Source organism: Euleptes europaea, chromosome 2 (genome assembly GCF_029931775.1).
Source record: "Euleptes europaea isolate rEulEur1 chromosome 2, rEulEur1.hap1, whole genome shotgun sequence".
Taxonomy (NCBI): domain Eukaryota; kingdom Metazoa; phylum Chordata; class Lepidosauria; order Squamata; family Sphaerodactylidae; genus Euleptes; species Euleptes europaea.
Window position 1 is genome coordinate 13821760 of NC_079313.1, and position 60948 is coordinate 13882707.

At 47.9% G+C, this 60948-nt stretch overlaps 1 protein-coding gene across 1 annotated transcript; it reads right to left on the reverse strand.

Moving 5' to 3' along the window:
- Positions 1 to 34644: 34644 nt before the first annotated feature.
- LOC130473135 (radial spoke head protein 3 homolog B-like) lies at positions 34645 to 55528 on the reverse strand. Its single transcript, XM_056844664.1, has 8 exons — positions 55398 to 55528; positions 49366 to 49453; positions 47861 to 48002; positions 45944 to 46089; positions 42987 to 43190; positions 41294 to 41456; positions 39472 to 39558; positions 34645 to 35045 (listed from the first exon to the last, which is right to left on the reverse strand). Exons 1-8 carry the CDS (start codon positions 55526 to 55528, stop codon positions 34645 to 34647), a joined length of 1362 nt encoding a protein of 453 aa, XP_056700642.1.
- Positions 55529 to 60948: the final 5420 nt, after the last annotated feature.

A 60948-nucleotide genomic window follows, 5' to 3' on the forward strand; every position in this document is an offset into this window, starting at 1 on the left:
TAGGGATAAATCTTATAACTATATCCATTAGCAATTGCAATAGTCCATATGACTTAAAATCTATAGAGGATATAGTTAGAATAAACAGAAGTCATTGCAAATGTAACCGTTCCACAAGGGATACACAAAGTGAATGCTCAGCTGCTAGTTACAAAAGCTTAAACGAAGTACAGGTGGCACATGTACTGTGCTGTTTCTTAAAGGGGCAGTATCAAATAAAGCAAGATAGATCATTTTCAGCATTTAGTCCTTGGGGTTCTAGAGATTGAAATAAATTAATAAAATATGCCTCCTTCTGCCTTAAAAGTAGTTCATTATTCCTTTTGTCAAAGAGTTTGCCCTTAAGTCACCAGACTACAAAAAAACGAAGTTCATTTTCAATTCAATAGCAATTTCTTGGCTTTGCCAACTTCTATCGGGGATTCATTCCCAACTTTGCTCAAGTGGCACTCCCAATCACTGACCTACTTAAGACTAAGGGGAAGAGGACCTCAGCCACACTGCCCACTGCAAAAATCCAATGGACTCCCCAATGCCAGACTGCTTTCCAAACCCTTAAGCAATTATTCACCTCCGAACCCGTGCTAAAGCATCCTGATCCTGAGCACATGTTTGTAGTGCAAGTAGACGTTTCCGATGTAGCCATGGGAGGTGCTCTTTTGCAGCAGGGTAGAGATGGTCTGTTGCATCCCTGTGCTTATTTTTCTAAAAAGTTTGCGCACTCTCAACTGAACTGGCCCATTTGGAAAAAAGCCGCTGTCTACCACGCCCTCACTATTTGGAAGCAATTTATTGAGGGTTCCAGAGTCCCCTTTGAGGTCTGGACTGATCACAAAAACCTAGAGGCACTCACTGGGACCCGTAAACTATCCGTGAAACAACTACGCTGGGCTGACTTCTTCACTCAATTCCGTTTCGTGCTCAAGCATGTCCCCGGTAAACAAAATGTACTAGCGGATGCCCTCTCTCGACTTCCCCAGTATCCTGCCAAGGTAGACCGACCCACCGAGTCGCTCTTCTCCCCTGCGCACAGAGGGGTGCTCCTTACACTGGTGGTCCAAACCAGGTCCCAGACCCAACTCCGCTCCCATTCCGGACTGGCCGACATGGACGCTCGAGGGGGGGAGGCCGCCACCCAAAACTCGAACCCGACTCCCTTGCCTACTCCATCCACTCCTCCGGCTCCAGGAAGCCAGAACGAGCAGCTTGTGCAACCCCCCTCCTTGCCTCCAAACTCTTCTCCCGCTCAACCTGACCATGTCCCGCCTACCTCTCAGGGTAAGATGGATCTGCCTATTTCTTTTCTAGACTCTCTCCATTCCCACTGCCAAGCAGAACTCTCTGCTCATGCACTCCCCCCTTCTCTGCTAGAACAAGGGGGTTGTTGGTACAAAGACTCAAAACTGTATGTACCTAAGGGGCTACAAAGAGAAGTCCTGCAACTTGCCCATGGAGCCAAAACCGCGGGGCACTTTGGATTTCTGAAAACACTCCACTTATTACACAGGCAATTTTGGTGGGCGGGCATGCGTGCCGACGTGGACTCGTTCATCCGCAGTTGCCCAGTCTGTGCCACTGTCAAACGATCCCAAGGGAAGCCCCCTGGACTATTGCAACTGTTAGAAGTCCCTTCTAGACCCTGGGAAGTAATCGCTATGGATTTCATGAGTGATCTCTTTCTTAGTGAGGGAAAAACTGTTTTGTGGGTTATTACTGACTTGTTCTCTAAACAAGTACATCTCATTCTGTGCACTGGTAATTCCTCCGCCCCAAAACTAGTCCACCTCTTTGTGTCACATGTCTTCCGACTACATTCATTTCCGCGCAAGATTGTGAGCGACCGCGGAAGTAGTTATGTTGCAAAATTTTGGAAGGCTTTCCTCAAACTGGTCGGGGTGGAACAGGGTCTCTCTAGTGCTTTCCACCCCCAGACTGATGGGCAAACTGAACGTGTTAATGCTGTATTGGAATGTTACCTCCGTTGCTATGTGAATTATCACCAAGATGATTGGGTTGGGCTGTTGCCCTTTGCTAAGTATACTTATAACAATGCTGTACATCAATCCACAGGTTTCAGCCCGTTTCAGACTGTATATGGCCAGGACTTCAGTCCTATTGGCCATGTCAATGTTTCGGGGGAGGAGGGTGGCAAGGATGTGGCAGCTTGGGTGGATGCAATTCACACCACCTGGCCCTGGCTAATAAAGAATCTTGAACGAGCTAAACGTAAATACAAGGCTCAAGCTGACAAACACCGGTCTCCTAGCCGAGACTTTAAAGTGGGCGAGTTAGTCTATCTATCCACCAAAAACCTCCGGTCCATCCGTCCATGTCACAAACTCAGTGCCAAATACGTGGGTCCCTATCCTATTTCTCGGATCATTAACCCGGTAACCGTGGAGCTTTCCCTTCCAAAGACTCTAAAACGTATCCATCCAGTTTTCCATGTGAGCTTCTTGAAACCTCATGTTGCCTCCCTGGAGTGGCATCCCGACCCGCTTCCGAAACAGCTGGTGATGGTGGGGCGGGGGAGGAACATTTCAAAGTTGCTAAGATCCTGGACTCCCGTGTTCGTCACGGCACCCTCCAGTATCTGGTTCGTTGGAAGCACTTCCCCCCTGCCTATGATGAATGCGTTCATTCACGCGATGTCTCCGCCCCGCACCTGGTGCTCGCCTTCCATATCGCCTACCCCCACAAACCAACCCCCTTGTGGGACAAGAGGGGGCCCTAAGGGGAGCAGAATGTCAGGCCTGTTCTCTGCGTTTAGTTTTGGTTTCTCACAGATGCTCTGCTTTGCTCAAGGACTGTTTTCCTAACGATTGCATTCCTCTCTGGCTTTGAAGCTTGTGGGAGCCAGGCCCGTTGGACTGAGTTACCATGCCAACCTGTGCTATCTTGATATGACCAATCCCCCCATATATTCTGTTGTGTGTCTCTTTTACCCCATTCCTGCCTTTTTACCTATGCAAATTCTGAATACCTGTACGATCTCCATTAAAGTCAACTCTTCTTTGGATTACCTGTCTGCGAGTGTTGCTTGTGGGAGTGCATCAGGACCAAGTGCTTACACACAAACAACAACAGACACCCTGTGAGATAGGTGGGACTGAGAGAGCTGTGACTAGCCCAAACCTAACCCTAAAAACAACAAAATTAAGTACCCAAAGGTAAAGAAAAAATCAACATTCAAGGCCAAAATTATACAACGTAAAGGTTATATCAGTACAATATATATATTTATTAGTGGCTAAAATCAATTATATAAGGCCCTGCAATAGCCTACCAAACCAACATATTCATGTAAACTAAGGTTGCCAAACCTCCAGGTAGTAGCTGGTGATCTCCTGCTATTACAACTGATCTCCAGCCAATAGAGATCAGTTCCCCTGGAGAAAATGGCCGCTTTGGCCATTGAACTCTATTTAGGATTGCCAGGTCCTTCTTCTCAACCGGCAGGAGCTTTTTGGGGTGGAGCCTGAAGAGGGCGGGGTTTGGGGAGGGATCTCCTGCTACTACCTGGCAGTTGGCACCCTGTCAGGACTTCAGAACCTCATTGCATATCAGTAATAGTAAACTTCACTCCAGACGGTGCAGCGAGTTATAAGTTTTATTAAGAAACCAAAACGAGTTCAGTAGGTCCATACAAACAAGGTCAGAATACAGATGGGGGAAACACTGGACATCTTTATAGGGAACATACAATAGAATTGATTACACGTAATGGCAGAACACAAAAGTTTACAATGAGGAAGTATGGTGATTACCCATTAAGAGACATACTGGTGAAATTGACTAGTAAACGACCAGGCGATCTCTCGGGCTCCCAGGCATAGTCCTGCGGCTCCAGCTAGCTCCCAGCGGATGTCTATTGAAATGCTAATGCCGAGGGAAAGAATGAGCACGGGGGGGGGGGGAAGAGGACGGAGGAGGATATTTCCCGGCTTGGCGGGGTAGTGCCGATGGAATTCCGCTACCAGGGTGGGAGCTTTCACGTGCACCGCGGACACCCACTCATCGTGGCTGGAGTTCAGGTGTTTCCAATGCACGAGGTACTCCAGCTGACCCCTCTGCACCTGAGAATCCAACACCCTGGAGATCTCAAAGTGCTGTTCCCCTTGTACCATAATTGGGGTCGCAGCTGCGGGTTCGGGGTGCCATTCAGGTGCTGGTACAAAGGGTTTTAACAGACTCACATGAAATACCGGGTGCACTCCCTATAAGGTTTTCGGCAGTTCCAACTCCACTGTAACCTCATTGGTAACCCAGGAGATTGGGAACGGCCCCACAAGTTTCTGACACAGTTTCTTACATGGACGTAAAGACCTGAGATTCTTGGTGGAGAGGTATACCTTCCCCCTGACCTTTAACTCCCATTGGGACACCCTGTGTTTGTCTGCCTGTGCCTTGTATCTCTCCTTCGCCTGCTCCAATTTTTTTTACAAACCAGGGCCAAGTGTTCCTCACTGTGTTAGCCCATACTGACACCTCTGGGGGTCACCGCCCGGCAGGAGGGGTACGGCCCCCAAGGGTCCGAACTCCATTCCATAGACAACCTTGAAAGGGCTTATGCCAGTGGCAGAGTGTACCGAGTTATTATAGGCGTACTTCGCCAATGATAGCAGGTTGACCCAATTGCCCTGGTGGTAGTTTACAAAACAGTGCATGTAACATTCTACCACCGCGTTAACCCTTTCGGTCTGCCCATCTGTCTGCGGGTGATAGGCCGAAGACAAACCCTGTTGTACACCCACAATTCCGAAAAATGCTTTCCAAAACTTTGACACGAAGACGGACCCCCTGTCACTAACAACCTTCCGCGGAAAGCCGTGTAATCTGAAGATTTGGTGCACAAATAAGCGAGCCAGTTTGTGTGCAGAGGGCATCCCCTCGCACGGAACGAGATGAACCTGTTTCGAGAAGAGATCTGTGACCACCCACAGAACCATCTTCCCCTGGCTAGATGGGAGGTCGGCGATGAAATCCATCCCGATCACCCACCAGGGTGCCTCCAGAGTCTCTAGGGGTTTTAACAATCCAGGAGATTTTCCCATCAAGCGCTTACTCATCACACACACAGGGCCACATCGATGTCCTGGCGCATCCCCAGCCACCAGAACTTCCTTCTCGCTAGGTGCAAAGTTTTCACAAACCCGAAATGTCCCCCCGTTTTGGAACTGTGGCTCCATTCCAACACCTCCCGCAGCAGTTCCTGGGGGACGTAATGTTTATCCTTGTGGGCACCCTTTTCGTCCGTCACCTGGGACGGGAGAGACTTATCCCCCCACTCGCCCTGAAGAGCCTCCCCCCACCTTTTCTTGACGGCCTCTGGAAGATCTTCTGGGATTGCTAAGGATCGGGGGGTAGAGGCAAACAACCCCTGAGAGGAGTCTGGGACTGGCTCCTCCGCCTTATCCCCCTGCTCTCGCTGAAAGGTTTCTCCCCCCCTTTCTGTGACTGTCTCCAGAAGATCTCCTGGGATCGCCAGGGATGGGGGAGTAGAGGCAGCCTTCTCCTGAGGGGGGTCTGGGACTGGCTCCTCCACTGCTGCTCGGGCTTGGGCTCTGGTCAAAACCCCCGCGCTTGACCCCTCTGGTTTTACCCACGTGTTCCCAGGTAAAAAGGGATCCCACCGGCCGTTCGACCTTACAGTCATATTGCAGCATCCGGGACAGCCCGTCGGCCAAGCAGTTTTCCTTCCCCACCATGTGTTTAATGCTGAAATTGAACTTGGAGAAAAAGTCCGCCCAACGAAGCTGTTTGGCCGATAGCTTCCTCTGACCCAATATAGCCTCAAGATTCCGGTGGTCCACCCAAACCTTGAAAGGCTCCGCCGCCCCCTCTAGGAATTGTCACCAGACTGTAAGGGCATGCTTGATAGCCATGGCCTCCTTTTCCCCAATCGGCCAGTTTAGCTCGGGACCAGAGAACTTCCTAGAAAAATAGGCACAGGGTCTAAGCACCCCTTGGTCATCCCTCTGAAGGAGAGCGCCTCCCATGGCCTTCTCCGAGGCATCTACTTGGAGGGTGAATGGCTTCAAACAATCTGGGTGAGCCAGAATGGGCTCGGAGGTAAAACGCTCTTTCAGAGTCTCAAATGCTGCCTGACACCAGTCAGTCCACGGCACTTAGTATTGCGCAAAGGTAGCCTTCTGCCCCTTCCCCTTAGTCTTGAGCAGGTCGGTGATTGGTAAGGCTACTTTGGCAAAGTCCTGGATAAAATCCCTATAAAAATTTGCGAGCCCCAAGAACTGCTGAACCTGCTTGCGAGTTCTGGGGGTCTCCCATTCCCTGACTGCCTGAACCTTCCCCTCGGTTCCTTCCGTCTCACCGCGGTTCTGCTGCATTGCCCCCTTTAGCAGGGCCCACGGGGGGCTCCTTTGACGGCCGATCTTTGGAGAACTGGAGGATCTGCTTACGATTCTCCACTAAGGCCGCCAGTTTAATCCATTCTTCTACCCACTCTGGGTCTCCCAAGGTCAGGCAGACATCCAGCACTTCCCAATGCAGTCCTTAGTGAAAGTGCTGAACCTTGGTGGCCTCACTCCATTCCCTTATCTTACAGGATAGGGATTGAAAGTCCTGGGCGTACTCAATTACGGAGTGGGCCACTTGTTTCAAACAACGCATGGCAATCTTGGCCTTCTCCCCCCTATGAGGGTCTTCAAAACGGCATCGCAGAGCAGACAAAAATTCATCCAGGGACCTCAAGACCTAGTCTCTGCCGCCGTCACTGCCCATTCCACCGCCTCTTTCTCCAGTATGCTGATCATGTACCTGACCCGGGCTTCCTCTGAGGAAAAAGTCTCCCCTTAGTCCTTCATGAACCCGGAGACTTGGAGTAGGAAATGGGGTAACTGCATGCTGGATCAGTCAAAGGACACCTTCAGATCCCTGGCAGTAGGGCGCCTGGGTAAGGGCGCCTCTCCACAGACAGGTGGTTCAGTGGTGGGCAGCGAGCTGGCTCGGGGTTGCTGCGAAGGCTGTCTGAGCTTCCTCACTGCCCCCAAAACTGCAGCCAAGTCCCTCTGCAGAATGCTCATCTGTAGCTGTAGGTCCCGGTTCTGTAGAGCCAGTGCCTGGTTCTGTCCTCGTAGCAGGATGACTTCCTCCGTGGCGATGGGGGCATGGGTGACCAGAGCGTGGGTGATCGAGGGTCCTTCCAACCATTCCCTAGGAATGACCTCCTGGCTCCACTGTTTTCCCTCTCCGTACCAATTGGTTAGCGGTCCTCGGTACAACCCACCCCAAGGTTCCGACGCTGCCCGTTCGCTGCCCCCGATTCTCCGTCGCTGCTCGGCTTGCGTGGGTAAGGAGGTCCACGTCGGCATCCCAGGGAAATCGGTAAGCCCGGGCAGGCGCTGCTTCGGGGTCGCTTCTTCCAGGCCAACATCAATATAAATAACGGTCTGACGGATGTCCTCTCCCACGGAGAGCGGATTTGAGGATCGTGCAGACACATTAATACTAACTATTCACTAAACAAAAAATAAATAAATAAATAAATAAAAATAAAAAGGAAGGCTAAGGAAAACTATGATTCTGACCTACTGTCAGGACTGCAGTACCTCGTAGCATATCAGTAATAGTAAACTTCACTCCAGACGGTGCAGCAAGTTAAAAGTTTTATTAAGAAAGCAAAACGAGTTCAGTAGGTCCATATAAACTTAAGGTCAGAATACAGATGGGGGAAATACTGGTCATCTTTATAGGGAACATACAATAGAATTGATTACACGTAATGGCAGAACACAAAAGGATGAGATGCAGCAGAGCTGTCCTGAATGGGAAAGGATACAAGTTTACAATGAGGAAGTATTTGCCAGTGATTACCCATTAAGAGACATACTGGTGAAATTTACTAGTAAACGACCGGGCGATCTCTCGGGCTCCCAGGCATAGTCCTGCGGCTCCAGCTAGCTCCCAGCGGATGTCTACTGAAACGCTAATGCTGAGCAAGAGAAAGAATGAGCATGGGGGGGGAAGAGGATGGAGCTTGCTTATCCGGGGCCCGAATGGATGCCCTTGCTGACATACCCCTAACTCTATGGCATTGAAGTCCCTCCCCTCCCAAACCCCGCCCTCCTCAGGCTCCACCCCGAAAACCTCCTTCTGGTGGCAAAGAGGGACCTGGCAACCCTAATGTAAACATACAACAGAAATGGACATACAATTACAGAAATAGACTAGTATGTTTCTGTGATTGTATGTCCATTTGTGTTGTATGTTTACATGAATATGTTGGTTTGGAAGGCTACTGGAGGGCCTTATATACATTACTGATTTTTGCCACTAATAAATATACACACATGTTGTACTGATATAACCTTTACATTGTATAATCTTTGGCCTTGAATGTTGATTCTTTTTTCATGATTTTTGGGTACTTTTCTTGACCTTTGAGAGCCAGTGTGGTGTAGTGGTAAAGAGCAGTGGTTTGGAGCGGGGGACTCTGATCTGGAGAACCAGGTTTGATTCCCCACTCTTCCACATGAGCTGCGGAGGCTAATCTGGGAAGCTGGATTTGTTTCCCCACTCCTACACATGAAGCCACCTTGGGCCAGTCACACTCTCTCAGCCCCACCTACCTCACAGGGTGTCTGTTGTGGAGAGGGGGAGGGAAGGTGATTGTAAGTCGGTTTGATTCTTCCTTAGGTGGTAGAGAAAGTCGGCATATAAAAACCAACTCTTCTTCTTCTATTGTGGACTTATTATTTTATTATATTATAAATATAATCAGGGTATATAGTCTAGAGTGTTACGGATTCCGTGGACTGCCAAAAAAACAAATCAGTGGGTTATAGATCAAATCAAGCCTGAACTGACCCTAGAAGCTAAAATGACTAAACTGAGGCTGTCGTATTTTGGTCACGTCATGAAACGACAAGAGTCACTGGAAAAGACCGTCATGATAGGAAAAGTTGAGGGCAGCAGGAAAAGAGGAAGACCCAACAAGAGATGGATTGACTCAATAAAGGAAGCCACAGCCTTCAATTTGCAAGATCTGAGCAAGGCTGTCAAAGATAGGACATTTTGGAGGACTTTCATTCATAGGGTCGCCATGAGTCGGAAGCGACTTGATGGCACTTAACACACACACACACATATAGTCTAATAAATCATAAAGAGTCTATTTGCCCTAACATCCTTCAGCAACAAGTCTGATGCCTCTGGATGCTCAAAATTAACACAGCACAGTGATAGCCATCCCCTGCTGCTTGTCAGGAGGTATTCACAGGTATACTGCCTATCCACATGGAGGTTCCATTCTGCTATCAGCCCTTAACAGAATTCATTCATCATGCAGTGGTGAGTTCCAGAATTTAACGACATGCAATTTTTTTAATAGGTGAAGGAAGTCCTTCTGGTCTCTCCCCGACCTGCTGTCAACTTTCTCCACTACTTAAGGGAGACTCAAACTGGCTTACCATCACCTTCCCTTCCCCTCCCCACAACAGACACCCTGTGAGGTAGGTGGGGCTGAGAGAGCTGTGACTAGCCCAAAGTCACCCAGCTGGCTTCATGTGGAGTGGGGAAACAAACCCAGTTCACCAGATTAGAGTCTGCTGCCCATGTGGAGGAGAGGGGAAACAAACCCGGTTCTCTAGATCAGAGTCCTCCGCTCCAAACCACTATACCACGCTGATCCTTTATTGTAAGGGATCTCCATTCTAGACAGGATAGAGGAGAGACAGGAGTCTAATCTCATCTAACTAACAAGGATGGATAGAGATGCAGGAGTCATGTCCTGCCCTCATGGTGCCAAGACAGAGAAGTGTGGAGTCAGAAGGTGTCACCCCGAATGAAGGGAGATTCCCTGAGAGTAGCAATCTACACATCAGAGCAGTAGAAGGAAGAATGTTCAGGATCCTGACCTATCTATCTCTCTATTGTCTCCCTCTGAAATCTGAGGCTAAAAGTCCTTCGTGTAAAAAAAAGTGTAAATAGTTGCATTTTAATAAAAGGTAAAATTTTTGCTTGTGTGTATGTGTTAAGTGCCGTTGTTTCCGACTCATGGAGACCCTGCCACGGTTCGTGCTGTTGAAATGACTAGACTCTTAGAAAGGACCACTTCCTGAGAAGTGATATGTTATCTTATTCAGCCTGTCATCCATTAAGCAGGACTCAACGTTTCTTACCTAATGTAAGCTTTTTCTTGAGATGCGCCAATAAATTTATGAAAAGTGGGTATCATTAATAAAAACGCATTTATTCACAACATATAATATACACATGCAGGTACACAGTCGTAATGTGTTATATAAGGTTAGACATCATTAGTCTATGTTTCTATTGCAAGTAATCATTCACAATCTCTATGCCTCTATAAAAGAGCATCTTGTCTTAATACTATGATGGTATTTCATTTTAGAATATATTTCAGTTACAGAAATCTTGTAAAATATGGTTAGTGCAATGCACATTCATTCAGCATATTGTAAACTCTAGTCCCGTGATAATCCCATAAACAGACTTCAGCAGACAGACAGTTCAAAGAAAGCTTGATTTATTAGAAAATCCACAGGTAACAGGCCAGGAGTCAAATGGACACTAGTAAAAGCTATGGGCACAGCATAGAGCATATATAGAAAAGCAAAGGGCAAATCGGGGAGATCTGGATACCATGGCAAACCCCCCCCCTCCTTGGAGGTGTCAGGAGGTGTCAGGAGGCGTTAGGAGAGTTCCCACACACTGGGAGTCTAAACACACTATTTACAAAGGCATGGAGCTGGCCTTGGCCTGCACCTGGGAAAACCACAACATTCCTTTCTCAGACCCATGCCTGACATTCTGCCCCCCCCCCAAAGGCCCCTCCTTCATGTTTCCGGAGCTGGTCTGTGAGGATAGGCAGCATGGAATTCACGGACCAAGCGGGGGGGGGGGAACATCGCGAGAACCCACCCACTCATCCTGAGCAGAACCAAAGTGCTTCCAGCGAACCAGATACTTAAGAGTACCATGGCGGATACGCAAGTACAGAATCTTTGCAACTTCAAAATGTTCTTCCCCCCACCCACCATCACAGGCACTTCAGATGGTGGTTCAGGATGCCAATCAGGGGAGGGAACATGCTGCTTCAACAGACTGACATGAAACACGGGATGAACTCTCCTCAGGGATTTGAGGAGGGAGAGTTCTACTGTTACCGGATTGATAATCTGGGAGATAGGGAACGGACCCACATACTTGGCACTGAGTTTGCTGCACTGGTGGGTAAATCGGAGATTTTTTGTGGACAAATACACCAGATCCCCCACCCTGTACTCCCAACCCAGTGAACGGTGTTTGTCAGCTTGAGCCTTGTATTGACATTTGGCTCGTTCCAGATTCTTAATCAGCCATGGCCAGGTTGTCTGGACCGTGTGCACCCACTCGGCTACATCAGCACCTCCCTCCTCCCGTGCAATATCAACATGGCCAATGGGGCCAAACTCTTTTCCATACATGATTTGAAATGGACTAAATCCAGTGGACTGGTGCACAGCGTTATTGTAAGCATATTCAGCAAAGGGCAACAGCCCCACTCAATCGTCCTGATGGTAATTAACATAACAGCATAAACAGCATTCCAACACAGCATTCACTCGTTCAGTTTGGCCATCTGTTTGGGGATGGAACACACTTGACAGTCCCAGTTCCACCCCAACCAACTTGAGGAAAGCTTTCCAAAATTTAGCCACATAGGTGCTCCCTCTGTTGCTCACTATCTTGCGTGGAAAACTGTGTAGTTTAAGGACATGTGACACAAAGAGGCGGGCTAATTTTGGGGCAGAAGGGATACTTGCGCAAGGTACAAGATGCAAAAACAAATCTGTGATCACCCAAAGTATTGATTTCCCCTCACTAAGGGGCAGATCAGTCATAAAGTACTTCCCAGGGTCCAGTGGGGGTTTCCAAGGGTTGCAATAGTCCGGGCGGCTTGCCCTGGGGCCTTTTGGCAGCAGCACACACTGGGCAGCTGCGGATGAATGAATCCACGTCTGATCGCATGCCCGCCCACCAAAACTGCCTTCTCAACAAATGTAACGTTTTGAGGAATCCAAAGTGTCCCGCGGTCTTAGCTCCATGAACCAGACCCAAAACCTCCCTCCGCAACACTGTAGGAACATACAACTTAGAATCTTTATACCAATAACCCCCGCGTTCAATCAGAGTAGCCGGGAGGGTTTGGGAGGAGAGCTCTGCTTGGTAACTGCAAAAGAGAGTTTCTTTGAAGGAATCGGTAAGCCCCTCCAGTCCCAGCATTTTGGGAACATCGCCGGCAGGCGTCCCGGGGGAAGGAGGGGCCGGAGCCGCCGAAGGGAGCAGGGTGGATGGCTCGACTGGGCGCTCGGGTCCCCGCATCTAGGGAATCGTGCCGGGGGGCTGTGTGGGAGACGGAGTCAGTGCTGGTGAGGGAGGCGAGGGGAGCGGGGCAGCCGGCCTGGCCAGCGTGGACGGACATTGGGCTTCCCCCCCCTGCGGACGCGGCGGCGTTGGGGGCCGGGTCTGCGACCGAGTTTGAACTGCCAGAGTGGGTACTAAACCTCTTTGAGCCGGGGTGAAGAGAAACTCTGTGGGTCGATTGTGGCGAGAATTCTTTTTATATTAAATATTGGTTTGGGTTAAGAAAAACCAATTTTATTAATCTGTAGCTTATTAATCTATAACTTAGAAGCCATATGAAGACCTGACTTTTAGCTGACCTCAGCTCCAATTAGGATCTTGACCTTGCATTGCTAGGAGCTAGTCACCCAAAGCACATTAATGTGAGCACTTGTTTTTGTGGTAATGTGCCAAAATGTGAGCACTTGTCCCCGTGGTAATTCCACAAACAACATCCACAGACGAGGAGTCCAAAAGAGAGTTGATTTATTGGAAAACCTACAGGTTTACAGAGCTAACCGGTAAATTGGCACAACTGGGAATGGGTAGCACAGTACAAGGCCTATATTGGAAAGCATGAGTCACAACGGGTCACGGTAACCCCCCTCCCAACGAGGAACAGTTCCCACGGGAGATAGCGCTGGAACAGGAATTCAACAGTTAGCAGGCTCGGCCTTAAGAGGCCTCAAAATCAAAACATTCTCAGTCTGACAGGCTGCTGAGAGCAGAGGAAAGCAGGCCTGACAATTAAGTACTCCAAATCATGTTCAGAGTAACAAGGTTATTTAAACAGGCAGCAAGATTTTCTGCTTACGAATGAAGGAAATTGTTTTTGAACACTGGTTGACGGGCGGAACAGGCAGTTTATCAGAGACCTGGACATGGGAAACTTATTTTGGAACAGGATATTCCAAACAAAATTAGTCATGATTTGTGAAACTGCATCTCCTGGAGAATTTGGAAGGAGGGGGCCATTTGAGACCCTCTCTCATGGTTCAGGCTATAAAAGGCTGTTCCAGTTATCCAGTCTTGGTCCTTCTAAGAGAGAGACCCATTTCTGTCTCTTCCTTGGAATTACCTCAAAGATCTCTGACTGTTTGTCTGTCAGTGTGTGGGCTGTCATATATATATTCAGTTAAGTATTGCTTTCTCTCTTTGCTTTATATTTCCTTGTAAGTATAATAAAGCTGCATGATTTACTTTATATGTTTGGTGTACTGTTTTAAGAGTGTTTAGTGTGCAATATCTATCTTTTCCTATCAAACTCTCTAGCTCCTGCTCTGGTAAGTAGCAGGCGGAGAGACTCTAAGTAGCAGGCAGAGAAGACAAAAAAAAAGAGCTCAAGTGAGAGAACTTGAAAAATTCTCCCAACATCGATCAATCTTGGTGGGATATTGGGGAAACCTGGACAAAGCATTGGCCAGCAGGTTTTGCTTCCCTGGCACATGTTTTAGTACGAAGCGGAATTGGGCAAAGAAGTCCGCCCACCGCACCTGTTTTGCGGACAGCTTGCGAGCCCCCGTTAAAGCTTCCAAGTTTTTGTGATCGCTACGAACTTCGAAGGGCAATTTAGAGCCCTCTAAAAACTTTCTCCACACCGTGAGGGCATGTTTAACTGCTGCAGCCTCCTTTTCCCAGATCGGCCAACTGAGTTGGGATTGAGTGAACTTCTTAGAGAAATAAGCACATGGATGCAGATGGCCGTCCCCCCCCTGCTGCAACAGCGCACCTCCCATTGCCACATCAGAATCATCTACTTGGACAATAAACATTTGTTCACAATCAGAGTGCTTTAGAACCAGTTCGGAGGTGAACAATTGTTTGAGGCTGTCAAAAGCAGTTTGACATTGGGGGGTCCAATTAAATTTGGCTGTAGGCAAGGTGGCTGCACTTCCCTTTCCTTTAGTTTTAAGGAGGTCTGTGATGGGCAGCGCAATCTGAGCGAAATGTGGGAGGAACCCCCTGTAAAAATTTGCGAACCCGAGAAATCTCTGAACTTGCTTCCGTGTGGTGGGCGGCTCCCAATTGGTCACAGCTTGCACCTTTTCTGGATCCATAGTGAGTCCTTAGTGCGAGATTATATATCCCAGGAAAGTCAATTGTTCTTGGTGGAACTCGCACTTGGATAGCTTAGCATAGAGTTGATTGTCTCTGAGACGTTGCAACACTTCTCTAACCAGGGCGACATGTTCATCAAAGGTTTTTGAATAAATGAGAATATCATCCAGATAAACCACCACCCCTTTGAACAGCAAGTCGTGTAGGATCTCATTAATGAGTTGCATGAAGACCCCCGGGGCCCCTTTCAATCCAAAAGGCATTACCATAAATTCAAACATTCCAAAGCAACTGGAGAAGGTGGTTAGGGGCTCATCTCCCTCTCGAATCCTGATCCTGTAATAGGCTTCAACCAAGTCCAATTTGGTAAAAATGCGGCCTTCCTTTAGTTGCCCCAAAAGATCCGAGATTAAAGGAATAGGATAGGCATTCGTTTGGGTAACTGCATTGAGTTTTTGAAAGTCAATGCACAAACACAAATCACCAGTTTTTTTATGCAAGAAAAATGCTGGGGCCAAATAAGGCGTGGTAGAGGGTCGGATGAAACCTCTAGCCAGATTCTTGTCTAAGAAATCATGGAGCACTGACCTTTCAGTAGAGCTCATGGGGCAGATTTTGCTTTTTTGGAGTTTTCCATCCCCCACCACCTCAATACCATAGTCAGTTTGGCGGTGGGGGGGTAACACATCACATTCCTGCACATTAAAGACATCCGTAAAGTCATGATATTCGGGAGGCAGTTGGGATGGACTAGAAGCGTCCAAAGCCAAAGCAGGAGTTTATTGAATTACAGTCTTAATGGCTATTTTGTACCGGTGCCATACACATATCGGGTTGGAAAACGTTAACGTCTCGGCTTCCCAATCTATGGTGGGACTGTGTCCCCTGAGCCAATTTATTCCAAACACTACAGCGTAACGAACATTGGGGGCTATAGTAAAGTTGAATTGTTCCCAATGGTGGCCTATTCCCATTGCCACTCCATCAGTGTGACGATCAACCGGCCCACCCCTGAAATCACTGCCATCCATCTGGGCGAATTGGACAGGCGCCGGTAAAGGCACTGACTTAACTTTAAGTGCCTTGAAAGTGTCTTCATTGATCAAAGAGCGGGCAAATCCAGAGTCCATTAAAGCTTTTACTTGTAACCGAGGACCCTTTCTATAATGCTGCAATACTACATTCACATACACAGCCTCTCCCACTTCACTCACCATTAAGGGAGCCTTGGGTTTCACAGAAGCACCTGCGGAGGTCTGCGGTGTCGCTCCATTCACTGCAGACCCAGTCCGTTATTTGATTGATACATGGGAGACTCCAAGTTCAGGGCAGGGGAGTCCCAGTGGCCACCTTCCTCAGATGAAGCGGAGCTGTCTCCTTCCGGAGCATTTGTAATCCTGGACCACGACGGGTCCGCTTGGCGGGGACTCGTTTGTAGTTTCCTTGGTGTGGAGGGCTGAGGGTGCTTTCCATCCCAGAGCGATGCTATGATCAGCTGCGGCGCCTCTCCTTCGAGTGCTTCCCCTCCCACGAGTGGTCCCCTCAGGCCGGGGAGTGGGAGTCAGTAGCTCCAGACGCGATGGGCAGATCGCAGCGAAGTGACCCATGGCACCGCAAGAGAGGGAGGGTTTTTCTGGCCTCCCCCCTTTTTAGCTCGACGTTGGGCAAGAGAAATGAACTGGCGGCGACTTTCAACTTCTCCGCCAGTAGGATCCACTCCTCCAGGGTGGCTGGATCACATTGCATATAAGCCCAGTTCAAAATCTCGGGGTGTAAGGCTTCTCGAAAGTAATGCACCCAGGTAGCTTCCGTCCAATCGACAATCTTACTAGTGTTACCCGAATTGCTCTTTAATTGGGGAAATTAGCTGAGCAATTGGTAACTATGTATTTATATAGCGAGATCGCAGCCAACTCTACCAGAGTCCATATTCTGTGACCTTGGAATGAAGACAGAGGCAAATGGATACCAAATTAATAGTGTTTATGTATTCAAGCATTCAGTGGTGCAACACACAAACATACATAGAGTCTAAGAATTCAAAGGTAAGAGAGAGAGAGAGAGAGACGGTTGCCAGTGGCAGGAATATTTTCACAGGATATACGATACCTTCCTGTAGTCCAGAGTTCCATAGGATCAAGATGAATATATAGGGGGGCCATGGGGAATAAACAGGGGGCAGGGATAGCCCCTTGCGAGTTCTAGCATGGCTGCTCACTCCGGCAGAGTGGCAGGCTGTATGAAATGGGAAGCCCTAAGGTCTGGTTATGGGTGTGGGCTACCCCAGTTATATAGTTTCTCTGGGGGAGGGATGATTGGATTAACCCTGCTAGGTTCCCAGGTGACAAAAGGGTGACAAAAGACCTTAATGGTCTGCTACCTGGGTGGGGTGAGGAGAATTTGGAAATCTATTCTGATTCCAATGGCTTGTGCAACCCCAGGAGAAGTCAGGAGTCTCGCTGATTGGCTTAATGGCTTGAAACAAAAGGTGCGATCGCTGCTAATGTCTGGAGATCATTGCTGAAGAGCGAGCCATTGTTATTTCAATGACTGCTGAATGGCTTTGCTGAACTAGTCCGATGTTGCAAGAGGGGGGGTGTTGGTGCAGGCTACATGCCTGGAGGTATTCCCTGCAATATGGCTTTCACTAGAGCAGGATACTCAGGAACATGGATGCCCTCTGGTTCGCTGGAGGGACTACTTTGGCTGCTGCTCTTTGACTGCCGGTTTCACGGGATGAAGAGGAGTCCTTTCCATGGTGGCACAGGCTTGCCGCTTGGTCTGGAGAGGCTGCTGCAGACATCTGCCGGGGTTGCCATGACCAGTCCAGGAGATTGGCAACCTGTTAGGCTACACTAGTGAGTCTCTGAATTTCATCAGCAAACTCCCTGACCGAAGAAGAACCTTGACGGAGTTGTAGGAGGGCAGCCTTGGCCTTCTCCCCCTGGAATGGGTCCTTGAAACGTCTTCTTAACGCTCGCATGAATTCATTAAGTGAGCAGACGGATCGGGCCCTGGTATCAATCTGTAGGATCATCCACTCAGCAGCCCTCCTGGTTAGAAGAGAAGAGACAAACCTTACCCGACTATCTTCCGTGGGGAAGGCATTCTCCTGTTCCCTCATATAGCTGTCCACCTGGTGAAGGAAACAGGGCAGCACGTCTGCGGAGCTGTCAAAAGTCACTCGTAGACGGGGCTGCTGCCAAGGTACAACCGGTGCTACTGGTTGGAGTGGGGCCCCAGGCTGGGCGGGCAATCCTGGAGGGAGCTCTGGTGGCAGCTGCCCAGGAGCCGGCTGCTGCCCAGGTATTGGTTGTTGCCCGGGTACCGGCTGTTGTCCTGGAACCACAATAATATTACACTTGGACCACAGTATAGGAAGTTAATCAAGCATATGCAGTCACTATGGCTTAAAAATATATACATATAAAGAGACCAACAACAAAATTCTTTTCACAAGTGTATAATGATTTTTTAAAATATTTTCTGGTTTTGTTACTCCACAAGAATCATATATTCTATACACTTTTGTGGCAACAACAAATAATTAGAACCATAATCAAAAATAAATCAGGACCATATACAACCAAGACAGGAGTCCGGTAAGTATCCTGTTTCACAGTCTATTTCTTCAGTTGGTGTATATAAATTGTCCCATAACTCATAAGTTATAAGTTAATTGTCCCATAACTCATAAGTTAATTCATAACTCACAATGTTGAATGTTCTTTTCTTTTTTCTTTGCAGGTTATTGTCCCGCGTTGCAATAAATTCCTGTTGCACTTTAATATTGCTTGGAGTTTCCTCTTTTTGAGACTCTATTCCATTATTTTAAGTCTATTGTAATTCATTAAAAAAAATTTTTGATTATTATAATGTTATTGGCTAATAATTTCATAATATCATCCATGGATTTTATAAATATAATTTTACTCACCGACAACTTTTCACGTCTTAATACATCCTAGCAGGTACTTTACAATCAATGTTTCTATGGCATTATGCTGGATAATTACAATTAGAGGCTTTCAGAATAAATAGAGCTTCAGCTTATTAATACAAAGGGCGGTTTCACAAGAATCCTGAATAGTCACATGTGGCATTTAACCCATTAGGGGTTACTGTGTTCATCATGGTGATGAAGCGGGCTTCTTGCTGACTAAGTATTTTGTCCACATTTTCCCTAGAGTAAACCTTCCTTTTCTTATACTGCCATAAGGCAAAAAATCTTAGGTCCGTGTCCTTATGTTTTAGTTGCGCAAAGTGCGAGACGATCGGTGCCTCCATTACAAAATTGCGCACACGCGACCTATGCTCACCAATCCTTAATTTCAGGGCTCGATTAGTCTTGCCTATGTATAAAAGTTGCCATGGGCAAAGGAGGGCGTAAATCACATTAATTGAGTTACAATCCGTGGATGATTTAATTTCAAAAGTGAATCCAGTTTGCACACATGTAAAATTCTTAACAGGTAAGGCATAGGGACACATTGCACAGGAACCACACTTAAAATGGCCCTGTCTATTGGATAAGGTAGGGGAATCGATTCTATCAGTATGCACCAAGTAATCCTTAAGAGACATCGTCCTTCTGTAACCTATGAGGGGAAATTCAGAACAGTCCGGGAGGGAGGAGATAACGTACCAATGCTTGTTCAAAATCTTCTTAATTTCCCCAACTAATGGGGTATACTAAAATGAGGAAACCAATCTATTTTTATTTTTATCTTTCCGTAGGAATAATTCCTTACAGTCCCGTGAGTCTGCTCTATTCTTAGCCTGATCTATTAGGGGTATAGGATAACCCCTTGCTATGAGGGTTGTTTTTCACTGATTAGCTGCTCTGTCAAAATCTTCATCCCTGGTAGAGTTCCTTTTAAGACGTAACATCTGACCATAAGGAAGATTATTTTTAAGATGTCCAGGGTGATTGGAATCATAATGAAGAAGTGCCATTCTATCAGTTGGTTTTCTGTATGGTGAGATCCATATTTCCCCCTTATCCTTTTTGTTGATATTAATGCCCAAAAAATTGATGCTGTGTTGATCCTTTTTACCCTCAAATTTGATATTAGGATCTGCTGCCCAGGTATTGGTTGTTGCCCGGGTACCGGCTGTTGTCCTGGAACCGGCTGCTGTCCTGGAGCTGGCGCGGGCAGAGGCGTGGGCGGTGGCGCGGTTTAGGCCTGATGCAAGCGTCCATACTCGCACACTAACACGTCCATCTGGTCCTGCATTTGGGCCATACGCTTCAACAGTTCTCGGTTTTGATATTTCAAAGCGTGCATCTCCTCCTCAGCCCTCCCAGTCCGTCGGGCTTGGCTAACACTGAGATTTGTATTCCAGTCGTCCGAGTCATCTTCATCCGGCTCTCCTTCATCAAAGTAATCCTGTACGTCAGATGCAAAGGCGAGCAGTCGCAGACGAGCCACGTCCCAGGGTGGATAGGGTTCTGGGGAGAACAAAGGCCATTCCAGTCCCCCCTCCTTTTGGTCGCGCTCCGGCCGCTATGGCCGCCCGCTCCAGGGCAGCTTTCATCTGAGCAGCGGCCGCCTCCGCCAAAAGTTGCTCCACTGCCCGTTGTTGAGCAGCCTGAGCCGCTTCCAGGGCGGCGGCTCGAGCTGCCACTGCGGCCGCCACCAGCGGTTTGGCCGCGTGCTCCAGTAACAGCTGGATTTCCTTATGCTTGCCCAGTAGCGGTAAAACTTTGTGGCAAGATCCATGGAGAAGGAACCAAACTCTGGTTGCAGCACCTTTGCCACATCACCCTCCGATGCCGTGTGTGGCGGTAGATCCATAAGGGACAAAACTGTCCTGGCGGCTATGTTTTGCGTGTCCCGGCTGCCCTGGCTGGGATCCGGAATATCTCCACCCCCAGCTCCCGCCATTGGGAACAGGGAAACGGGCACCTGGATTGGGGCCGCCGGCTCCCGGTGCGCCCCGCGGAACGCAAGCTTGGTAAACAGCTGGGTGAGGAGCATTGAGTCCTCTTGCACCAACCGGGTCTCCTCCAGCAAGGTGTCCAGCCACCAAAGTTTGCTGTGGGCACGGAGATCAGCGTCCCGCGTCTCCCAGGGGGTCGCTGCCGCCAATCGATGCCACTGATCCACGACCAACCGAGTCAGTCGGTTGGACTCGGAGTGGGTCCGCTGCGCCTCCTCAAGGATAGCACGCAGAAGGGCAGAGTCCTCAGGGAGCTCGTCCAAAACTCTCACCCGATCTCCCGGCGATCACTCCAGGGCTCCAGCCAGGGAAAAGTATAGGATATGGTCTAGTGTCCAAATGTAAGCTCTAGTCCCGTGATAATCCCATAAACAGACTTCAGCAGACAGACAGTTCAAAGAAAGCTTGATTTATTAGAAAATCCACAGGTAACAGGCCAGGAGTCAAATGGACACTAGTAAAAGCTATGGGCACAACATAGAGCATATATAGAAAAGCAAAGGGCAAATCGGGGAGATCTGGATACCATGGCAAACCCCCCCTCCTTGGAGCTGTCATATAAAGTTACAGAAATCCTGTCAAAATATGGTTATTACTTTGGAAAAAGACTTGATTAGACGTATCTTAACTTAACATTCAAAACTTCATAATATTTCAGTACAGAAGACACACTATACCTTGCTCTGCTGTGTCATCTGTAAACCTTTAAGAATCTAAATTCTATGAGATTAGATGAAGTTGTCCCAAAGAATATACACTTTCTATGCCTGGACTAAGTCTTAAAACCTTAAAGACCTCTTTTAGTACTCTTAGCCTCTGGAAAGACCTCTGATCATCATTAAGATCAGGGATATCTATATGCATGCTATACATGTTTCTTTTAATATCAGATAGCAATGCAAAGCTTATGTAAAAGCCAATTAATACTATGTGTTAGCTTTAAGCTGTTTAAATAGTCCTCTTTTATGAAGTCTCTCTGGCTGTGCCAATCATAGAGAGTTCTGTGTGTGAACCTGTGGTTCAATATAATCTGTGTATGAGCTGTGTATTGTGCCAGCATTTATCACAGAGTACAGAGATTCTCCTTTCTCATCAGGAACATCTCTGGCTTCTGCTCTGAGGAGGTTCAGAATGTCCTCTGTTAATTAGAGGAACTAATCTGACTCTATCCCAGAGATCTATCTTTTAGTCCTATATTCAGGAGACTTTACAATCTTCATGCTTGCCAGCATTGAGAAGCCAAACAGGTAGATAAATCTTTATGAAACTTCATTAATCCCTATTAGGATCAATGGGCTTTCAGTGTTACAAATATGGAAAGATTACTACACTTAGATTCCCATTCAAAGGATAGGAATTCTAAGGGCCTCCATCCTCTTTCAGGAATAGAGCAGTCTGCTAGTATTCACTTCAGACATCCAGCCTCAATGGGTACTGGATATACTGAAATGGATCTCCTCAAATGGAGTTTCCAGCAAGAAGACTGAAAATATTAGAAGGCCTCTGAGAGCTTCTGTCCACACAAGGATCAGAGTCTCAATGTTTTACATCTCAGGCCCGAGATGGAGAAATGTTATGTCAGGTCAGCTGCAGTCTGCCCATCAATAACACTCTGAAGATCTGGCTGTCTTGCCCTGCCTTTTTTCAGTGTTATCAACACATCTTCAGTATGTGTTGTTGCCCCAACGTTGTGGGTTGTTGCCTCTCCAACAGTGGGTTGTTGCCTCTCCAACAGTGGGTTACAAATCCACTGTTGAAATGCATATTACAAGTACACCATTGTAATAGCCAAGGTAAGCACTTTGTACTTTGGCTCGTGTCTTTTCTCCCTCCTAGGAGGAGACACCGGGAATTTCTCTGAGCTGCAAAGATAACATTATGTTGATACTGCATATCTATACCTTTGGCAATGTTCCCAGAGAGTGCAGAGAAGCATTCTTCCACAGAAAGACCTTGACTATAATTCAATTTAGTTTACAGACAGGCTCCTAAACGTTTCTCATTCAGTCTTTTGAGATCATTATAGGGTTGCTAAGGGGTTTCTATGGAATTTCAATGGCAAAATCATCAAAGGCCATAACAACCCTATGAATCAATGTCCTCCAAAGTGTCCTATCCTTAACAGCCTTGCTCAGATCTTGCAAACTGAGGGCCGTGGCTTCCTTTATAGAGTCAATCCATCTCTTGTTGGGTCTTCCTCTTTTCCTGCTGCCTTCAACTTTTCCTAGCATGATTGTCTTTTCCAATGACTCTTGTCTTCTCAAAATATGTCCAAAGTATGACAGCCTCAGTTGAGTCATTTTAGCTTCTAGGGTCTGTTCAGGCTTGATTTGATCTAAAACCCACTGATTTGGGTTTTTTGGTGGTCCAGGGTATCCGTAACACTCTCCTCCAACACCACATTTCAAAGGAGTCTACTTTCTTCCTGTCAGCTTTCTTCATTGTCCAGCTCTCACACCCATGCATAGTAATAGGGAATATTATGGCATGAATTAACTTGATCCTGGTGGCCAGTGACACATCCTTACACTTCAGAATCTTTTCTAGCTCCCTCATGGCTGCCCTTCCCAGTCTCAACGTCCTTGCTTGTGTACCATACCCAAGTGCACCTCTTGCCAGGAGATAAATGATCTAATATAGGGAAGTTAATGAGATGCCTAGGACTTCTTGAGTGCAGGCCTATGTCTGAATCAGGCCTGACCGGAGTCATCTGGAACATCTGCGTGTAAAGCATGTGCTCCAACACTGAGTTATGGCCCTTTGGGGTAAAAGCAGAAGTGTAATGCTGTGGATTTTTCCTTGTGATTATATGGAGCTGCCTTCTACAAAGACAGACCGTTGGTCCATCTGGAACACAGCCCTGTCTTCTCTGCTGGTGCATTTCTGCCAAATGTCTTTCTCAGACCGAGATCCTTTTAAAGAGGGGACTGAGTCTGGGGTCCTCTGCATGAAAAGCATGTGTTCTTGTGCGCTCTGAGCTGTGGCCCCTGCTCCTGAACCAAAATAAGGAGGCAGAGAGAAATTGCCAGGGAAGTGGGGTCCCATTCCCTTGAACACCTCAAGACACTTGCAAACCAGATAGATAGATAGATAATTTAATTACGTCCCTTAGCCAGATAAAACAGAAAACATGGACTAATAACTTCTTACAAGCAAAGAATTACAGTCCGAGTCTTATAACACTTAAAAAAAAAGAAAATTACAGCTGGGACACATCTGTCAATTGCACTAAGAGGCTGTTCTATAGCATCGAATTTTCATTGCTGCCATGCAAAATTTCGCAACCTGAAGAGTGATTGAAGGATTATCCCTTTGTAGGAGCATCTTAATCCTTTCTCCTGCCCTGTCAGGTCCCATTCTCGATAAGAGGGGCTCAATAAACTTCGAACGGGGTAATGTATAAAAATTGCAGTTCAGGAGGGCATGCTCAACAGTTTCTAAGTCCCCTGATTTGCAAGGGCAGAATCTCTCCTCCCAGGGTGTCTTCTTAAATTTCCCCTCTAGCATAGTAGAAGGTAAGGCTGCACATCTGGCCAGGGTAAAGGTCTTCTAAAATTATTTATCTCTAAATAGTGGAGATAGGCTACTGGTGCTAGGATGTATTTAGAATGGAGGGGTGCCGTGAATAGAGGCGCCCTTGCTAAATCTGCTTGTCTCTCAATGTCTTTAATCCTTTGGGATATAATTAATTTAGCTTGTTCCCACCCTAACTGAAGTAGTGCTAGGGGTGTAAAACCCAAGTTATTTAATTTTTCTTCTATGGCTATCACCCATTTTGACCTAAAGGAGTCACAAAGATCAGTGGAAGAAGACCATTAGGGTTGAAGTTAATTTTTAGCCAGAGATAAACCGAGGACAGGACAATCCTTGCCTCCACCTTCACTATGCCAGTTTCTAAACGGATCAAAGCATTTGGAACACATCTTGGCAATTGTAGGGCAGCTCTAAGGAACTTGGATTGCACACACTCAATGGGAGTAAGACAAGAGGGTGGAGAATCGAGTTGTGTTCCATATAGCATTTGTTCTAGGGTTTTCGGCTGATAAAGTTTAAGTGCTGCTGGTAATGTGCCCCTTTGGTCTGGAGAAAACTGATTATTAATCGAGCTGATCTTTCCCCCAAATTGGCTACATGAGTATTATGGGCCAACTTGGAGCCAGATGCCTGGATTGTCGTTCCGAGATATTTATATTGGGTTACCTGTTCCAGCCTGTGGCCATTAATGCTCCACCTCCTATATTTAGGACGTCTACCAAAGGCCATGACTTTTGTTTTATGGTAGTTGATCATCAAGCGTTCCTTCTCGCAAAATGTTGCCACTCTCATAAGCACCCTTCTTAGACCAACTGGGGTTCTTGAAAGAATTACAGCGTCATCGGCGTAGAGCAGTATATGTATATGCCTGTTCGCCAGTTTAGGAGGATGCAAATCCGGTGCTTTCAACAAACTAATTAGATTGTTTCTATAGTAGGCAAAAAGCTGGGGGGCGAGAAGACAACCCTGCCTAACTCCTCTATAGGTGTTTATGGGGGCAGTAAGATGTCCTCCTCTATTACACCTGACTCTCAGTGCTATATGTTCACGTAGGGCTTGCAGCAACATCAGGAGCCTTTTGTCTATGTTTGTGGCTTCAAGCTTGTCCCAAAGTGGCTTCAAGCTTGTCCCAAAGTAAGTATCTGGAGATCGAATCAAATGCTGCCCTGAAATCAATGAATGCTGCATATAAAGAGGATTTCCCCTTATTAGAGTATTTCTCTGCTAGATATTGGAGGACAAGGCACTGCTCTATTGACTTGTAAACCAGAAATTCACAAACAACCGGAGAATTTCGAGTCTCGCTTGGGAAATTCCTGGAGCGTTGGGGGTGGTGCCTAGGTAGGGTGGCCAGGTCCCCACTTACTTTGGGCAGGAGCTTCTTATGGGCAGGGCTGGGTGCAGGGATTCCTGCGCGCTCCCGATTCCACCTCCGGTTTCCTAGCCCTTCTGTGCACGTGGTCTGTGGCGCGTGCGCACAGCAGGGCTTGGAGCAGAGGTGGATCTACTGTGAAACTAATGAAGCTTAAGCTTCAGGGCCCCAAATCCTGGAGGGGCCCCCGAAGCAATTTTTTTAGAATGAGTGAATCCTAATCCTGGAGGGGGCCCCGAAGCAATTTTTTTTTAATGAGTGAATTTCTCAACAAAATCAACAAGAGTTTTTTAGTGATAGAATCAGAAGCCAATGGGTTGAAGTACATAATATTGACTTTAGAATATGCTCTAATACCCATCTCATATGGCCTCAAAATGTCCCTGTAATTGGTCAAATTTCAAAATTTTCTTGGCGGCTTGCAGTGCTCAAACCCCCAGATGTAAGGGCTCACTGAGCTCGCCAGAATCTATTCATAGCCTACATTTTGGCAGCTGGATCCTCAAATCCTTCGTTGGTGCTCGGCTTAATAATTCTACGTCTCACCCTTTAGGGTAGAGCCAATCAGAACCATAAAAAGACATCTGAATTCTCAATTCAGGCTGCACTCGTCTCGCTTATACATTTTAACACCTAAAATCATATTTTCACCTCTTTATCCTAACAAGCCCCCTCTAATGACCTTCTACCTCCCTATTATTTATTTATTTATTTATTATTTAAATTTATAGCCCACCCTCATTTCTGGTTAAAGCTGGGCTCAGGGCAGGTGTCATGATCCTAGGCCTCAAGTGTGGCCTACAGGCCCTAGGGAGGCCTATATTAAAGTAGTTACCAGGCCTACATCTCCCAGGTACCCTCTGGGACTTGTGAATGGTGGAAGAGGATTTGGAGGTAAGGCTAGAGCCAATCGGGGGTAAGGGAGTGGTGCCTGGGGAGAAGGAACAAAAGGCCTTGCCTGAAAAGGGAGGGGGTTTACTCCTAGGGAGCAGGGCTGGGGAGAGGCTGCTGCAGACAGAGGAATCCCTCATCCAGGAAGGGGTGAGTTAGCCTGAGGCCTAGTGGCAGGAGACAGCTTGGGACAGGTGAGTTAGCCTGAGGTCTAGTGCCAAGAGACTGCTAGGGACAGTACAGATAGACACGTTAGGGTTTTTATTAGTTTGATTGCCTGCCTTTACTGGTTTTGTCATCCTATTGTGGCTTGAGTTATCATTATTATTAGACCTCTTTAATAAACTGTTTGGTACTCTGCCTGGGTTCTCACGACCCATTTGGTCACCTAGAAAGTACACCCTGTTGGAAGAAGAAGCAGCCAGGGGCAGGGAGGGTGCTCTGGGCCCTCCTGAGTTAGGCCCACACCAGAGTGGTGGCAGCTACTGAAGATCCCATTCCTCTCCCTTACCTGACAGCAGGTAACAACAATCATAATAAAATCATATATATCTAACATGCATAAGTAATCAATAAAATTAATAAAACCATTGAATACAATTAATACAGTTAACAAGATAGCACTCATATAATTACAGGGCTGTTGGAGGCCTGGCCAAGCAGCCAAATCCTTATATCAGAAGTCCCGATGGGGAGGGAGGCTGGTAACAATGACAACCTGTGGTTGCCCTCAGTTGTAGGCCTGGTGGAATAGCTCTGTTTTACAGGCTCTGGGGAACTTCTGAAGGTCCAGCGGGGCCCTGGTGTCACCCAGAAGAGCATTCCATCAGGCTGGGGCCAAGACCGAAAAAGCACTGGCCCTGGTTGAAGACAACCACACACTTTTAGAGAATGAACCAATACTTTTCTCCGTGCATTGATGTTGGGTGATGTGACTTTCATTCCTCCCAATTTTCTTTTTCTTCATTTTTGGTTAAGTTTTTTATTATCTTTGCTAGTGTTTAGTGTTAAAGATGTATAGGTCAAGGTGTGCTTATAAACTTGGTCTACAGTTAGCGTAGATGATATTTTTATGTGTTTATTACTTCTGGGTTCGTTAACCAGCAACTAGTGCTTCAGTTCCCTTATTTACCAAGATATTTCTGTTTTCTAGTGTAATGTTTTTTATATTTTGCTTATTCAGTTGAGTTTCTTGGAAGTGGCAGACCTGGCTTATTTCTCATTTACTGAATTTCTAGTGGTAGAATTCTTTGTAGACAGTTCAACATAAGTATTCATGTGGGTCATGTTGAGGGTAATGCCTTTACAATGGTTGACCCGAGTCTTTCTTCCTCATGGCATCTTCGGTCCTCCCCAGTATCTATTGAGTTTTTATATAACTATTGTTTTGCTTCTACAACATTTTTTATTCACACCAGTGACTGACATGTGAGATAACCCAGTACAGAAATTTTAATCAAAATCCGAGATGTAGTAGTTAATTTTTTTTAAAGTTGTGGTGATCTGCCATAGAACAACCCCATTGAAGAAGATAACAGCAGTTACCTAGACCTCATTTCTGGTGGGAAGGGGCTCATTCTATGGCCCATTTTCAAGGACTCCACCCCACCACCCTGTTCTCCACCATTTGGGCCTCAAGGTCCTTGCAAGGCCAGCAAGGCCCTTTTGACCTTGTTGGATGTTGCCCTATTGTTGCTGGTTGTGAAGGGGTCCCCATGACACTTCAAGCTTCAGGGCCCTCAAAATGTAGGTCCGCCACTGGCCAGGAGGAAGGCCCTAGCCTCCCTTTCCACACTGCAAGCCAGATCGGGACCGGTTGAGCTTGCAGCGTGGAAAGGGGGGCTGGAGTAGGGTTGCCAGGTCCTACCTCTCCTCCGGCGGGAAACTTTTAAGGCACAGCTTGGGATCACGTGGTGATGCGTGGCCACGCAGACGCGCATGCGCATCACTTCCGGTTTACAACCGGAAGTCCCACCTCGTGAGAGGCCTTATGCCACTCAAACTCTTAGTTTGAGTGGCATAAGGCCCCTCACGAGGCCTGCAGTGGTGTGTACACACATGCACGTTTGCCCGCCGACCATCAGCTGGTCGGCGGGCAAAGGGGCACATTGCTGGGGGTTTGCCCACCACCACCGGGCACCTGGCAACACTTGGCTGGAGCCTTCAAAGCCCTGCTGTATGCACGCTCTGAGAGATCAGAGTGCATGCACAGCAGAGCTAGGGGGAAGGCTCCAGCCTCCCTTGGCACGCCTTCAAAGCCCCGCTGTGTGCACTCTCTGAGAGATCAGAGCGCATGCACAGCAGAGCTAGGGGGAAGGCTCCAGCCTCCCTTGGCACGCCTTCAAAACCCCGCTGTGTGCATGCTCTGAGAGATCAGAGCGCATGCACAGCAGGGCTAGGGGGGAGGCTCTAGCCTCCCGTTCCACAATGCAAACAAGATGGGAAATGATCTATCATGCAGTTTGGAATGGGAAGCTGGAGTGTTCCTTGGAACGCATGGGAGGGATCGCTCCCCCCTTTCTGCTTTTGCCCACTGACCATCAGGGCAGCCTGGTTGATGGGCAGGCAATTGCCTCTTACAACCAGGCAGTTGGCAACCCTATACCTAGGGAGGGCAGAGTTTAGGGACAGGAGGGAGCTCAGAGGGGACGATGTCACTCTGGGACTTCAGTTTCTCCTAGACTCTATGGCATATCATAAAGTCTGCACTCCAAAGCTGCCTTTTCCTCCAGGAGAACCGATCTCTGTAGCCTGGAAATCAGCTGTCATGATGGAAGAACCCAGGCCCCGCCTTAAGCGTGGCAACCATAAACCCACCAAAACTTCATGACCAGATCTTCCTGCCTGAAAAAAGGTGAAGAAGTACTTTACAACACAGCTGCGGATCTTTTTGTGGTATCCTCTTTATTATCAGTACACACAAAATATATTTGGGTAGAGACAAAACAAATTTAACAGGACATTTCCTTACCAAAGCTAACCTACAAGAGAAAAAGGTGCCACCAGTTAGCCAACATGGGGTTAGGATACATTGTTCCCAGCCACAATGGGAACAAAACTGAGCCAAACTTTCTAACATGAAACACACAGAGTTATTTAAACAGGGGGCAGGCAGAGGCATCTGACACTCTGTTTACCTCCTCAGTGATTAATTGTACACTGGCAAAAGAGAGAGAGTGTGTGTGTGTGTATATATATATATATATATACACACACACACACACATATATATATACTGTGTATACACACACACACACACACATACTAGGGGGGAGGCTGTATATATATATTATCTATATTTATATATATTAAAAACAGTATTTCTCTTTTTGTGATCAAGTCATGAATAAACCAGACTTAAAATGCAACCAAAGAAGAAAACCAAAATTATCCCAGTTTTTTTTTACTATAGATACAGACATATATTTGTAGGAAAAACTGTGCTAAGCTCTAGCATCCAACAGAAGGCAAAAATACAAACTCAACATCTTTAATTATTGTAAAAGAAAGACCTTGCATCCTATTTACTGGAAACGTCTTATAAAAGCCAACAGAACATCTGAGAAAACCAAGCCACTTACAACCCAGTAGAAGTTTGTCGTTATTCGGTCCAATGAAATTGTGATTCGATTGACTTCTCAATCGGAGTTAATCCCCAACTAACTTTTGCTGGATTGTGTTTAGCCAATCAACGCATTAAAACTTCTTAAACAAGAACGCAAAAAACGAAAGCCTATTTATTGGGAGGAAAATATAGACATCAATTTCTTTACATGGGGTTGGCAGGGATGGATCTTGCAGATTTCCAGAACTTATCACATGCTGTTTTCATTACCTGACCGTCGAAATGAATCAAAATCGACAGCTGGTCAATTTTTTCCCCACAATCACGCTAGCACACCATTGTATTTGCTATGTGCCCTGTAAAGATAAGGCAAAATTAAGTTGAGATCATTGACGTTAATTCCGTCCCTTCTAGAAAAGCTAATAAACAATGCACATGTACCCTCTGCGACAGCTTTCAATTTCTTTAGTCCATTTTTATCTCCCCCAACCCCATGGAACGCTACAAAAACACCACAAAAAAAAGCCATCTTTACGGGATTGTATGTGTGGTTGTGTTAAGATTCTTTTTGTCAGAGGTTCAACACGGCATCAGAACAATGCACAAAAAGAACCTCCACACAATCATACGCCAGATTGCATCAAGAGGGGACATTTCTTTCCGCGGTGTACTATCAACATTTGGAAATTAAAAACAGAACGATGGATGATCCATAATGAGCGTCAGTTTCATTTTGAGATATAGAGGGCTCGCTGCTTCAAAAATCAAGGATAAATTTGGGAGGAGGGTTTTTTTGGAAGCCTCCCTCGTCCAGTTGTTTGCTCAACACTCAAGTGACAAGCTCGTGAACTTCAGTAGTGAGCTCTGCTCATCTGGCCAGCATACTGAATCAAAATACAGGTTGAATGCCCCTTATCCGGACTGCTTGGGACCAGAAGTGGTCCGTATTTTGGATCTTTCCATATTTTAGAATATTTTGGAATTTTTGCATATACATAATGAGATATCTTGGGGATGGTGCCCAAGTCTAAACACGAAATTCATTTATGTTTTACATATACTTTATACACATAGCCTGAATGTAATTTTAAACAATATTTTGTATACAATGAACCATCAGTGGCACTGCTGAGGGCCTGTGAGTAATGCCTGCATGCCGGCTCAAAAGGTCCGGTTTTCGGATCAGTCTGGATATCGGATGTCTGGATAGGGAAATACTCAACCTGCATAGCCCATTAACTCCTTTTCCTCCTATAGGCAGCGTCAATCCATTGCATTTTTATCCAGCCCTTCCTCCAAGGAGGGAAGCTCACGAGATTCTCCTCTTCGGCATCTGAGCTTCATAACAACCCTACAAGGTAGGTCAGGTGGAGAGGGTACACCCTGTCCAAAGTCACCCATCGAGCATCATGGTGAAGTGAGGATTTGCACCTGGGTCTCTCCGGTCCTAATCTCTAACCACTAGACACGCTAGCTCTGACTGTGTCCCCCATTTTTTTCATGCGAGATCCGCTAACCTGAGGAGCAAATCCACCTAAACGAGGGCGGAGAGGGAGGAAATTACACAGTGGCCCCCCATACAATATGGAGTGGGCACAGGGTTGCTAGGTCCCTCTTCGCTACCGGCAGGAGGTTTTTGGGGCGGAGCCTGAGGACGGGGGGTTGGGGGAGGGAGGGACTTCAATGCCATAGAGTCCAATTGCCAAAGTGGCCATTTTCTCCAGATGAACTGGTCTCTATCAGCTGAAGATCAGTTGTAATAGCAGGAGATCTCCAGCTAGTACCTGGAGGTCGGCAACCCTAAGTGAGCATATCCTTTTGCCTTGGATAAAGTCATCTAAAAGAACCTTAGAAACAGACACAGGATCCTTAGTGAATGAATAGTCAAGCCTCTGGACCTCACTGAGTTGGCTTCAGGGCGCCTTCCCTAACCCAAGGTGGTCAGATCACACAAGTGGAAGATGGGCATGCCCATTTTGGCATAATTAGCAAAATGTATACAGGCTGCAAAATTAGGGCTGCCAACCTCCAGGTGGTGGCTGGAGATCACCCGCTATTACAACTGATCTCCAGACGATAGAGATCTGTTTCCCTGGAGAAAATGGCCACTTTGGCCACTGGACTCTATGGAACTGAAGTCCCTCCCCTCTCCAAACCCCGCCCGCCTCAGGCTCCACCCCACAAAATCTCCAGGTAATTCCCAACCAGGAGCTGGCAACCCAACACAATATGGATTCGAAAGACCGATCTTGGGTATGAAGGAGTATCCAGTCATTTCTTAACTCTCGGCCCTATAAAGGCATCTGTGACTCTCTTGGTGTCAGAGTACCACCCAGAAGACTGCTGGCCTTTGTAATTCCAGTGGAGACACACCCTTACTCCCCCCCCTCGCTCAAAGGGAACCAGGGCACAACCTAGGGTTGCCAACCACCAGGTACTAGCTGGAGATCTCCTGCTGTTACAACTGATCTCCATCCGATAGAGATAGGTCCCCCAGGAGAAAATGACCGCTTTGGCAATTGGACCCTGTGGCATTGAAGTCCCTCCCCTCTCCAAGCCCCATCCACCTCAGGCTGCACCCCAAAATCCTCCCACCCTAGCGCAACCCCGCATCAAAGCCAGCAACATCTATCTACTTGCCTGCCAGCATTCAGCGCTGAGAGGCTGGTGCAAAGGAGCCTTTACAATCACAGCCTGAAATGTCTCTTCTCCCTTCCCCCCTCTTTTTTAGGGATGCCAGCTCTGGATGTTATTACATGGATTGTGGTTTGTTTGTGGGGGGGCGGGCTGATTTTGGACTGGCTGTAAAGAAGTTTTGCCTACTTTGCTAGGAAGCCATTCAGCATTGTTTTTTTACTTCCCAGTGGCGTTACTGACATCTAGTGGCAAGCAGCAGGGAACATCAGGAAAGAGATGCAACCGCAGATTTTCCCACTCACGGTGGCTCTTTGCTGTTGTAGCAGTGGGAACGTATTTATTTACTTTATTTATATCTCGCCTTTCTCCCCAGTGGGGTCCCAAAGCAGCTTACATTGTTCTCATCTCCTTAGGGTCCTTGGGGAAGGGCTGTGGCTCAGTGGTGGAGAATCTGCTTGGCATGCAGAAGGCCCCAAGTTCAATCCCCAGCATCTCCAGTTAAAGGGACTAGACAAGGAGGTGATGTGAAAGACCCCTGCCTGAGACCCTGGAGAGCCGCTGCCGGTCTGAGTAGACAATACTAACTTTGATGGACCAAGGGTCTGATTCAGAATAAGGCAGCTTCATGTGTTGCCCATCTCCAGGTACTAGCTGGAGATCTCCTTGGGCTAGTCACAGTTATCTGAGAACTCTCTCGGCCCCACCGACCTCACAAGGTGTCTGTTGTGGAGGGGGAGAGGAAGGGATTGTAACTGTAAGCCGCTTTGAGCCTCCTTTCGGTAGAGAAAACTGGGGTATAAAATAAGTTTTTTAAAAAACAAGTACGAGAGACTAACGTAGCCATTGGTCCTTCTGGTTCAGCAGTATCTCCTTTGAGTAGCAGCAGCTCTCTAGTCTTTCAGATACAGAAAGCCTTTGGAGCTGTGGAATCTGATCTGGAGAACCGGGTTTGATTCCCCACTCCTCCACATGAGCGGTGGAGGAGGCTAATCTGGTGAACTGGATTTGTTTCCCCACTCCTACACACGAAGCCAGCTGGGTGACCTTGGGCTAGTCACAGTTCTATTAAGAGCTCTCTCAGCTCCACCTACCTCACAGGTTGTCTGTTGTGGGGAGGGGAAGGGAAGGTGATTGTAAGCCAGTTTGATTCTGCCTTGCGTGGTAGAGAAAGTCGGCATATAAAAACCAACTCAGAAAGTTATGGCGTCAGAAAGTTATGGAGTTGGCCAAGATAGCCAAATTAAGTAAATATATAGAAGATAGCTGGATTTCCTTCTTTGATACAGACTGGAAGGTATGGTCAATATATATAAATCAGTATTTTAGGGACAGAAGTATGACCTTAGGTTTTAGAACCTAAACTTATTAAACTGTAGACTAAGATGAAAATAACTAAATAATAATTAAAGTAAAAACAGACAAAATCAAAGTTATTCACAAAAGAAATAATATATATAATATTCTGTTCTGTATGAGGAGAGTTGGAAGTCGGTTACTGTATTGTTTTACATTTCACTTTTTATTTTATTTCCTTCACTTTCTTTCTTTTTTGAATACTATGTTCTTTTGTGTATCTTGATATATTCTGTAATATTATGTATACTTCAATAAAACTATTTTTTTTAAAAAAAACAACTTTCTTCTTTAAAGTAGATAGGTAAAACAGCAACTCTAAGGTCTGTGGTTATCTGGTAGCTGCTACCCACCAGTCTGCGCTCAGATAAGCAATGTATTTCATGAATCATAGAATCATAGAGTTGGAAGGGACCACCAGGGTCATCTAGTCCAACCCCCTGCACAATGCAGGAAATTCACAAATACCTCCCCGCTCCACACCCCTAGTGACCAAAAGATGGCCAAGATGCCCTCCCTCTCATCATCTGCCCAAGGTCACAGAATCAGCATTGCTGACAGATAGCCCTCTAACCTCTTCTTAAAAACGTCCATGGAAGGAGAGCTTACCACCTCCCGAGGAAGCCTGTTCCACTGAGGAACTGCTCTAACTGTTAGAAAATTCTTCCTAATGTCTAGACGGAAATGGTTTTGATTTAATTTCAACCCATTGGTTCTGGTCCGACCTTCTGGGGCAACAGAAAACAACACGGCACCATCCTCTATATGACAACCCCTCAAGTACTTGAAGATGGTTATCATATCCCCTCTCATGATGACCCTCTCATGATGACCCTTCCTGATACTCTTTAACCTAAGTAACATCAGCGTGTTCCCCTTCTTGGCTGGTTCTACTTATTACCCCATTACCTGATCTGTTTGTTCTTTACTGGGGTTCAGCCTCCTTAGTCTCCAACTCTTCCTCCACTTTGGCCTCATCCGAGGCTTCCAGCTGGGCTGCTTGATCCAAGGCTTCCAGCTGAGCTGAACCTTCCACCTGCTCCGAAGTTTCTGGCTGAGCTGAACCTTCCGCTGGATCTGAGTCTTCCAGCTGAGCTGAACCTTCCGCCTGATCTGAGGCTTCTGGCTGAGTCGAACCTTCTGCCTGATCCGAGACTTCTGGCTGAGCTGAACCTTCCACCTGATCCGAGAGCTCAGTCCTTATAACAAACTCCATGGAAGGTGTGTGATCATGGTCGACGGATTCTTCTGGTTGGTCAGGCTCTGGTGGCATTGGCCCCAGTTCAAAATCATCCAGCCGCTTTTGCATCACGGCTTGAATTAAGCCTGCAAAGCGAATTTGTTAGATTGTGTTAAAATCAACCCGCTAGGAAACATCTATAACATCCCCTAAGACAGGGGTGGGGAACGTCAGGCTCGGTGGGGGGTGCTTTAAGGTCCTCGAAATCATTTGGTCTGGCCCTTCGTGGGTCTGGCAGATCTCTGAGAAGGATCTCAGACTGGCGATCTGCCCCCTCCCAAGGACAGGAATAGCCTCTATTCAAGGCAGATGTGAGTTTGTTTTGCCGAGAAAAGGAAACTTTTTCCCCCCTTGCAGAAGAGTCGTTAGGTATGGAGCTGCTAGGACCACCCAAGAAACTGTGTTAACCCTTTCCCACCCGGGCCGTGGAGAAACGTATTCTCTCTGTACTACAAGAGGGCTGGGGGCGGAAGTGGCGACAATGGAGGGGTTAAAGGGGGCAGGGCCAGAATGCGCAGGGAGGGGGGAAGTTCTTAGCCAGTATGTCCTCATTTCATCCCTGCAGGCGGAGGTAGCAGGAGCCAGCTGTAGAACCCTGCCCTGACTATGCGGAGCAGAAGCAACTCCTGCGTGTGGCTGGACGGCTATGCCCAGCTGGTGCAACAGACCATCCTGTGCTACCAGGTGGGCGAGTGTGCCACCAGCTGGATGCCTGCTGGGGGGGGGGTCATCTGGGGCAGCTGCCTGATTGGGGCTTGGTCGGCTAATTTTTAAGTTGATAATTTTGTATGACCCACGAATGATGTTATAAATACCCAAATGGCCCTTGGCGGAAAAAAGGTTCCCCATCCATGCCCTAAGATATCTACAATGTCTACTTCTCAAGGGCACATTTTCCACACATACATCTGAATTTTTAATCTTTACACTAAATAGATGATTTCCCCCCTCTTTTGGTTCCCACCATGATCCTCCTTACAACAGCCAGGCCTCCCTGGATGTCACCCTGGTCGAGAGCCACCGTGGTGTAGTGGTTAAGAGCAGTGGTTTGGAGTGGTGGACTCTGATCTGGAGAACTGGGTTCGATTTCCTGCTCCTCCACATGAGTGGTGGGTGCTAATCTGGTGAACTGGATTTGTTTCCCCCAGTCCTACACATAAGGCCAGCTGGGTGACCTTGGGCTAGTCACACACTCTCAGCCCCACCTACCTCACAGGGTGTCTGTTGTGGGGAGGGGAAGGGAAGGGGATTGTAAGCTTGTTTGATTCTTCCTTAAGTGATAGAGAATGTCAGCAAATAAAAACCAACTCTTCTTCTTCTTCTTCACCCTGCCCTTTGGCTACTGGCTGAGATGGCTTTTTAAAAGGGATAAGCAAACTCAAAAAGGAGGGAAATCCTATCCAAAGCTTTTGACCACAATCCACTAAATGGAGCTTCTCTATGCAGAGGCAGTCTACCAGTCTATCAGAAAGGGCCTTTGTGCCCTGCTTTGTGGGCTTCCCGGAGGTATCCAACTGGATAGAAGCAAGATGAGCAACCAGATGGATCTCCAGCAGGGATCTTCTGACATCCATGTTGCCTCTGCTACCACAGCTCACTTCTTCAGGTATCTGAAGAAGTGAGCTGTGGCTCACGAAAGCTCATACCCTGCCAGAAATTTTGTTAGTCTTTGAGGTGCTACTGGACTCTTGCTCTTTTCTACTGTCCCATTGTTTACTTTCAGAATTGTGTATCGATCAATACAGTAGGGGTTATAGGGTGTTCCTATCATCTCTCAGAGAGGGGCGAGACTTGCGGGAGCTATCAAAAATTGTAGAATTGTGTGTGTGTGTGTTCATTGTGTGACTTGTGAGGGGGGCGGGGCCACGTGTTTTCCAACTGTTGGCAGGGCAGGCTTGTGTGTGTGTGTGGGAGATGCCTCTTAGCCCCTGCAAAAAAAGCCTATAAAAAAAACCTCTCTCTGCCCAGCTAATGGCCTTATCAGCAGCTATGCAGAGCCCTGTTTTACAGACTGCATGAGACAGGGCATACTTGTGTGTGTGTGTGGCCATAGCTCTCTGTACAGGAGGGGGAAGATGGGTGGGAGTTTGCCCCAAACAAGTGGTTTTTTTTACTATGGTGCTTATGCATATGTGTTTCCGGCGCCTGGAGCCTCCCCTCGCTCTTCAGAGAGAGCCTGAGAGGAGAGAAGCCCCAGACATAGATTTTAAAATGTGTTTTATGAGGGGTGAAGCCTATCTCCTCCCCCCCAGCAGAAAAAAAGAACTGTTTTGTGCCCTTTTCATTATTTTTACAGTGCCTCGTAGCTAGGGCAGGCAGGCAGGCTGTCGGGAGAGCCCTGTCTATTATCCCCCGCTCTTTTGGAGCTTCAGAGCCAAGGTCCTGGGCAGATTTTTGCACAAAGTCTGCTGTGGACAGAGAAACTCCCTTCCTCCCCTTTTAGACTACACAGCTGAAAAAACCTCTGCTTTGAAAACGGCTTTTTTCCTCTCAAGAGGAGCCGAGGGGAGAGGGGGCTTGGGTGTGTTTTTTTTAACTGTGCTTACCCACAGCAGCTCTCTTAGTGAAAGAAAGCCAGGACGGGCTATTGAGGTCTATACAATGGAGGAAACGCCTCTTGGGAGGGGGAAAGAGAGAGGGAGGGAGGAGCCAGCAGGAGGTAGGGGGGTGCTTGGAAAAACACATGTGATCTGAGCCCACCTTCATTGGGGAGGGGGAGGAGGAGGGGGCTGGGTGCCTAACACAGCTACAGCGAGGGGATCTGGAGGCAAGCAGGCAGACAGCCCAGGCAGGCATGCTACACAGTGTGCTGTGTAGCCAACAGTCCCTCCCCAACCCACCAAATGCAAGGGACCCCCCCCTTCCCCCCTCCTTACACAAGCCCCTGCAGTCCCAAGCCATATGCTTTTTAAAGTTCTGTCTCCTTGGGCACAGGGGTGCTTATGCAGCAGACCCTCCCCAACCCTCCAAAACGCAAGTTCCTTGCAGGAACGGATGAGAATCTCTAGGTTTTATTTTTAAGGAAACCCCGCCACAGGCACAGACATAATCCAGCCAAAAGACCTTGTCGTTAACGGCTGTCTTCCTGCTTTTAGCAGATAGGCAGACAGTTTTTTTTCAGAGAAGCTGACAAACTAGTTTTATCACTCAGGCGGCACATGGAGAGGGGGAGGGCACAAAACAGTTCTTTTTTTCTGCTGGGGGGGAGGAGATAGGCTTCACCCCTCATAAAACATGTTTTAAAATCTATATCTGGGGCTTCTCTCCTCTCTCAGGCTCTCTCTGAAGAGCGAGGGGAGGCTCCAGGCGCCTGAAACACGTATGCATAAGCACCCGCTCTCCATAGTAAAAAAACCCACTTGTTTGGGGGAAACTCCCACCCATCTTCCCCCTCCTGTACAGAAAGCTATGGCCACACACACACACACAAAGTATGCCCTGTCTCATGCAGTCTGTAAAACAGGGCTTTGCATAGCTGCTGATAAGGCCATTAGCTGGGCAGAGAAAGGTTTTTTTATAGGCTTTTTTTGCAGGGGCTGAGGCATCTCCCACACACACACACACACAAACCTGCCCTGCCAACAGTTGGAAAACACATGGCCCCGCCCCCCTCACGGGTCACACAATGCACACACACACAATTCTACAATTTTTGACAGCTCCCGCAAGTCCCACCCCTCTCTGAGAGATGATAGGAACACCCTATAACCCCTACTAATACGATTGCACGGCTGCAGATGCATCTCATGTCCTTCCGTTCATTTTGCACCCCCCCCTCAAAAACATTATTGATGTTAATTGGATAAAATGTTGCAGAGGAGCAACCTGGATACAGATGGGTATACGGCTGGATTAAGATTCCTTTTCAGGAAGATTACTTTCCAATCGGATGAACACACCACACAAAAACAAGTTTGATGCAAATCTATGTACAGTTGTATCAAGCGGATGTGCAATCACTGTGCATCCGACTGGACCCGAGTCGATAACAAAATTAATTTGAATAGCTAGATTCGTGTCCAGTAGCACCTTCGGCCTTTTATGCAGGGACATTTCCCCACGGTCACCCCCCGCCGACTGCTTCGAGACTTCCTTTTGATTACGCATGCCTTTCCCGCCCGTCAGAGGTCGCCTCGCTCTCCCTGCGTGTTTTGCCCACGTTTTCCAGATTCTGGCTCAAACAGCATCTGGAAAACGCGGGCAAAAGCCAGTTGGCAGGGGTGACCGCAAGGAAACGTCCCTGCATAAAGGTCCTTCGAAACCAACAAGATTTTCAGGGTATACGCTTTCGAGAGTTCTACTGCAGACCAACACACCTGCCCTCTAGAATTTGAGAAATTTTCTTAATGATGCAGAAATCAAAGGAATGCTGCATAAATGAGACTTCTAAGAATGATGGCATATCGAGTTAACCTGAAATGTTAACTACGGCTTATTACCCTAGCTTTAGTTGGGAAATTTACAATCTACTGTTCAATTCTTTAATAAAAGATAAAATACAGTTTAACTTACTGTCCATCATGATTCCTCCCAGAATCCTCTTCTCTATGTTCTCTACTACTTTGTCCATCACCTCCGGCAGGTATCCAGTTTCAATATCTGCACAATACCAGAAAGCAGAATGTGAATGTAAGTTTGAAAAAAAATCTACATTCCTTACAGTCCTATGAAGAAATAAGGAGCTTGGTGGAATTCCTCCAGAACGACAGGCTCTTGTCAGCCTCCAGAGAAGGGGCACTTACATGCTGCAAGGGTACTTCAAAAGCAGTCAGCGAGAACAAATAAATAAATGTCCTTATCAACTTGGAAGGCTTTAAAAGAGGAGTGGACATGTTCATGGAGGAGAGGGCTCTCCATGGCTACGTGTCAAAATGGATACTAGTCATGATGCATCCCTGTTCTCTCCAGGATCAGAGGAGCATGCCTATTATATTTTGTGCTGTGGAACACAGGCAGGATAATGCTGCTGCAGTTGTCTTGTTTGTGGGCTTCCTAGAGGCACCTGGTTGTGAACAGACTGCTGGACCTGATGTGCCTTGGTCTGATCCAGCATGGCTTTTCTTATGTCCTTATGTCCTCTCATGAGCCCCGTGGCACAGAGTGGTAAGCTACAGTACTGCAGTCAAAAGCTCTGGTCACGACCTGACTTCTATCCCAACGGAAGTCGGTTTCAGGTAGCTGGCTCAAGGTTGACTCAGCCTTCCATCCTTCCGAGGTCGGTAAAATGAGGACCCAGCTTGCTGGGAGTAAAGGGAAGATGACTGGGGAAGGCGCTGGCAAAACACTCCGTAAACAAAGTCTGCCTAGAAAACGTCGGGATGTGACCTGGTGCTTGCACAGGGGACCTTTACTTTTACCTTTTATGTTCTCTCTCTCCCTCTCTCTCTCTCTCTCTCTCTCTCTCCCTCAACACCATCACTGTCTTCACTGCCTGCTATCTGCTCGACGGCAACCATTACATCATGGAGAATCTCTTCTTGTGAGTGACAACCCACTCTGACATTTTCCACAAAGGGAGGAAATCTTAAGTTCTTACTTGCGTAATAGAATGGATTGGATCTTGTGGATATGGTACAAAGAGCCATCCCCTGACGCACGAGGCTTTTTCATCAGGAGAAGCCTCTTCGCACTGAAGGGTAGCACCCCAGAATAGAACAGAGCAACAGGGTGAAGAAGAGTTGGCTTTTCTATGCCGGCTTTCTCGATCTTTTAAGGAGATTCAAACCAGCTTACAATCAACTTCCTTTCCTTTGAAACACGTCTGGAATTCGCATGGAACCATTAATCAGTTATAGTTGATGATGAATGGAGGCAGCGCCTTGTCCTACTTTTGTGGGCTTTGAACGGCCAACGCTACCTGTTGAACTAAATTCTTTTCACATTGGGTGGGACTAGCGTTTTCCCGTATACGTGTTTGATTCTTATAGAGCCTACTTGTGGAAATTCTGTGTTCTGTTTCTGTTTTGTATATGCAGTTATAAGATTATTTAGATAGTTAGACAGTTTAGGAGTTATATTATGTGTATATATGGCTGTGAACATTAATACACGATTATTTCTTGGAGCCAGCGTGCTGCTATTTTGTATAGCAATTTTGCAGTTTCAGCACAGGTTTTTGTTGTTTTCGATAACCTCCAGGTACTAGCTGGAGATCTCCTGCTATTACAATTGATCTCCAGCCAATAGAGATCAGTTCCCCCGGAGAAAATGGCCTCTTCGGTCATTGGACCCTATGGAAATGAAGTCCCTCCCCTCCCCAAACTCCACGCTTTTCAGGCTCCACCCCAAAAAACCTTTGGTGGCAAAGAGGGACCTGGCAGCCCTTGTCACGCACCTCTTTCCACCGGATCGAAGAAGTACCCGCTATCCCGAAGGCTACCAAAGACGGAAGGAATGAGGTCCGACAGGTACCGCTGAGCAAATGCCCGAGCCGCAATTTTCTCAGCGGTCTCTTTCTCCATCATCAGGATTTCCATTTGCTGTTTCTTGCGGCGGATCTGTAAAGGAGAATGGCACGGGGGATGCCTCTTGCTTTAGAACAATGACTGGAGTCGACAGTTCCAGCCCCATCCCTCTGCCCCCCAGCCCTGCAAACAAGCGGGGGAAAAGGCCACGTCTAAAGTTCTTAGCTTGGATCCCAGAGATCTGTTCCACATCTTGAAGATCTCCATACATCAGGAGAAGGTCTCCTTGTAAGGGAGAAATGCTCTACTGCTAGCAAAATGTATCTGTGGGATCCAACCCTCTTTCCCGCCCCAGGTGAATTCAAAACCCACCACCTCTGCCTACACAAGGTGAGGATGCAAGTAGAATCCCAAAGCCAGCTCAAAACCCAGGAGACAGGACCTCCCCCAAGACTCAGATCCAACTGCATCTTCAAACAGTGGGGGTTACCTTTTCAGAATAGACTGTCTTCTCTTTTGAGCCAGCAATATCAACAATCTCCTTTTTTTTTGGAGAGGGGGCAGTTCTTGTATACATTTTTTTAAATTACAATCTGCATCTCAGTCAGAGGCATTTTATTTCACATTTATATAGCAATTTCTGTGTTTTCCAATGCACTTCACCCAAATTAAGAGAGGAAGATTAATATAGTGCCGGACTTGCAAATCCCAGGTCTTCCCATTGCTGTTAAATCCTGATTCCTCTATCTTTCCTGAGATCAGCCTGGGTCAAATCGTCCTCCTCTCCATGCATAAGCCAAAGCATGGGACAGGGGAGCTGGAGTGTGTGTTACTTTTATAACAGTAACCATGATGGCCAATTACAAAGCAGCGTTTCAAGAGGCAGGGACTCAAATGCTTCCTGATTTTTCATCTCCCAGCCGGAGTTCTTTCTGGGTAGATTTGTCACGTAAAAATTGATTTTAAAATGATGCTTGGGTTCTCCCACCCCAATTCCGTTCCTTTAAAAGAGCTCCTTTTTGTGAAATGCTTTTTAACATGGTGCTTGGGTTTCTGGGGGGGGGGCACGACTGGACATTTTTCTAACAGTAAGCACTACAGCCAATTAATAAGCAGCGTTTTCAAGGGGCAGGGACTCACACTTCTGGACTTGAGCTGGTGATTGTGCTGGTGCATAGCATTTTTTGCATTTGCAACATAAAAGTGTGGGACGAGCGAGCATCGAGCCCCAGGTAAAACTCCCATGCATAAACAACCAATATCTTCCTGTAATCCCTCTCCTGTCGCAGCACAGGGCCAAGATTTGAACTGGGAGGGGTGGAATGGTCCACCTGGATCCCTGCTTGGTGTCTTACCCACAATTCCACACCACCTCCCCTTGCTGCAAAATCTCATTGACCACGCAGGCTGCTCATTTACACCTTTCGGCCACTACCGTTTGGATGGGGCAAAAGCATCCCTGGATCGGATCTGTCATAGGGCCACCAAGTTCCCAACCTCTATTTTAAACGCTGTAACGTTTCAATTCCACGGTGAAAAACAGGAGGGATTAATCTGATTAACATGCTGCCCTGCTAGGGAAGCCTCTCTCCCAGCTCTCCGCCGTGTTGGAATCACTGTTACCTTCTCCTCCCGGTGGCGTCTCTCCTGCTCTTCGAGGCGCTGCACCTCTGCAAGTTCCGCACGCCGCAGCTCATGGAAGGCATACTGGAATGCCCGCAGGTTGGCTAGCTCCTCCTCCTCCATGACTTCCAGCAGAGCCTGCTCGATGGTTTTTCCGACCAAAACTTCAAGCATCGGCCTGACTTCGATGTCGAAATCAAACAGCTGAGAAAGAGAGAAAAGAGGGAGGGGAGAGGGTTGACAGACCTGATCCGGCGGACTCAGGCTAGCCCAAGTTCTCAGAAGCTAAGCAAGGTTGGTCCTAGTTAGTATCTCGGATACTAACTTGGAGACCACCAAGGAAGTCTAGGGTTGCTGCGCAAAAGCAGACATACCTTTGTTTGTCTCATTCCCCCCTCACCCCCACTCAAAACTGCTGGTGGTTTTGCAAAAACATAAATGAGAATTTGTGCGGACTTTTGGACCCAGGGCAGGGTTGATTTGAACATTGCTATATTACACCAATACAGGTCCCCCCTCCCCTCTGGCGGGAGGTTTTTAGGCACGGATCGTGTGCGCGTGGCTGCGCCTATGCAATCGCATCACTTCCAGTTTACACCCGGAAGTGCAGCATTGCAAGGGGCCTTTTACCACTCAAACTCCCAGTTGCGATGCAGTGGGTGTAAACCGGAAGCGATGTGCCGCGGTGTGCAGGCGCGCGTGCACGCTTGCCTGCCGACCTTCAGCTGGTTGGCGGTCACCTGGGTGGATTGGCAGGGGTTTGCCTGCCACCACCAGGCACTTGGCAACAAGCGATATCCGAAAAATGAATAAAAAGGTGTCTGGACATTGTTGGAAATGTAAAGAAGTAGATGGCACCGTTTTTTCATACTTGGTGGTCATGTAAGGAGAAAAATTCTGGTGCGAAGTTCATTCTGAAATGCATAAAATCTTGAAGGTCAAGTATGCGATGGACCCTAAAGCCACTTTGTTAGGAATTTTACCATAGGCTATAGTGAAGCACATGGAAGAATTCTTTAGATACATAATTACTGCAGCAAGACTGGACATTGCCATAAAGTGGAAATTGAAGAATGTCCCGACGTAGAAAATTGGAAAGATAAAGTAGTGGAGTATGCAGTGATGGCTAAGCTGACAAACTATGTGAACCAAAGACCCAGCAAAGAGTTTTTAAAAATTGGAAATTATACAATGCATACGTTTCGTAAATTCTGCAAATCTAGAAATGAAGATGTTTAATCACATTACACAGGAATAGCATACATTAGAATCTAGTGAATATAAATAAGTTTTATATAAGGTTATATGGCAGTTAGCATGATTTAATAATGGGCTTGTTAAAAGTATCTATATCATGAGAGGAAAAGTTTGAAACCGTTTGGAAAAACAAAAAAGTTAACTTAATATTAGAAAGTATTAAAATTAATAATAAGTTGTAATATATTATGGCGAAGATTATAAGAGGGCAACAAAATTGTATATGTTCACCCAGATCAAGTTTGCTTTTGTTTAGGTTAGTCTATGTTAGTTTAGGTGTATGTATTGTAATGTATGTAATGTATTGTTTGTATTTTTTGTGTGTTTCTTTTGATGTTATGTGTGCTGTATTTGTATCTTATAATTATGAAATAAAAATTTAATTAGAAATGGCAGAAAGTCAGTTTCTTCTTCAAGCAGAAAATTCCCAGCAGGTCTCTGCTATAGAACTTGAGGATCATCACTGTCCAGCATGGTGTAGTGGTTAAGAGCAATGGTTTGGAGCTCTGATCAGGAGAACCAGGTTTAATTCCCCACTCCTCCACATGAGCGGCGGAGGCTAATCTGGTGAACTGGATTGGTTTCCCCACTCCTCCACATGTAGCCAGCTGGGGGACCTTGGGCAAGTTACAGCTCTGTTAGAGCTCTCTCAGCCCCACCTACTTCACAGGGTATCTGTTGTGGGAAGGAAAAGGGAAGGTACTTGTAAGCCGGTTTGAGTCTGCCTTAAGTGACAGAGAAAGTCGGCATATAAAAACCAACTCTTCTTCTTCCTCTCCATTGGGGGTGATATCATTGAATGTTCCTCCCTCCTTCCTGACCAGTGTTATGTCTTTCTGTGTGTTTTAGTTCTGGTTTTAATGATGTGTGAGTGTGTTTTTTGTTGGTTTTAATAGTTTTAAAATGTGGTTTTATTATGCATGTTTTCATTTGTTAGCTGGCTTCATGGCCCTTGTGAGGGCATCAAGGCAGGATATATATTTTGTAAAATAAATAAATATAAAATACACCCCACCTCAGTCCCTCTGTGTAGGAAGGTTAGGAAGACTATAATATTGCCCATTTTCTATGTGGGGGATTTAACAAAATCGACAAGGAACAGCATTCAGATTCCCTCAATATAGAAAATTCAGAATGTGTAGAATTCCCTTAATGTAGAAAACTAGCATATCTGGAAGAATCAGCCAAGTAAAATATCCCTTACACATAGCTCTAGAAGGTCAGAGACAAGGGTGCCAGCCCAGTCATTTCCCTGCTATGGTTGTTATCTGGAGGGGCTGGGTTGTGCCTCTGTTGTGTTCTAATCTTAAAAAGGTAAAGGTCCCCTGTGCAAGCACTGGGTCATTCCTGACCCATGGGGTGACGCCACATCCCGACGTTTACTAGGCAGACTTTGTTTACGGGATGGTTTGCCAGTGCCTTCCCCAGTCATCTTCCCTTTACCCCCAGCAAGCTGGGGACTCATTTTACTGACCTCGGAAGGTCAACCTTGAGCCGGCTACCTGAAACTGACTCCTGCTGGGATCGAACTCAGGTGGTCGTGAGCAGAGCTTGGGCTGAAGTACTGCAGCTTACCACTCTGCGCCACGGGGCTCTAACCTTAACTACCAGAATTTCCTGTCTGGGTCAGGCCAAGGGCTCATCTCCCAAGATATCGCTGTTTTGAAACACACACACACCCCGCCCCCGGCTTGTAATACCTCTCCTTCCAATATCTGTGTGGCCACATCTCGACCAGACTTGGCGGGAATGAAAAGGGGTGTTGCCGGTCGGTCCAGAAACGCATCCGTTTGACATTCCACATCGACTTCCACAATACGGTCAGCAAGCTCTTCCAGGTATAATTCTACAAAGATGACACAACCACATGTTGAATGCTTGGGTTTCCTCTGTTGGCTGCACGCATTGCCCCATAAACTGATTTAATTCAACGGGGGTTGGATGCTATGATTCCCTTCTACTGTTGGCGCTTATGTCCCCCTTCCACCAAGCCTTCCTCCCTTCCACAAAGAACAACTTTGTCTCCATCCAGAGAAGCCTTTCTCCATCAGAAAAAGTCATTATCCATTGAAGAAAGTTGAAGGAAGATGTGATGGAAGAAGGGTCATAGGATCCAGCCCAATATCCACTCATTCCAAACATTCACAGTGTGCAAGATAGTCATAGAATCATTGAGATGGAAGGGACCACCAGGGTCATTTAACCCAACCCGTTGCACAATGCAGGCAACTCACAACTGCCTCCCCCCTCCCACACCCCCAGTGACCCCCGCCTACTCCACGCCCAGAAGATGGCCAAGATGCCCTCCCTCTCATCATCTGCCTAAGGTCATAGAATCAGCATAGCTGACAGATGACCATCTAGCCTGTTTCAAAACCTCCAGGAAGGAGAGCTCACCACCTCCTGAGGAAACCTGTCCCACTGAGGAACCGCTCTGTTAGAAAATTCTTCCTGATGTCTAGACGGAAACCCTTTGGATTTAATTTCAGCCCGTTGGTTCTGATCCGACCTTCTGGGGCAACAGAAAACAACTTGCCACCCTCCTCTATATGACAGCCCTTCAAGTACTTGAAGATGGTTATCATATCACTTCTCAGTCCTCTCCTCTTCAGGCTAAACATACCCAGCTCCTTTGACCTTTCCTCATAGGAATTGGTCTCCAGACCCCTCACCATCTTTGTTGCCCTCCTCTGGTGCTGGCTGTGGAATGGGAACACAGAGGTAGCTCCAGAATGGGGTAAAAAACTGGGCATTTGTCAGGGAGCTGAAACCAACCCTCCACCTCAATCCCTTCTGCTATTCCTTTGGATGGGTCCTCCAAGAAGCCCAAATGGACTCTTAGCCCATGAGCTCCACCTCTGCCAACCTCAATGGGACTCCTCAAAAGTGACTCGTGCAAAATCACCCCCAAATCCAGAGCTGACCCTGCAAGAAGAGCTGGGTTTGAATCTCTCCACAGACATGGCACGCTGACCTTGCTCGTCTCTCTCATTCTCTCCTGGCCTCACCCACAACGGGTAACGCCATTCTTCTGAAACAATGGGATAGTCCACCCTGGGATAAACAAATTATCCCTTTTCCAGAATGTGTGCTTGCGTGTGTGTGTGTGGGGGGGGGGAAATCTAGCTCCAATCTGGATTCTGTCCAGAAGACTCACACTGGATCACACCCAAGGCTCTCATGAACACATGAAGCTGCCTTCTACTGAATCAGACCCTGGGTCCATCAAAGTCAGTATTGTCTACTCAATAGACAACTCTACCGGCAGCGGCTCTCCGGGGTCTCAGGCAGAGGACTTTCACATCACCTACTTGCCTAGTCCCCTTTAACTGGAGATGCCGGGGATTGAACCTGGGACCTTCTGCATGCCAAGAAGATGCTGTACCACTGAGCCTCGGCCCCTCCTCTCCAACGCTGTTGATCCAACCATCCTTCCTCCAGCCCAAGGTGCCTTCCTCCGACTTAAGCGTCTCTTCCGCCAATGGAAGAGCCATGTAGTTTGGAGGAAGGCATCAACCAAAAGGAAGATGGGGTGTAAATATTTTAATAAATAAACAGATAAATAAGCTTTGCTCAGTGGGTAGGGGATCCCGCCCATCGCCTGTACGGCCCCCTACCCGTCTGCACTCTGACGTGCCGCCTGCCCTCCAAAGGATCGGGGGTTCTCGTCCGCAGCTGTTCCTGGGCACGTTTCCTAGCCATCGCTTTCCGGTGAGCCTCCCGCTGCCTCTGGAGCTCAATGGGGTCAGGTTCCCCACTCTGGAAAAAGATGCAGGGTCAGGAATTTCATTTGTTCATTTCTCATCCACCTTTTCAGAATGCAGAAAACTCTCGACAGCCAATGATGCAACCCCTGGTTAGGCGCGGGGCTTGAATCGCAAGCTTTGAGATAAACAGGTATTTGCTTTCGAGAAATGTACCATTCAACCTAATCCTCTCACTGAGAGGGGGGAATCTAGCTCCCCGCACCCCTTTTATTGCTTAAAAATGGAGTAACCTGTAAATAGGAACCCAGTGGTGCAGAGTGGTAAGCTGCAGTACTGCATTCCAAGCTCTGCTCCCGACCTGAGTTCAATCCCAACTGAAGTTGGTTTCAGGTAGCCAGCTCGAGTTTGACTCAGTCTTCCATCCTTCCGAGGTCAGTAAAATGAGCACCCAGCTTGCTGGGGGTAAAGTGTAGACGACTGGGGAAGGCAATGCCAACCACCCCGTAAACATAGTTGTCTGCCTAGAATGTGATGTCACCCCAAGAGTCAGGAATGACCCGGTGCTTGTACAGGGGACTACCTTTACCTTTTTAACCTGTAAATGCTACTCAGAGGTAGACTGCCTCTAAATATGGAGGTTTCGTTAAAGCTATCATAGCTAACAGTTCTCATTTTACCCGGCCCTTAATTAAGAGTACATAAGAAGATCCTTGCTGCATCAGACAAAAGATCCAGCAACGTCCAGCAACCTATTTCCCAAGATGGTTAATCAGATTTATCACATTTTTATCTTGTCCTTCCACCAGGGCCTACAAGAAGAGGCACAGAGGCCAAATCGTCCCACTGTTGCTGTAACTGGTGTTTGGAGGTAGACTACTCTGACTATAGAGGTTCAATTTAGCCATCATGCCAAGCCGCTAGTGTACTGATCCTCCCTCGGGAATTTGCCTAACCTCCTTTCAAAACTGGTTTTTGTCACCACATCTTGTGCGAGTATCATAAACTAATTCTGTGTTGGGCGAATAAGTCCTTTCTTTATGGTCTTTTAGGAATGGTTGTTTCCCTCGCGGTCACCCCTCTGACGACTTTTTATTATGCATGCCATTTCCAACTGTCAGAGGCCGCCTCGCTCTCCCCCTGCGTTTCCCCACATGTTGCCCGCGTTTGCAAATTTGAGATAAAACAGGTCTCTGAAAATGCGGGCAAAATGTAGGGGTACACAGGGGGAGAGCCAGGTGGCCTCTGACGATCGAAAACGGAGCACATAATCAACACAAAGACCCAAAGTCGTCGGAGGGGTGACGGCGAGTGAAAAGCCATGCATAAAAGACCTATGTGTGCAGACTGAACATTTTTGAGTGATAATTTCTCTGACTACTCATAATCAAAGACGATGTAGGAACAGCAGAACCTACCCAAGGTAGCACGTGAAGGGCGTAAGTATTGCCTCGGACCACCCTCCTCTCATACATAAGATTCGCATAGTGGATTGAATCCTCATCCCTGTAGTATACAAAATGAAGGGTAAGGGAATGGGTCAAAAAGAAGATTCAGAGAAGCATTTAGTATCTAAGAGCCCCGGTGAATCAGACCAAGACGGTTCACCTTGACTATCATCCCGCTTCCCCCCGTCTCCAGCCATTATCCCTCAGGCTGTCTGTTCATTCAAACTTTTTTTGAGGGAGAAAAAGAAGAAGAAGAGTTGGTTTTTATATGCCGACTTTCTCTACCACTTAAGGGAGACTCAAACCGGCTTACAAGCACCTTCCCTTCCCCTCCCCACAACAGACACCCTGTGAGGTAGATGAGGCTGAGAGAGCTCTAACAGAGCTGTAACTTGCCCAAGGACACCCAGCTGGCTTCGTGTGGAGTAGTGGGGAAACCAATCCAGTTCACCAGATTAGCCTCCGCCGCTCATATAGAGGAGTGGGGAATCAAACCTGGTTCTCCAGATTAGACTCCACCGCTCCAAACCACTGCTCTTAACCACTGCACCACGCTGGAGGCAGGATTGATTTGGCTGATTAGCTATGTTCGTTTGCAGTCTGCTCTGCCCGTTAATTTTTAATCATTCGATTCAATGTACTCCCGCATACACTCACACCCGCTGATTTTTATGCATCAAGTGTTACTTGATTTTATGCTGTCAATTTATTGTCCTAACCGAATATTTCAGATTCAGAAGCTATTTGGCTATGATTCTGAGAAAGAAATTAAACCAATGAATCAACAAAGGCTCAGGTCTGCATAGAAGGTTGCAGCGAAGGATAGGGGCTTTTGTAGGGTTGCCAGCTCCAGGTTGGGAAATACCTGGAGATTTTTGGAGGCGGAGCCTGAGGAGGGCGGGGTTTGGGGAGGGGAGGGACTTCAATGCCAGAGCGTCCAATTGCCAAATATGTCATTTTCTCCAGGTGAACTGATCTCTATTGGCTGGAGATCAGTTGTAATAGCAGGAGATCTCCAGCGGGTGGAGGTTGGCAGCCCTAGAGCTTTGGCGTGGTGGCTCTACACCCGAGTAACAATTTGCACAGCCTCTTCCCTCCTTCTGAAATGTATGTAAAACACCTTTCTATTTAGGAAAGCCTCGGGGAAAAATAACTGCTTGTGCCGAACACTGACAGGCCGAGCATATTGACTCTGACGGGCAGCTGCTTGCCTGAGCTTCGAGTTCTTTTTACTGGAGACCTCACCCTAGAGTACTGTGTTCAGTTTTGGGCACCGCAATTTAAGAAGGATGTAGACAAGCTGGAGCCCTGACCTAAATGGCCCAGGCTAGCCTGATTTCATCAGATCTCAGAAGCTAAGCAGGGTCAGCCCTGGTTAGTATTTGGATGGGAGACCACCAAGGAAGTCCAGGGTTGCTCTACAGAGGAAGGCACTGGCAAACCACCTCTGTTAGTCTCTTGCCTTGAAAACCCCATAAGGGGTCGCCATAAGTCGGCTGCGACTTGACGGCACTTTACACACAGAGAGACAAGCTGGAACATGTCCAGAGGAGGGCAACAAAGATGGTGAGGGGTCTGGAGACCAAGTCCTATGAGGAAAGGTCGAAGGAGCTGGGTATGTTTAGCCTGAAGAGGAGAAGACTGAGAGGGGATATGATAACCATCTTCAAGTACCATCTTCAAGGGCTGTCATATAGAGGATGGTGCCTAGTTGTTTTCTGTTGCCCCAGAAGGTTGGACCAGAACCAACGGGTTGGAATTAAATCAAAAGAGTTTCCGTCTAGACATCAGGAAGAATTTTCTAACAGATAGAGAGGTTCCTCAGTGGAACAGACTTCCTAGGGAGGTGGTAAGTGCTCTTTCCCTGGAGGGTTTTAAGAAGAGGCTGGATGGCCATCTGTCAGCAATGCTGATTCTGTGACCTTAGATGATGAGAGGGAGGGCATCTTGGCCATCTTCTGGGCATGGAGCAGGGGTCACTGGGAGTGTGTGGGGGAGGTGGTTGTGAATTTCTTGCATTGTGTACGGGGTTGGACTAGATGACCCTGGTGGTCCCTTCCAACTCTATGATTCTATGAGATACTGCAGCTGAACCTGAGATCTCAGCCCTTGCTCAGCAGTGGAAGCATAGTCCCTCTAGCTAAAAGCAGTTTTAGATTGTCCCGAGCAAGCACACAAAACTGCCTTAAACAGAGTCAGACCACTGATCCTATCCAGCTCAGTATTGTCTGCTCTGACCGGCAGCAGCTTTCTAGGGTTTCAAGCAGTAAAAGGGCTTTCCCCGCTCTTGCGATTCTTGACCTGGAGATTGAACCTGGGTTATTCTACATCAGGGATGGGGAACCTGAGGCCCGGGGGCCGCATACGGCCCCCGAGGACATTTTTTGTGGCCCTCGGGAGCTCCAGGGCCCCGCCACGGAGGAGCGGCACAGGGCGGCCCTCCCTGAGGGTGTTCCTGGGGCCATGGCTTGCAGGGGCACTGCGGCGCCCTTTGGACCTCCTCTCGCCGACTGACGGCTGTTGGTCGGCAAGAGGAGGGGGAGGGACACTTCCCCCAAAGTTGCCCCCTATAGCCGAAGCATGCAGGAACGCCGGGGCACACTGTAAGCCCCTCTTGCTGCCCTGTCGGCTGTTGAGCAGCGAGGGGGGGGGAAGAGGCCCGCGGTTCCCGGCGGCAGAGCATGCGTACAGGAGCCAATTGGGCCTCGGGGGGGGGGGCTTTTGTGGACTCTGGGGGTGGGAGGGCATGGAGCCTGGAGCCAGGTCGCGTGGGGCTGGCGGGTGTGTGTGTGTGTGAAGGCTTTTCTCTCTTCCTCTCTTTCTGTGTCTTTCTTTGTCTGTCTCCCTCCGTCCTTTTCTTTCTCCCCCTCTTTCCATTTCTTTCTCCCTCTCCCTTTTCCTCTTTCTCTGTTTTCCTTCCTCCCTCCCTTGCCGATTGACCGCGGGCTGCGCCCCCTGGCGCCTCGTTTGCTCGGGCCCACTGCTGGCTGCCCTCCCACCTGGGAGGGTGGAGGAGTGGGGGAGCGGGGGTGCCCTCCAGGCCTTCTCTGCGTGGCCTCCCCTGGGGTTGCCAACCTCCAAGTGGTGGCCGGAGACCTGGCAACCCTAGCCTCTCCCCCTACCGGGAGATCTACACCTGATGTGGCCCCCGAATGATGTTATAAATGTGCAAATGGCCCTTGGCAGGAAAAAGGTTCCCCACCCCTGTTCTACATGGAAAACACAACCCACCGATGAGCTTCCTCAGCCTTTCGCTGCATTTCAAGCCAATATGAATATGATATTTTAACAGAGCCATGAAGCCACACTTTATAACATACTTTTAAAACAAAGGACATAAAGGATGAGGATTTTCAAATAAAGATCATTGGGGATGGCTCAGGGGTAGAAAGATCCCAGGTTCAATCCCCGGCATCTCTGATTAAAAGCGTAAGGTATCAATTGACGTGACAAACCTCACACATTTAGTCTAACCTACCTCGCAGGGTTGTAGTGAGGATTAAATGGAGGAGAGGAGAATGATGTAAGTGGGTTTGTGTCCCCATTGGGGATAAAGGCAGGATATAAATGAAATATATATTGTATTAATGCATCTGTCACGCTTAGGGTTGCCAGCTCCAGGTTGGGAAATACCTGAAGATTTTGTGGGTGGAATCTGAGGAGGGCGGGGTTTGGAGAGGGGAAGGTCAATACCATAGAGTCCAATTGCCAAAGCGGCCATTTTCTCCAGGGGAACTGATCTCTATTGGCTGGAGATCAGTTGTAATAGCAGGAGATCCTCTGCTACTACCTGGCAGTTGGCAACCCTATTGGCAACCCTAGACACACTAGACCCGTGTTGGCGAACCTATGGCACGCGTGCCATTTCCGGCACGCGTAGCCCTCTCTGCCGGCACGCAGCTCTCTCCCTCTCTCTCAGTTGAGCTGCGGCCGGCACGAGAGAGGAGCACAGCGAGGGACCTCCCCACAAATGGCTGGGAGACAGGAGGACGAGCGAGGGGGAGTCGAAGACATGCACCGCCAGCTTCTGAGTGGCCCGCCGGCCAGCTGGGCATTGGACGAGCGCTGGCGGGGCGGAAGGGGAAAGGGTCGGCCGCAGCTCAGCTGTTTGTCGGCGCCGCTTGCCTCTCCAGCTCTGCCCCCGCCCGCCCTCACTCTGCTGCTGTTCCCCACCGCGCCTCCAGGGCCACGCTGGGTGAGGGGCCCACACACAGCCAGGCCCAGGGGTAGCTCGGGTTATACTCTGGCAGGGCCGCCAGCGGGATCGCCTCTGTCGGGGCGGCGCTGCCGTCGGGGGCCGCGGGGCTGGGCGGCGAGGGGCAGAAGGCCGGGGCCCCCGGGAGCAGCACTGGCGGTACCGTGGACGGGGTGGGCGGGGCGCTCCTCCGCTTGTGGCAGCCGGAGCCTTTCTGCATGGCGGCTGCACTGCGCTCCCTTCGGAGGGGGCGTCCTCTCCGACGCCTCCCTCCGCAGGCCGGGCCAGGCGCTGTGGAGGCGCCGCCAGCGGGCCAAGGAGCGCGCCAGGCCCCAGGCTGCCAGCTCGCCCTGCAGTGGCATGGGGAGGGGCGGGCCCGTCGGCTGGACTGGAGCGAGGGCGGGGGTGTTGCCCCAGGGTCTGCACCATTGGCCGCTTGCCTTGCCTGGCCCCCTGGCCCTTGCGCTCGGCCCGCGCTCGGCTGAGGTTCGGGCCCTTTCCAGGGCTGGGAAAGCGGCTGGGGGTCTCGGGCGGGCAAGTGGCGGCCGCCGCTCTGCAGGAGGGAGGCCTTTGCCACGCCTTCCTGGCGCTCTGGCCACAGAGCCCAGACAGACTGGGAAGCCGGCGCCGGCCCTGCACTGCAAGGCAAAGCAAGGTCAGGGGGAAGGAGGGAGGGAGACCCCCCCATGAGCAGCAAGCTCGCAGCTGCCGCCACCCCCCCACACCACAGGGTGCTGAGGCTGCTGCCTGCCGGGGCCCAATCCTGCTGTGGTTCTCCCGCCCAGGAGAGGCGCAATGCCCAGCCGCTGGGGCATATCGTCTGTGCCGCCGCGGGATGTTCATCTTTGAAGGGCGGGGAGGGGGTAATCCTTCCCACCCACGGCTCTGAAAACATCAAACAGCTGGGCGCGGCTGCGTGTCCAGGAGGGGAGGGGCCGTGGCTCAGCGGTAGAGCATCTGCTTGGCATGCAGAAGGCCCCAGGTTCAATCCCTGGCATCTCCAGTTCAAGGGACTGGGCAATTAGGTGATGTGAAAGACCTCTACCCAAGACCCTGGAGAGCTGCTGCCTGTCTGAGCAGACAATACTGACTTTGATGGACCGAGGGTCTGATTCAGTATAAGGCAGCTACATGTATACAAAACATAGTGGCATTTTAAAAAGTTGTTTGTATCATTGAAAGATCTGTTATTGTGTTTTTCCTTTAAGGCAAAAGATGTTAATGTATGAGTTGTTTTTACTAAACTAAAACCTCAGTATTCAGGTTAAATTGCCGCATTGGCACTCGGTGATAAATAAGTGGGTTTTGGGTTGCAGTTTGGGCACTCGGTCTCTAAAAGGTTCGCCATCACTGCACTAGACCTATTCACTTTTCAAATCTCAGTTTATTTTCTTTAGGGTTGCCAACCTAATAGCTGGAAATCTCCTATTACAACTGATCTCCAGATGACAGAGATCAGCTCACCTGGAGAAAACGGCCGCTTCAGCCATTGGGCTCTATGGCACTGAAGCCCCTCCCCTCCTCCCACCCTGCCCTCCTCAGGCTCCGCCCCAAAAACCTCCCACCGGTGGCGAAGAGGGAGCTGGCAACCCTAATTTTCTTGCATGTTCGCTCTAAAACACTCATCTTGGCCCCCATCTGGAATCCAACTGTTCTTTGTTTAAAACAAAACGACCCCCCTCCAAAAAAAAGTCTTGAGGACCTCCTTCCCTTTCTTTATCCATGCACTTTGCATAAAACACACTAGATATTAAGTTGCATCTTTTGGATTCCTTCTCCTTTGGACTGGTTGTCCTCTGGTACTCACGGGTTGGTGGCATCTGGGGCAGTCCGGTATCGCCGCCTGGGGGGCACGGCTCGGGGCCGGCTGCAGTAGGAATATGTCCCGGCAGGTGCAGCCGCTTCTTCGCGGGCGAGGATCACCGAAGTGGAGGCCATGCTGGGCCTGATGTACTTCCAAGGCACAGAGAGAGGCCTAAGCTGGCAGGCCTGGGGAACGAGCCTCCTTGGCAACCGTTGCCCAGGGAGACGGAGTTTGCTCCCCGGCAGCGGTTGCCAAGTAAACTGATTCCCGGGGCCTACCCGCAGGGCCTGCCTGCCGCCTTCGACAGGCCTGCCTGGTGTTTACCCAAGGGAGAGGGGAAAAAATCCATTGGGGATGAATCGTGATTGTTATTTGAAGCCGGTCATGTTTTGCCATTCACCTGCACGAGCCGGATTCCTACAGTGCCAGTCTGTAATGGTGTCATTTTGTGTTTGCAGATCATGAACTAATTCTTTTTAGGGGCGGGGGGCTTAATGAACCCTCTTCCCTTCCCAATCCAAATGAAAAGATTTTATAATTTTTTTAAAAAAAAATATTTTATTTAAAAAAATTTCTGGTTACAGAAAGGAAAAATAGGAAGAAGGGGGAAAGACTATAGAATTAAAAAAATTTCACTTCTTACATTCGTCTAACATGGCCGCAACCCTCCTCGTTTCCTCATTTAGAGTCCTGATTCCTTTCTCGAATTGAACATTCATCCATTATTACATTGGTGCTACCGCTTGTTTTCACTTACTTTCCATTTCTCATTCATTTTCATAAAGGATTATTAGGGTTGCCAACCTCCAGGTACTAGCTGGAGATCTCCTGTTATTACAACTGATCTCCAGCCAATAGAGATCAGTTCACCTGGAGAAAATGGCCACTTTGGCTATTGGACTCTATGGCATTGAAGTCCCTCCCCTCCCCAAACCCCGCCCTCCTCAGGCTCCACCCCAAAAACCTCCCGCTGCTGGTGAAGAGGGACCTGGCAACCCTAAGTATTATAGATCTTGCTATTAAACCTTTTGGTTTCTGATTCTATTTCTGCTGCTTCAAAGCATGCTATTATACCATTTAGTTACCCTTACGTAGTACAATTACTTTTAATTTCTGAATAATCATTGCTCTTTCCTTGACTTTCACTATGTAACTGACACTAATCCCTATAACATAAATCATGAATATCTGTCATAAAAAGATTGCTATCTTTGCATATGTTCATCAATCATCTTCTACTGAAGCAAAACCGAAAGTCTTGACATAGATGCATTTTCATGCATTTTTGTAATCCACATTGCTAGTTCAGGTGTCTCCCTGTCCTTCCATTTCATTGCGAACACCATTCTTTTATGATTGTGACTGGAGTCAACATGTTTGATAAAATGACTATCCGAGAGCGAATGGTAATTGCCCTTCTTTTTTGTAACAAGAGTTAACCTTATATTTCGTACTGGTAGGGTCGCCAATCTCCAGGTGGAGGCGGGAGATATGCTACTACAAGTAGGGTTGCCAACTGCCAGGTATTAGCTGGAGATCTCCTGCTGTTACAACTGATCTCCAGCCGATAGAGATCGGTTCATCTGGAGAAAATGGCTGCTTTGGCCATTGGACTCTATGGCATTGAAGTTCCTCCCCAAACCCTGCCCTCCTTAGGCTCCGCCCCCCCAAAAACCTGCCGATGGCGAAGAGGGACCTGGCAACTCTTCCTCCTCCTCCTCCTCCTCCTCCTCCTCCTCCTCCTCTTCTTCTTCTTCTTCTTCTTCTTCTCCTCTATGTATCTATTATAAATATATCAAATAAACACACAAGATACAGCCAAACAATTCCAAAGCTAAGACCAAATGCATTTCATAGGAGCCTAAAACTAAAAAGGCAACCCTGGATGGAGTGTATATAAACACATTTTGTCTTTTACAAACGTCATTCTATGCAGTCACCAAGACTATAATATTCATATATACTTATGTTCTTGTACAATGGCATAGGTGTATTCAGAACTGTATATATACAGACCACTGAAGAAGGCTTTACAGCCAAAACGTGTTTGGTCTTAGCTTTGGAGTTGTTTGGCTGTAAATTTATTATACATCATTTACAGGATTACGTTTATCAATATTAGCCCCATGTTTCAGGTTGATTCCTGACCTTTGGGTACCTTATTCTAGTTTTTTAGGGTTAAGGTTTTTTTTTTCCTTTTTGTTGTTGGCTCACAGCTGACTCCACACCAACAGCCACTCCTGTCTGCCTCGTCTAGAGCTCCGGTAGCCAGCTCAATAGAAATACCCACTAATGCCCACCTTGTCTGAGGGTCAGGCAGCCAGTTCTTATTAACTGGGAATGCAAAAGATTGATGGAGATTCTTCAAAGCAATGAGAGCTCAATGAGCCTCCATGTACAAGAGCAGTCTCCATCTATATCAGATGCCATTTATGACCTGTTTTTGATCTTCACAGAAGCATTTGTAGGGTTGCCAGCTCCGGGTTGGGAAATACCTGGATATTTTGGGGGTGGAGTCGGAGGAGGGCGGGGTTTGGAGGGGAGGGACTTCGATGTCATAGAGTCCAATTGCCAAAGCAACCCTTTTCTCCAGGGGAATTGATTTCTATTGCCTGGAGATCAGTTGTAATAGCGGGAGATCTCCAGCCACCACCTGGATGTTGGCTACCCTAATCATTTGGAAAATTTTAGAAACAGGATTCCCAACTAATGGCCTTGTGATTTGTTCCAGCAAGCTTCTCAGAAAGGTGAGTTAAATTCATAGAGGATAAACTATTAGCTATGTTAACTAAATACAACTTCCCTGTTCAGAGGCAGTCTGCCTTTGAATACTGGTTGCCCGAGCAGTGGTCCAAAACAAAAACATTAAAAAAATCCTGGGGGAAAGCTATTCAACTATCTGTTGTTGGGTGGAGGGAGTACGCCGAACCGCCCTTTGTCTGTGAAATGGGGTTGGGGGTTGGGGGTGCCCTGCTGTTGGTTCTGTAAGGTGAGGGTGATATTTTGTTGTTGTTTTTAAGGAAAGTCATTCCTTCCACAATAAGGGGAGGGGCCGTGGCTCAGTGGTAGAGCCTTTTGCTTGGCATGCAGAAGGTCCCGAGTTCAACCCCCAGCATCTCCAGTTGATGGGACCAGGCAAAGAGGGGATGTGAAAGACCTCTGCCTGAGACCCTGGAGAGCCGCTGCCAGTCTGAGTAGACAATACTGACTTTGATGGACTTTGATGGTCTGATTCAGTATAAGGCAGCTTCATGTGTTCGTGTGTTCATGTAGAAGCCCCATTGTCATGCCTAGGGAGTTTCCAGAGACAGATCCTGGATGCCCCCTGAAGGAACAGGATGCTGGATTAGACAGACCCCAGATCGGATTTAACAGAACTCTCCTTCTATGCCTGCATTTAGACTGCATCATATCTCTACTGTTAGTTTTGGGAGGAACCTCCATGTAGGAAGGTGAGAGGGGGTAAGAACATAAGAAAAGCTATGCTGGATCAGACCAAGGCCCATCAAGTCCAGCAGTCTGTTCACACAGTGGCCAACCAGGTGCCTCTAGGAAGCCCAAAAACAAGACGACTGCAGCAGCACCATCCTGCCTGTGTTCCACAGCACCTAATATAATAGGCCTGCTCTGGAGAGGTATGCATCATGACTAGTAGCCATTTTAACTAGTAGCCATGAATAGCGGACTCTTCCATGAACATGTCCACTCCCCTCTTAAAACCTTCTCAGTTGGTGGCAAATGGGTAGCAAATTTATGACCAACTAAGGACCAGGTTTTATTTAAAATGGGGCCAGCTTTGACTATGGGGAAGGTAAGTCCAAAAATGGTCTTCAAAACACGTGATGTATGCTTTGTCCCTTTCATCTGTGTGAAACCACAATGTGCGTTTAATTACTCCTGGTCTGTAAAGCCAAAGCTGACCCAGTTTTAAACTAGATGCAGTATTTTTGTTTGACTTCCCACAGCAACCAAGGTGCAAAATCCAGGAGCAATTTCACACTTGGGTTCCTCGCCAAGCACTTCTCCTCGCCTTATCTCCTGCTGTCAGCGGGGGGGGGGGGGGTGTTAGGGATGCCAGGGATGCCAACCTCCAGGTACTAGCTGGAGATCTCCTGCTATTACAACAGATCTCCAGCCAATAGAAATCAGTTCACCTGGAGAAAATGGCCGCTTTGGCAACTGGACTCTATGGCATTGAAGTCCCTCCCCTCCCCAAACCCCACCTCCTCAGGCTCCACCCCCAAAAACCTCCCGCCAGTGGCAAAGGGGGACCTAGCAATCCTAGCCAGCCTCCAGGTGGGACCTGGAGATCCTCCAGAATTACAGCTCATCTCCACACTACGGAGATCAGTTCCCCTGAGAAAATGGATGCTTTGGAGGGTGGGCTCTATGGCATTGTACCCCATTGAGGTTCCTGTCCTCCCCAGGCTCCATCCCCGAATTTAATATAACAGTGAATAAATCTATTTTTATTATATATTGTGCACAATTATATTTAAAAACACGGGGCCTAAAATACAGGCTTCCTAAAAAGCACAAACTTACTTACAAATATTACCAACCATGAACAGTTGATGTTAGTACATAAAATGACCAAAATCTGACCAGACCCGTTTCAGCCTTTTACAGGCCTTCCTCAATGATCACACATACACAATTTTACAATACGCATCCTAGGGTTGCCAGGTCCCTCTTCACCAGCAACGAGAGGTTTTGGGGGGGCGGAGCCTGAGGAGGGCGGGGTTTGGGGAGGGGAGGGACTTCAATAACATAGAGTCTAATTGCCAAAGCAGCCATTTTCACCAGGTGAACTGATCTCTATCGGCTGGAGATCAGTTTTAATAGCAGGAGATCTCCAGCTAGTACCTGGAGGTTGGCAACCCGTACAGTGCAGATTGTTGCATCTCACAACATATTTTATCTTTTTATGAGAAAGCTGGGAGTGTTACAAAAGCCTTTGCATTCTGGCCTGCCCTTCCTTCCTTTATATTCAGCATCTCTTCAATTCCAGTGACACCTCCCCCCCCCATTTCCTCAGCATCTGTTGATTTTTGCTTCCATTTTTCCAGATGTGCCCTTAATATTCCAAAAGGAGGGGCCGGATGCAAATATTTGTCATGGGGTGTGTGAGGGAAATGTATGTGTGTGCATAGGTGTGTCGGTGCGTTCCGGCGTGAAACAGAAGCATGAAAAATGGATGAGGCGATCCCTTCTCCTTTTAGCAAATGATGCAACCAGATCCCTTTTGGTGTGTGCGTTCAATGAGTTAATGAGCGCTGCCTTCTCTCCAGATGCTTCCCATGCGCGACGTCACCGTCAGGAAGGGCACCGAACACCTTTCGCAGGATGAGGCCGGGCTGAAGCACCCTCTCCGTTCCCTGTCCAATCAGAGGAGACCTGGCCTGGAGAGGAAGGGGGGCTGTATTCCTCCAACCCTCTCCCCCCCCTCCCACCCACACATCACGGTCACATCACGGTCTCTCCCTCCCCATTCCTGGCACACAAAAGCAATGCAGTTAAGTGGTCTTCAGTGGGTTTAAGCTTCAAGACAGTT

What these genes read in the sequence shown, in the direction of transcription:
- LOC130473135 (XM_056844664.1), bottom strand. Translation starts at nt 55,528, where the DNA reads ATGGCCTCCACTTCGGTGATCCTCGCCCGCGAAGAAGCGGCTGCACCT. An exon ending in GCCCCAGATGCCACCAACCC is followed by an intron (nt 49,454 to 55,397) that starts GTGAGTACCAGA and finishes TGTATACTACAG; the next exon opens with GGATGAGGATTCAATCCACT. An exon ending in GGGAGGAATCATGATGGACA is followed by an intron (nt 35,046 to 39,471) that starts GTAAGTTAAACT and finishes TTCGCTTTGCAG; the next exon opens with GCTTAATTCAAGCCGTGATG.